At 36.5% G+C, this 64,396-nt stretch overlaps 3 protein-coding genes and 1 long non-coding RNA gene across 7 annotated transcripts; 1 reads left to right on the top strand and 3 right to left on the bottom strand.

Moving 5' to 3' along the window:
- Positions 1-8,421: 8,421 nt before the first annotated feature.
- LOC131163847 (uncharacterized) lies at positions 8,422-21,403 on the bottom strand. Of its 2 annotated transcripts, none has more exons than XM_058120643.1 (11): positions 21,129-21,403; positions 20,051-20,108; positions 19,510-19,623; positions 19,322-19,405; positions 17,643-17,752; positions 17,460-17,510; positions 12,039-12,182; positions 11,852-11,941; positions 11,268-11,374; positions 10,157-10,241; positions 8,422-8,753 (listed from the first exon to the last, which is right to left on the bottom strand). In XM_058120643.1, exons 3-11 carry the CDS (start codon positions 19,619-19,621, stop codon positions 8,655-8,657), a joined length of 882 nt encoding a protein of 293 aa, XP_057976626.1. In that variant the 5' UTR covers positions 19,622-19,623; positions 20,051-20,108; positions 21,129-21,403; the 3' UTR covers positions 8,422-8,654. The 2 variants fall into 2 exon arrangements, with proteins under 2 accessions (XP_057976626.1, XP_057976625.1); XM_058120642.1 differs by having other exon boundaries at positions 20,051-20,139; positions 21,129-21,345.
- A 1,485-nt stretch (positions 21,404-22,888) lies between these two features.
- LOC131163845 (U-box domain-containing protein 24-like) lies at positions 22,889-62,026 on the bottom strand. Of its 3 annotated transcripts, XM_058120641.1 has the most exons (7): positions 61,880-62,012; positions 35,338-35,615; positions 28,388-28,867; positions 27,350-28,236; positions 26,972-27,272; positions 24,820-26,274; positions 22,889-23,243 (listed from the first exon to the last, which is right to left on the bottom strand). In XM_058120641.1, exons 4-6 carry the CDS (start codon positions 28,061-28,063, stop codon positions 24,821-24,823), a joined length of 2,469 nt encoding a protein of 822 aa, XP_057976624.1. In that variant the 5' UTR covers positions 28,064-28,236; positions 28,388-28,867; positions 35,338-35,615; positions 61,880-62,012; the 3' UTR covers positions 22,889-23,243; position 24,820. The 3 variants fall into 3 exon arrangements, with proteins under 3 accessions (XP_057976624.1, XP_057976622.1, XP_057976623.1); XM_058120639.1 differs by lacking the exon at positions 22,889-23,243 and having other exon boundaries at positions 24,664-26,274; positions 28,388-28,863; XM_058120640.1 differs by lacking the exon at positions 22,889-23,243 and having other exon boundaries at positions 24,664-26,274; positions 27,350-28,863; positions 35,338-35,513; positions 61,880-62,026.
- LOC131163846 (uncharacterized) lies at positions 23,597-24,597 on the top strand. The gene is made up of 3 exons (XR_009139142.1): positions 23,597-23,905; positions 24,041-24,104; positions 24,339-24,597. It is a non-coding gene; the product is annotated as an uncharacterized LOC131163846 (long non-coding RNA).
- LOC131163574 (putative disease resistance RPP13-like protein 1) lies at positions 53,359-55,716 on the bottom strand. The gene is made up of 7 exons (XM_058120166.1): positions 55,242-55,716; positions 55,088-55,174; positions 54,787-54,995; positions 54,287-54,531; positions 54,061-54,207; positions 53,732-53,771; positions 53,359-53,643 (listed from the first exon to the last, which is right to left on the bottom strand). Exons 1-7 carry the CDS (start codon positions 55,714-55,716, stop codon positions 53,359-53,361), a joined length of 1,488 nt encoding a protein of 495 aa, XP_057976149.1.
- Positions 62,027-64,396: the final 2,370 nt, after the last annotated feature.

The following is a 64,396-nucleotide window of genomic DNA, read 5'->3' as shown; positions in this document are numbered from 1 at the left end:
CCTGCTAATTTTACCCAGCAACAGTTGGCGCCGTTTGTGGGAACTTGCTTTTGAGAGGCGATCATATCTTGCTTTTGACTTTCGACATTCAGGCAATACCGACCTCACACAGTTCTACTTTCATCCCTGTCGCGAGAAAATAATCGTCCCAGTCCATCCACTCCACACCCGCACAACCATTGGGTGTCAGCAGGGAGGAATTCCTCGCTTTCCAAAAGGAAATGAAGGATATGTTCAACCAACTCTTACAACAAAAGAGTCAGGAATGGCACATCCTCCACCAACGGCAAGAGAGCCCCAGTACAGACAAAAAAGCTGACAAATCAAAGGAGAACGAGGAAAAAATCTACCTCAACAAGAAGGTAGAGGACTCAAACAGCGTAGATGTCAACCAACAAAGATCCATGGAGCTCGAAGAAAGGATCAAGAAAATAGATCACATAGAAAAGATGATGAAAGAGGGCAGAACCAAACCCTTCTACGGGGAAGCGTCCCAAAGGTCCTCAGAGCCGCCATTCAACAAAGAGATCATGGAAGCTCCACTGCCAAGTAGATTCAAGATGCCCACCTTCGAAAGTTACGAAGGTCTGTCCGACCCAATTGATCATCTGGACACCTTTAGGATGGTGATGCAGTTGTAAGGTGCTCCAGAAGCTATCATGTGCCGAGCTTTTGCAACAACCCTTAAGGGTACTGCCAGAGACTAGTACCGAACTCTGCGACCCGAATCGATCGGTTTCTTTTTAGAGATGGAACAACTGTTCACCGTCCACTTCCTTAGTAGTCGGAGAATTGCTAAAACAATGGGTCATCTCATGAGTATGGCGCAAGGAGAGCAAGAGACTTTAAAAAAATTCATGCACCGCTTCAACACGGCATGTAGTGACCCGAAGAATAATAATATTTTAATAATAAGAGGAAGAGAAAATAGAAACAAAAACAGAAGGAGGCCGTAGACTTCGTCGACAACATTACATTTTGGAGATAATATTAAATAATCAAAATTTCAGAAGATTGCCAAGCTTCATCGACGAATACAGGGTTCCGTCAACGAAGGCCTCAAGGATTTCGTCGACGAACACAGGGCTTTGTCGACGAGAAAATACCGAGAGAGGGTCTAGGGTGGTCTGAATTTTGTCGACGAATATAGGGCTTCGTCGATGAAATTACTAAAGATTCGTCGACGAAGTGACGTGGCTCATCGACGAATCTGACAGTATAAAAGGAGGAAAATCGGGATTTTTATCAGTTCTCTCGCCGCTCTCTCTCTCCTCTCCTACGACTCTCTCTCCCTTCTCTTTTAATTTTCGGACCCACCAGTCGCCGGATCGACAATCCGAAGCTACCACGACGCTCCTGGCTGAGTTCTTTACGCATCTACCGAAGCGGATCATTGGGAAATTGGAGTTAGAAATCATCCCAAATTAAGGGTAAGGTAAGGCCTTTTAGTTTCCTTTTGGCCTTGTGGTAGTTATAGGAAATGATACAGGTAGAAAAATATTGATGTTTAGTTCTGGAAAATATTATTTTCAGGGTGTTTTGTAGGAGACCCTACGGGTATCGGGTTAGAGTACAGTAGGGGTTTTTCAGAGATAAAGTAAGGGATATATGCTATGCTAGGAAATTTCTAAATATTATGCAATGTATTTATTTATGAAAATTATGTACTCAAGTATGGTGTGGCTTGAGAATATGTATGTAGTATGGGAGTATGTTTTATGAATTGTAGTTTCATAATTTTATGTATTTTAGTGCTATGATTATGTGAATTACAGTATCATGATTTTACGGATTTTAACAAAATGATTACACGAATTACGGATACAGTATTATGATTACGTAGTTCCAGTATTATGATTTACAAAGTTTAAAACATGCCATGTTTTCTATTACCATAACATTCAAAGTATACAGACAGAGCATTTACAGAATATATAGATAGTTATATAGAGATAGCATCGAGATGCTACAGTTATAGTATGTACAGAACAGAAAGATAGCGTTATGGTAATTTTGAAAACATGATGAAAACAGTGAAAGTGTATATATATGAGTATGTATATAGTATTAGACCCTGTTGGACTATACAGTTTACAGAGCACGACACCGTAACTACATGCAGTATACATTTTACAGAGTGCAACCGCCTATTCAGATAATAGGCTGTAGGTTGATCATATAGTGCCCTTGATGTGGACAGGCTCCCCATCAGATATGGGTAGAGGTGGGCAGATCGACCAAGGGAGTATAGTGATTTACCTGGTCGGCCAGTTAGTGTAGATCCCGCCTACGGGCCGCAAAACCCTGTCATGAGAGGTTAAATCATGACATACAGATATCCACAGGGAAAAGTTTATAGTTATTATTATGTATATTCTGATTTACAAAGACAAGAGAATTACTTATGTATGTTAGAAGTATTTTGAATAATAACTTAAATACAGATGTGTTAAATGACATGAAAATGGTAATGAATATTATGATTTGTACTGTATTTATAAATCCAGATATACATGATTATATGGAAATGGATTTTTTATGATATGATGACTCATTTGCCACACTAATAATAGCATATATCGTCTTAGTGGGCGTTGGCTCATCCCAATGTTGAAACCTTTTTCACGTGATCCAGGTAGGCGAGCAGATCAGGCTCGCAGGTAGAGGGGCATCTGTAGTGCCCTGACAGCAAAGTGAGTGCAGTGGAGGGTTTTTGTATTTGTCCTAGCTAGCTGAGGGCAATTTTGGGGATTTAGTAACACATGTATATATTCTTTTGGGAAACATGATAGCACTCTGGTATTGTACAGTATGGTATATCATTATGTATGAAAATGTTTATTTGTATTATGCTTCTCGCTGCTTAGGATAATGTTATGGTATCAGAGTATGATAATTATTACAGTGGGAAAAAAAATCATGTTAATTAAGCAAGTCGTTACACGACAACCCTAGAAATCCACAACCTAGACATGGGGGTGGCTTTAGCAGCCTTGACAACGGCCCTTCAGCCCGGAAGTTTTTTATACTCTCTAGGGAAAAAGTCGTCGGTGGATATGGGGGAGTTGATGGCTCGAGTACAATAATACATCAACCTAGAGGAGATAATGGACACAAGAGGAAGTCGTATAGAACGGAAAAGGAAAAGTAGTAGTAGGGAGACGGGAGAATCCTATAGATCCGCGAAAAGACATGAGACTAGTGCACTACACGCAAGCCCAAAGATAAGAGGGCAACCCAATAAGTTCTCCACCTACACACCCCTGAATGTACAGCGCTCTAAATTACTGATGCAGATCAGAAAGAAGGACTACGTCTCATGGCCCAAACCCATGCGAACACCTCTTCACAAGCGAAACATGTCCAAGTTCTGCGCATTCCATAGGAATCATGGCCATAACACAGAGGAATGCATCTAGTTGAAGGAAGAAATCGAAGCCCTAATAAGAAGGGGTTACCTGTCAAAGTTTATAAATAAAGAAGATCCACAAAGGGAACCTCTCGATTAGAGGAGGCCCAGCGTACAAGAGAAGGAAGAACAGGTCGTAGGGGAAATTGCGGTGATCTTCGGAGGATCCGCTAGCAGAGGAGATAGAGGGGTCGCAAAAAGATATACTAAATAGGTTCTCTCGATGGAGAAGGGGGAAACAAGTAGCAGACGAAATAAAAGTTCTTGAGCGTTTCTTGCAATGCAATAATAAGTAATAAAAGTTTCGATTACAGCAATTGTACTACATCAATAAAGTTTAAGAATATATATATATATTACAAGTGAAGTTCCAGCCGACTAGCTTGCCTTGCTCCCCTCTCCAACTTCCTCTTCCTCCAAATCTTCTTCCTCGCCCAGATCTTCCCCGGATTCGGGACTTTCGTTGCCATATCCATGTGAGCTCACACCGTCCAGGGGAAGGTCAGGGTGCTTGGTTTTGACCTATTCTCGAAACCTCCTGAACCCCACCCTGTAAGCTTTGGAGGTGTCCATAACGAATTGTGTGGAGTCCTTATACTCTTTACTGCGGTTCGGGAGGCATTAGTAGCAGCGGTAGCCTCTTTGGTAGGTACCTCCTCCCTACAAATACGCTCAATATCAACCTGTAGGTCGTGCTCACAGATCTCGTCATCACGAAGTTCATTATGAGTAACGACGTACTTTTTCCTAGCATCCAAGGTCTGCCGGCATATCTCGACAACCTTCTCTTCTTGGGCTAAGGCCATCGTCGCTAGCTGAGGATAAGTGCAAAGGGCAAAGCAGATAATAAAGCAATGTCTAAAGAGAAAAGCAATACGGCCGAAAAATATTAAGTAAAACAAGACCTGGTATGTGGTATGCCGAATCTGTGCCGAGAGAACGTCGGGTAGGGAACACTAAGCCTGCACTAAATCTTCGACGTGAACAGCCTTGCGTAAAGTGGATGCAGAATGTGTCAGCTCTTGAAAAATCACTTCAGTATTAGCCGTAGGCCTCGGAGGAGGCGCCGTAATGTTCTCCCCAACAAGAGCTTCACTATCACCCATAGAGGGCACATCCCTTTGAGATGATTCTCCTTCAAGCTCTCTTCTTTTCTTCCTGCTCCTACTCGCTCTCTGCTTCTTGGCTTCCCCCAGGAGAGACTCGTATTTGTTAAAGTCCACATCTGCTAAAATAAGAGAGGGGATAAAAACACCAACAAAAGCAAAAGTATCCGACTACATATCATAGAAATCAAAGGCAATACAAGACTTGAGGAAACAGGGCTGATCCCCCACTGCACGAGAACTCACTCCTAGAGCAGCTCCTCGTGAGGGACAATCCACTGCTGAACTAGGGCCCGTAGATCTTTCAATATGGCCTGCTCGGCAAGGGAGAGACTCGGAAGAATGTGGCACACCCGAGCTACAAAAAGGAGAGAAAGGCCTGCCTTTATAGAGAAAGGCCTGCACGAATCCCTGAGAAGGTGAGAATCTTGAGAGAGCTCCACTGCAGAAAAGGGGTTTGCGTCTCGAGAGGAAGGACACAAAGGATCCCTGTACGAACGAAAATCCTCAGAGGCGCGCTGACATGACACTAATACCAAGAATTCGCAGCTTCCCAAGGTACAACTGATATAAATGCAATCAATAGATTTTTGCAGGTAAGAAAGATGCCTCGAAAGAGACGATGATATCACCTTGGAAAAGACATCTGAAACACTCCATAAATGAGAATATCTCAACAAAGGGGAAGGCCATTTCAGCCGCACAGGCTGACAAATCCGCCAACGAGCACGCCTCGTGAAGTCAAAAACAGCACAGCAGATGAGCACGACTCATTAAGCATCAAAGGCTCAAATGACGAGCATGACTCGTAAGGCCAAAAATAGTCTAGCAGATGAGCACAACTCATTAGGCACAAAGGCCAAACTAACGAGCACGACTCGGAAGGCCAAAAATAGTCCAGCAGATGAGCATGACTCATTAAGCATTAAGGGCCTAAATGACGAGCACGACTCGTAAGGCCAACAACAACCCTGTAGATGAGCACGACTCATTAAGCATTAAGGGCCCAAATGACGAGCACGACTCGTAAGGCCAATAACAGCCTAGCAGATGAGCACGATTTATTATGCATCAAGGGCCCAAATGACAGGCACGACTCATAAGGCCAAAACAGCCCAGCAGATGAGCACGACTCAATAGGCATAAAAGGCCACGAAGCTGCTCGGTAAGATCAGTTCGGAAAAATTCGCTTCATGAAGTTGCTCGAAAAATTTGCTCGGCAAGCCCTGCCTAAAAAAAAAAATTGCTTCATGAAGCTGCACTGTAAGATCAGTTCGGCAAAATCACTCTATGAATCAGCTCGAAAAATTCTCCCCAGCTCGAAACATCAGCTTAGGAAATTCTCCCTAGCTCGGAAAATTCTCCCCAACTCGGAACATCAGCTCGAAAAATTCTCCCCAGCTTAGGACATTAGCTCGAAAAATTCTCCCCAATTCGGTAAAATTCCTCTGCGAAATAGCTCAGAATATTAGCTCAGAACATCAATTCGGAAAATTCTCCCCAACTTGGAACAACTCTGTAAAATTCCTCAACAAAGCAGCTCAGAATATCAGCTCGGAACACAAAAAAAAAAAAAAGAGGTGGAAGAGAGAAAGAAAGAAGAAGAAGAAGAAGAAGAAGAGGAAGCATTACATATTCTAGGGGGAGCGTGCAGATTCAAAATTCCGTCTAGAAATTTGAAATTGAGGGGGGGACAATTGATATGCCCAAAATAAACTAGCCAATAAAAGCAAAACAACACTTGGCCCGTGGTCCCCCCCTCAGGCGGAAGTCAAATAATCTGACGAGAGCAATCAACTCCAACTCAATAAAGAGGAGGAGAGATCTACGCCAGCGGCTTAAATGACCGAGTGATGTGCGCAAACACTTTATGACCCGAGAGTAATTCAAGCCCCGCGCAATAAAGGCGAATCAATCAAGGGTCAACTCGAGCTCCTATAAGAAGGAATCTGGAGAAGAGGTCAAGGTAAGTCATTCAACTCATTCTACTGTTGCATTTAGCCTCTCTAAAAGCATTTCTCTTACTTAGACATTAGAGTGATCCCCTAGAGTTCACCCCGGGTCGTCCAAGCCTTTCTTCTCTTCCCCTTTCATGTCAACGGAAGTCGAAGGAGCAACCCTACTAATTTTACCTAGCAACAGGTTCTATTTTTTGCAGAAATAGAATTCCAAAAATTTGTTTAGATTCTTTTAAGGGTGTTTGTGATCAGTTTTTTAGTTTGATATAAAGAAAATTGATATCAGATTATATTTTGGGTTTTATTGTATACTGGAATCGTATTTACTGACTCAATACACACCGATTTGGTGGGGGCAAATAACGTTTTAAGGAAAATGACATTGTACCGTGCCTTAAGCGTTTTTTGTTCTGGAGCATTTTCACTATTTGTTTTTGCAATAATAATTTACATTCCTTCTCTATTAGATATAATTAAAATTGAAAGTTTATTTTAATATGATTAAAAATTAAGAAAAAACTAAATATTAATCATATATAAAATTTAAATTTTGTTCATAAATTTGGTATGCTTTTTTTATTTTTATTCTCACTTTCCTTCATAAGCAAATAGGAAAATGTGGATTCCTTGATATTTTCCTTTATTTTTCTTAATATTTTTTTGAGTTCCAAATACGGCCTTATGTTTTTATAAATTCCTTTTCTTAAGAAAGTATTGAAATGTTTGTATTTTTCCTCCTACTTGATTAAAGAAAAAAGTTTGAGCAAGTGTATAATTGTTTACACTTGGGAAGACTAGGGAAGCTTGCATTTTCAGTGATTAATTAGTTTTACCTTTACTTGTGGTAGTGTTTGGGAGCATGGGTTTAATACTTTAGATTTGAATTTAGGTGAATTTAAATAAATATCAATACAATTTTATACTACATCTTATAGAAATTCAATACAACTTTAAATCCAAAACCACTCCAAACATGGGGTAGAGTTTGCATTCCACATGTTTAAGGATAAATAGTTTTTCGGCCCAGCTGCAAACTTTTAAATTTTCATTCAAACTCTATTTGGATCATGAGAGAAAAGGAAAGAAAAAGAAAAAAAGAAAGAAAGAAAGTGATTTTCCATTGTTTTTCTTTCTCATCTCAAAGACGGTTTAGAATACAAATTCATTCAAGTACACAATAAAAATTTAAATTTAATTTTTAGCATGCTTTTTATTTGTTCTCTTTTTATTAGAGAAACAAACATTAAAAATAGTATATATATATATATATATATATATATATATATATATATATATATATATATTTTTTATATTTTTCTTTCTTTTGAGTAATATTTTTCAAGTTTGTTCTCAAACGAAATCTAAGAAAGTGAATAAAAGAAGAGATTATCCAATTTGCATGTTCCCCTAATTTAACCCATCTTAACAGGTCTATTCAATTCAACCTTAAGTTTCAGACTGTCAAAACAAAAAAAAATGGCCCAATTCCTGCCATGGTTTGTAGACTTGGAAGAGCTGAATGGTTCAAGAGAAAGAAAGTTCCTAAATTGATAGGAATGGGAAAATGAGGGAGCCTCAGATGTCTCTGAGAAGATGAGTGGAGATGGGCAGTGATAGAAGTGCATGCATTCTTCTATATATTACACATTAATGCCCTGGCTTTCGTCTCTTTCATCTTATCCATCTCACTCTCTCTCTCTCTCTCTCTCTCTCTCTCTCTCTCAAGTTCCATGCTTGGGAGTTGCATCCTATAAACAAAATTCTTCTCATCTCACTATCATGTGTACGGGGCATTAGTTTCGACTCCTTATGCCTTTGACATTTACTTTTAGTAGAATTATTCAAGTTTGTGCTTTTACAAAATATATGGGGAATATCCTTATATTCTCAACAAATAAATCAGTGCATCAATTCAATAACGGCTCAAAAAGATCAATGCAATTATGAATACAGGGGGCAAAGGTTTGTGGCAATATATATTGATCTCAATGTATCAGATAAATAAATATTAATTAGAAAGATAAATGTGACTACTGGGAATACGTAAATTGAATTATCAGCTTCCGCAGGAAAATGATGTTCTCTCACAAAATACGATCAAACAGAACATGGTATGAAAATTTTGAGGTTGTCTACAGCTTCTGGTGAGGGAGTTGGGTGAGGGAGTTGGAAGGCTGGCCATTAATCCCCAAGAAACTTTCGTTTCTTCGTTGTGTTCATATACGGTCTCAGAACCCATTCATTCTGGGCTTCGCTCTGATCCATTGTTCCTAACTTTATCTGTGACATTAAGAAGAGGAAGAAAAGAAAAGGGAACCAGAATGTAGTCAAAGTACACAGATGCCCCATAAACAAACACATCAATACCACCTAAGAAAATGAATAGTGGAGACTCAGTAATAAAATCATACAAGAAAAACAACCTCCAGCCTTTACAGTAGATAGTAAAGGTCAATCCACAGCTACAGAGAGTGTTGTCAAGTAAAAAGCCCAACAGGCAGTGAGGAATACAAGGCAAAATTTCATAGATATCCCAATAGATGCCAAGGGAAAAAAAAATCTAGCAACAAACTGCAACATAAAATTACTACCATAATTACTAGCCAACATGCCAATAAAATTGAAAGCATCATCCAGTGCTCAGGGCATCATCATTTGAAAATATAAGGCATCAGTTTCTTCCTTGAGTAACAAAAATAAATTCCCAACTTGGATCACCTCTTTGGGGAAGTATAACAAAACATACAAGACACCTGCCTGGGTTATCAATTGTGAGCTACATAAAAGGGCATATATGTGAAGCAGATCTTTTTTTTTGTCCTCATATTCTCACATATCCCATGGATGCAGCTGCTATATTGATGCATAACCCCAAACCATAGTCGTCAAATCAAGATCCGAACCATGAATCAAAATTCCAATTTTTGGAATCGAGAATCAAATCAAATTGTAAGATTCGCTACAAATTTCCAAAAAAGAAAAAAATAATTAACCTAAAAAAATGATAATAAATAAAAAAACTAATAAAAAATAAATTTTTAAAAAACACAACGAAAGATGAGTACTACCATAGCCAATGAGTGTTCTGCCCCTTCTTCTCAATGGCAAAACACCATACTCCACAAAGAGTGAAGAATGGTTTAATGAAGGCAACTTAAGACCAAAATTTCTTTCTCCTTTTTAGCACAAAATTGACGTAGACAAGGAATGGAAGGCAATTGTGTAAACTAGTCAGGTCTGTGGGGTTTAAACTAGTCAGGTCCGTCGCGATATGATAGGTCAAGAATTGTGTGAATCGTAGATTTAGATTGATTCTTTAGATCCACGAGGTGAATAAAAAGATTTGGTTCGGCAATGATTCAAATGTTTTTAGATTCGTTTGTAAGATTCAAATCAATTCGGTGAGGAATTTATATGAATAGTATGAATTGAATCAAGAATTGTAAGATTCTAACAACTAAGCACCAAACATGTCAAGAACTAACAAATCAAAAGTAAATGGCACTTCTTTTGGTAAGAGGGGCCAAGGGGTAAATGGTACATATCGCAATATTATAACTCTACAACATTTAAGTATAAAATAAAGGAGGATGGTACTTGTGTCTATTGTAAGTTCAATTTTTCACAAAGTACTAAAAAACAAAGCATGCAGCAGTAAGGGAAGAAAGCAGCATTGCCATTACCTGATAAAGTCGCAACTCAAACCGAGGACCAATTTCCTTCAGCTCGAGTGATTTAGGACCTCCATGTTTCTCATACACATGATGCCTGTGCGGTCAAGAAATTTTACAACAGAACAATGTCAAAACAGCTGTACTATTCAGAAGAAGAGCAGCATTTGCATCAAGTGAATTTGTATCAAAGAAATTTATAGTAGGTCCAGAATCCCATGCTACATACTGCTCAACGGTGCTATACCCAAAGCAGATGATCATTAGAAATTAATACGCCTCTGAAAACAAAAAATACAGGTACACCATCATTGGAAATCATGACTGCAAAGTAGACTTTGTTTCAAAAGATTTTTATAATATGTTGCTTACCAACTCAAGCTGCGATCTAACATGGCAAGTTCAAATCTGTTCAAACTCAAACACAATTCCAAGCATAAAGTCTTAAAGTCTATCAAATTGGGCCAGACATAGCTGTCTTTGTGACTCCTTACATTGCTACTTCTCATTATTCTATTTACCAAGTATTAGGACTACTTTTAAGCATTAGGATTTCAATTGTCTAGTTTGTGCCCATCCAATACTAGCAATTAAACAAAATCCAAAGTCATGAAAAACACAGACCCTCATCAGGTTGTCACTTGAAAGAATCACCACAAAACTACAATTCCATGACAGAGGCACAACCACAAAATTCAAATACCAATGGCACAAGCTTATCGATTCTCCGTAAATGCTAAAATATCAAAAATGAAACGCTGCTTATTAGATGTTATCAGTACCTTGAGTTATACCTTTCACTTTGACAGTTTATATCTAAATCAGACTAAATATTAACGTCCATGGACGAAACCATGAGGAGGATTGCATGAAGAGGGGAAAAAAATTGTGCATTTATGTTATGGGGAATATTAAGAATATTAATAATAATGGAGCATATTAATATCTATACACGACCACAAATGCAGAAGATGATTATATTGTTATACAGTAATGAAAAATCAATAAGAAATTTAAATTAAAAAAAATGTTAAATTCAGATTCATTTCTTTCAAATGAATAAATATCAACTGGACAGAATAGCCAATATGAGCTGATTAAAGCATATGCAAAGCAAACCAACCTGAATGAAATATAGTCAGACTGATTAGCAAAAGTGATGATTCGTCTTGTATCCGGCTTGGGCACTGGAAATAAATGCTTTAAGATGTTTGCCGTCCTTTCACCCAACTATCAGCAATCAGGACATCACATATACAAAAAAAAAAAAAAGTTACTAATATGTAAAGCCAATTAGTGATCAACAAACCCCATAACATGAGCATAAACAAAACTGTTGAAATTTTGAAACATGTTGAGTTCCTTATTAGCAAATAAAATTCATACTTCAATGCAAACAAGAAGAGGTGAATGACGCTTCCATTCATATTCCAGAAAAAAAATGCAGTTTCTGTAGGAAACTTCTCTTGGACAAACCTAAATTCTAGTCATCTGCATCATTTTGATGCTCAATCAGGATCAATTGGCATAAGTGGAGCAAGTGCAAAAATGCAGGACAAGGAATAAAAAACTAAACATATACATGGACAAAGTACACATAATCGCTACTTTAGTTTCTAGATATGTGCAAAAAGTTGGTTCTGCTCGTTTAATTACGAATAAGACTTTCCAATGAAAGAGGGAATAAACATACAATTGCAGTTATACCTTGGTTGAGAAGTTGTTGAGAATCAAATGTGGGTAAACCTCAGGCATTGTGCCAATAGCTTTCTTGTCCTTAATGTCGTGTCTAGTAACCTACAGGTTTAAAAATTGATTACAAGATTTATGCCGAAGTCAAATGAGCCAAAAATGAAGGTCCAAAAAGAAAAGCTGAGGAATTAACGTTGCTTACCACATTGAGTAACCCAAAATATGCAGTCGGGCCAAATGGAAGATGACTAATAATTATACCATCTGGCACACCACGATGCTCATGGACCAACACAACATCTGTAAAATCATGTGCCCGACAAGTTTCAATAATTTCAGAAATAACCTGCAAAGGAAGACACAATGATTATTGAGAAAAACACTATCATTCTATAATATTTTGGACTATAGCTGTAATCTACATCCATAAAATTGATCTATTTGCCATTTAAAATAAGACATATGTTGAATTTACATTTTAAATTGAGATCTAGAACCCGTAATAACTACTCATTTATTTGAAGCTTGTCACCAGTCATGACTTTTCAGCAGCTTCCCAAACAGCTTCTAATATTGATTGAATACTCTTTCCAAATGCAAGTGAGGAAGAGCTCAATGACCAGTTAAAATACAAAAGCCAAAAAACCATGTTACTAAGTAGTTTGCTTAAATACTCTTCCATATTGTTTTTGCAATCACATGATAGACATCCTTGTGAATTTAGATCTCTGGCTCTCAGTTTAAAAATTAAAATGCCTAAGATTGTGGCCTCACTTCCAAAGTTCCAATCTCAAGGATAATAATAGATATGACTGTTGACACCTGATTAGGAATCAACAGTAATATTATAGTTCTTTTCTTTGGAAGTAGCCATGAAGCAGCCGAATTAACATCAGGAAACCATGTCAATATCCTAGCTAAACAGATAATTGGAGTATCTCCTGCTAGGTAATTGATTTAGCGTTGAAAGTCTTGGATAGGCTCTGAAGTAGTCAATCTCCCTAGAGGATTGTTAAATTCAATGAGCCAGAGCTCCTTTTGGAACTTCTTTCAAAACTTCTTATGTTTTTAATAAATTCAAATCACAATTGCATCAACCTTTTATACATTCAGATGATCCAAATACATATTTTACTCTTATATGCATATACAGAGAATTCACCAATCAAGTAAGCAATTATATGGGTGCCATTGTCACGTAGCTTGCAAACACATTCACGCTATTGACAAACAAGTAAATGTAAATTCTTCAAACATAGGCACACAAAACACTAATTGGCATGGCCTCCAAACTTGTTGGAGGTAAGTACTTGCATCAAAAGGATGTCAAACCACTAAAGTTCATTTGATATTCCCAATAATCTAAACCTCTGTGGAGCAGTTTCCAGGACACTAGCATAGATACTACTACAAGCACAATAGATCAGTCCAACATCATATCCGTGCTGGACGTCAATACTTCTCAGACATTCAAAACATGTGTCGAAGTGTCCACAAAATTTCTATTTTTTATAACACAATTTAAAAACACATTTTTAAATTTCAGGCACAATTCTAGCAGTTCTTTGATATCCCTTGGAGTTTAGACGCAATAATGACACATAAAAAAATCTATAATTTTTATCTAAAATCATCGGAAAAAAAATTAACTATTTTTTGTAATTGAAAGCTTGATATGCAGAATTTTTATTTAAGTAAAAGAAAAAAGAACAAACAGACGAACAAACCATACACACATAAATATGCATATACATGCGCATATGTGGGGTGCATACATGTATTGATTGACTTGTATATATAATATTATCAATGCTAGAAAACTCTTAACACCCATAAATAATATATTGTTGCTCATAAACTTGAGTCTTGTTTGATAAAATAAAGTATTAAGTTCTTAATACTGATTCAACATTTGAATTAGTGAACCTGATTCAGAACTAATTACAGCCACCAAATACTAAAATAGTTCATATTGTTTGGCATTGATCATTTTAAAGTTTAAACATTTGAATATGAATGCCATTAAAATTGAACCTTTAAAATTTGTGAGCTTGTTTAATTATTTGACAATCAAAATAAGAAAAAACAAAATCCATATGCACAAATATTATCCACCTACAGATTAAAAGGTCCATCTTTTGTAGGAAGAATCTGCACCTTACAGATTGTTGAAAAAATATCAAAATGAAGAAGAGAAGTAACATATTTAAAAAATGTATTTCGCAGAGAGAATTAGAACAATCAAGAACCCATTTGCAGAGAACAATCAAAACTCATGACTCTTTAGCATAGCAAAGAAGGAGAGCAGTTAGGAAAAATTCTGAATATCAAAGCTCCCATCCTATTGCATTGCATAGAAATTCATTCAATAAAACAGCATCAAACTAAATACACTCAGGATCAGGAAAAGAAAATGTTCATTGCAGAGAAAATGACCCCAAAATACATCAACATTCCAACAACTCATTCAATAAAAAATTCTGGAAGCACACACATACATTCACAAACTGCAGAGAATGAAAACAAAAAAAACAAAAAAAATCAGATCAAAGCCCTCCTGCAACCCTTTACCACTGCACAGAAAGGATTCATAGATTGAAGCCTCCACAATTACAAATCAAAGAAAGCCCCCACCAATTGCCAATTATTACCACTAATATAAGCCATGGTCACTGCTGATCTGGATGCTGATAGTTAAGAGGGAGAATGGGAGAGGAAGAGATATGCTAGAAGGAAGTGATGGAAGGGCTGGATGTAGTGAGCAATGGAGGAGAACAAATGCATCAACTGTGCCTTCAAATGGTGTTAGACAAAAAAATTTCTTGCTGAACAAATAAGAAGTATTCGAAGTGCATTCAGGCATCTAACCAAACAGCTGGTCTCTTAAAGCCCATTAAAGGAACTGGTGCTATTTGGAGCAATGTTTTGGGGCGCATCTAAGTTCTACTTCTGCCCAAAGCACACCAGGGCACAACTGCAAACGCACAAATATCCAAAGGCATATGCCGTCTAGCACTGGGTGTACACACCAACAAAAAAAACACGGATTTTACCTCATTACGTGAGAAGCCTATACACAATCCCTCTCATTTATTTACTTTTTAATATAAGAAATACAAAATAAATGAAATATTAGGGCTTCTGTTTGCTCGTTCATTCATTCACTTTCCCCAGAACATGAAACCTCCTTTGATGAACACCCCTCCTTCATGACCTTCAACCAGCTTCAGATTTTCTCCAGATCGTCATACTCCAGTAATCACCGTCTTCTCAGGTGGCTTCTTTCACACATCATGGACGTGATTCAGATACTCGACGCTCAAGTTGCTTCAAATTTTCACGTGCTGACAGCCTCTCTCTTCTCCAGAAACCTGTGTCTCACTTCAGTGAGTTGCAATGACTGAAGGATGAACTTTTTTGGACGATGGATGATATCCCTTCCATTGCATTTGGGTATCCACGAGAGAGTTGACAAACTGAGATGTGGGATATGTTTTCTCATCGAGAGTTGAGAAAGAGACAAAAGATTTGTTCTTTAAAAATATTTTTAAAGACAGAGGTCCCCTTTTTAACAAGGAAGACACATGATGGTGGTCTTGTCATGCATGGGCAAGGAGTCACAGGCATCTTTTTCTAAGTTGGCTCTCTCTAAGATATTTAGGATTAAAGATAATATAACCGATTTTATTTTAATCATTTCAATAAAAAACATAGTATGTATAATTTATTAATATATTTTTCAATAAAACTTAAATACCTAAAAGGTTTATGCCTCAAGCCCTCAACGCTAGGAGGCTTATACCTTGCCTCATCAAGGGTAAAACATCTTGCCTTATGTCTTTCCCTATTAGAACACTGATATTGAGTCAATTTGGATCAAACAAACGCCCCCTTAGTGACCGCATATATAAATATAAACACAAGCATGCATTTGTCATCCCCACCATGCCATATTCTAGCTTTTTGACACGTTCATACTCATGCTCATCCATGTTATTTCAAGAACTCAAATGAGTGTGCCACATCCTATGTCCATGCTTCATGGTGGCTTGGAGCCTATGTCATATTTTCATGAACCGAGACACACAATATGATGAAAACACAGGCTTTGGTAGGTGTATTTGGCTCTGGTTATCCTACACAATTCCCAAACATGTTGCTTGTTCAAAATGCCCACATTTAGGAACCCATGGGAACCCTATGTGGAAGGCATCTTGGATTCTCAAGATGCCCCCAAAATATGAATATTCAAAACCAAACTCCCACATAGGTGATCTTGGATTTTGTTGAGAATCTAAGTTCACAAGGCAAAAATATCCCTACCATTCATTGCTTCAAATTGCCCCTTCTTGTTCACTACTGTTTATCATTATTATTATTATGATGATGATGATGATGATGATGATGACAACGACGATGACGATGACGATGACGATGACGATTAAGTAATAATATTGGTATCCATTGTCATTGTTGTTATTATTACTAATTATAATTTAAATTTTTTATTACGATTATTATTAAAAAATAATATTAACAATTATTATAATTGCAGTTGTTGTCATCATTGTTGTTGTTGTGTATGCAGTATGCACTTACAAAGAATGTATCATTACAGGTTTAAAGGTATTGTGGTCCTCATATTGGAATAAACATTAGAATACCCGAGTTATTCCAAATACTATGGATGATATTCTTACTCCTGTGCATAAGATACAAGGAAATTGATTCCCATTTGGATAACCACAAGTCACCCTCTCAATGCACCTCATTAGTTGTTTGAATCATTGGAAGGATTGTATAAACAACAAAAATCATTGATAATCTTTTTAGTCTAATCAATGCAGCCTACAAGAAGTAATCTGTAGAAATTCATTTGAATTAAAACCTCACATGAAACAATAGACAACAGCAAACCAAATCCAATGAATAAGAATATCTAAATATACAATGCTGCTTTCTTGGAGAACTATAGAAGACAGCCCACCTAACCGTGCAGAGAGCTTACAATACAAGAAGATAGAATGCTAGATAACAATAACTAAAATCAAAGCAAATGACACACAAACAAATACAGCAGGTGGTACAGGTCCCTATGACAAGACTAACTTTAGCCCCACAAAACAGCTTGCAACCACTTAAAACAGTTCAAGTTTACATTATCAGCATTAGATAATGCAACAATTCACCAATTAGCATAAATATCATCAATAAAGAGAAACTAGAAGGTGTAGAGCAGATGTTCCAGATTCACATTATTAAAGAAGTCATATAAAAAATATGGGAAAATTTTCTTTTGCATTTATATTGCCAGGCAAAAGCATCAATAAAGAGAAACTAGAAGGTGTAGAGCAGATGTTCCAGATTCACATTATTAAAGAAGTCATATAAAAAATATGGGAAAATTTTCTTTTGCATTTATATTGCCAGGCAAAAGCAGCTAAGATGTCATAATCAGGACCAAACAAATGCTATATTAATTCAAAAGAGAAGTCAAAAACAGGGATAAATGGAAATTTGTACATAATCGATCTTTGATACACGTACCCCAGATAAGACCAAGTCCATCTAGAGAAAAGAACTCAAGAAAAAAGTGAGGGGCAGAATAAAACAGTAAGCATACCTGACCACCACGATTCATTCTTTGTGCATTAGGAAACACAAACTTAAGTTCCTGCAAGAATTATGGCATTTGCATTACAATTAAATATCACAAACAGCAAACAATAGCCAGATCAGCACTAGAACAAAAATTAATTAAAATTTGACAAATAAAAAAAAAATAATGCCAGAGTGATAGGCCAACCTTCACAAACTGTGTGAGAGGAGCACTTGGATTTCGGGACGTGGTCAGCAAAATTTTAGGATCTCTTTCACTTGCATTAGCATACTCATCATCGATGTGAGTCCTTGGGACTACATTTCAGAATGAAAAAAAATATATTATTGACTAACATCATGTTAATTGTTGTACAGTTCAGACTTCACTTTGAACTCTTTGAAGCATAGGAAAAAAACACATCTTAGATCCCACAAATTATGTTTTAAACATGCATGCCAATATACCTAGCATATCTATACACATATGCACACAAACACAGATATATGTATACACACACACACACACACACATACACACACACATATATATATATCTATTCAGCAAGTTCTATACACCAAACGAACTTGGCTGTAGTGGATGTCAAAGATCAAATTCTATCTCTCTATGATAAAAGGAAAAGAATAAAAGTGTCAAAAGTAATCTCTTACAACTTCATGAAAAAAAATTGACATTTGACTCTTTTTATCAAAATCCTTTCTTTGACCCCTTTTGCCCATTATCTTCAATGTAGAAGGCACAACTACTGGGACAGACTACAGAGACCAATTGGATCTTATACTGCAGATTTATTACTATCTATGACTCTATGACACAGATGCTTCTAGAGGGTGGTCATATCCATACTAGACACATGTCAAAAACATAAAAGCATTCTAGGTACTCCAACACATCTTTGACATTTATTATAGAAAAAGAAGTTAAATTCCTTGAAGAGAAACACATCTTTGACATTTTATTGATGTATCTTATATTTTTTTTGTTCACTTGGCATGTCCTATACTTTTATCTAGAATTCTAGATGTTTAGAGTTCTAAAATTCATTGATGTGTATTTGAGAGCATGGACTTTTGAAATCTTAGTTTTGGGTTTATGTGGATTTTGACAAAAAACCATTTCATGCCCCCAAATCTAACACAGATGTTTTTTAACATGTAGCAGAATGCAGAAGAATTATAAATATGTGCATCACATCCTTTTTTTATTATTTGAAAAGTACTAAACAGCTAAGTAATCAATGCCTGGTATGATGACAAAATATACTATCCCTTAATCCTTGTGCTTCCACTAGTTTCATATTCTACCTAAGCATTTTGATACTTGTCTTTTATGTCTCACACTTTTAGATAGAACATAATAAAATAAGAATCCCTGCGGCTGCGGTATTGTATCTCAAAAATTAAAGAATTGATGTTTCTATGTATCCCAATATCAATATCCCATATTCTAGTACCCATATCTATGCTTCATAGATTACTACAACATGTATGTATTTGTGAAATAAACAAAGGCATGCACGATCACATATTTCCTTCACAATTCAAGGAAAATTGAGAGAATGAAGCAAATTTTGAATTGTTTGATTTTAAATTGGTATCAAGCAACACACATACATGTATTAGGCTTAATAGAGTAGATCCCTTTGTTTCCTCAGCCACCTACTAGTAAAAAACCTATAATCTAAAACCCATTTTATTTTCTTTTTCCTACATTCCCTCTGCAACCAAACACAGCATAAATGTCATAGTAATACAGCATAGAATTACAGGCAAGTTTCATAAGTACAGCAAATTTTGTTCAAAAAATACTCAAGACATGCTTGTGTGCCCACACACACACACAGCAAACGAGAGAGAGAGAGAGACCAGAAGTTTGTTCATCTTCAAGATCAATTTCCTGGCGAAGAGTGGCCTCTTCATTTCTGAGCTCGGTGGGAATGGGTTTTCCGTCTGCAAGAAAAGAACATCAGCTCAAGATAGGCAATAGAAGACTCACAGGACAAGTGAAATGATTTTTCAAGAATTGGAAAAATGATGCATGCACAAACAAACACCTTCTAAGGCTTCTCTGATTTTGCGCTTTTTTTCATAGAGTAAACGCTCCTTCCCTTCTAAGCTCTTCCTATAGAGATACTCTCTTCTTAGCCGTACGTTTCTCCGCAGCATATCTTGAAAATTTTGCAATGAGAGAGAGGGAGAGATCATATATAAAATTTTATAAATAAATTATATTTATATTTTTAAGATTTCTAAAAATTCACATAAGGGGGGAATTCAATAAATTATTAAAAAATTATCCCACGTAAAATTTAAGAACCTTAGGAAAAGGTAAAGAGGAATTAAGGACAGGAAATAGGTTATCTCTTGTTGCATAGCCTAGGCCCAATGGATCTACTAGTGGGCAAGAAAAAAGAGAAATAAAAAATACACACTTGCCAATATCACAGAAGCTAACAGGACCCATGCATGTAAGGTATATTTTTGCTTCTCTATAAAACAATAACAAAGGAAAGAGATAACAGTTTATAGCATATGAGTACTACGGATCGTGAAATCCAGAACAATAACCATTGCAAACGCACAAAGAATGCTTACCTCTCCAAATTGTCTAGTAAGTGAACTTCTCAGATTTGGTAATCAATAGACAATACTCCTGCAAATGAAATTGGGATTCCAATTCATGACTGAGAGAAAGAAAGGGAAGCAATGAGAGAGAGAGAGACTGAGAGAGCACTAGAGCGATGGTAACATAAAAAATATCATAAAAATCCGATTATATAAAATAACAAATATCTCAAAAATTTAAAGTTCCAAAGATCATTCATTTGTGAAGTAAAATTACATGTTAAGTGATTCTAAAATTCCAAATGAACCAATACTTAAAATTATTATTATTATTATTATTAAATCCAGTAATGAAGCGAATATGGCTATAGAACTATAGATATCTACTACTATTTTGAACGCTGACATGGGTTTGAGCTCAATGAACAGAAATTTAAGGGTGATTTTTTTTTTTTGGGGGGCCGGGGGGGGGGGGGGGGTGGGGGGTGGGGATGGGGGAAGAGGGTGTAGAAACAGAAGCGAAGCTTTATTGAAACAGAAATTAGGAAGGAGAAAAAGATACAGTCAGGGTGAATCAACTTCTTGTTTGCGTCTGTCTTCATATTTTTTGTCATTTATTTTGGCCTACCTCATTTCTGTCCTTGTGCACATCCATGTGTGTGTGCAACCTCGAAAAAACATTTAATTAAACACGTGATGCGCAGGTATTTTTCCTAATTGCAGTCATATATAAATCCCTACTATGCTTCTTTACCATCTCAACCCCTTCAATAGACGTAGCCTCAGGTGGTAATCGAAATTAATTTGCCAATTTAAGAACTAGAGTGCCACTCAAAGTCCCATGTCAAGTATTTTATCCGCCTCCTCTGGAACCTACAGAAAATTACCTAAATTCTGAACCTTCTCTGTTAAAGTTTGAATTGCACTACCAACTCTGCTACGTCCCACCGTGAAGTCTATCCCTCATCTTTAACGAATAACACAATTGATGATGACAAATTAAGAACGGTGAAATAACTTTCGCGCTTCGAGACTTTGTTTCTCTGTGCGCCCGTGTGTGTGTGTGTGTGTGTTTGTGTGTGTGTGAGAGAGAGAGAGAGAGACGTACGATTGATAAAGAGGCTACGAGAGGAGAGGACCCAGAGAGAGCACGAGGGCAGAATCAAGCTACCGGAGCTCCAGCAGCTGCCAGAGACAGCGACGGCGACAGAACCGGAGTGAGAAGCCTAGCATAAAATGTGGAGTGGGGGCGCAGGAGGCAGGGGTGTTTGCCACATTAGGTTTTTAGGGTTATTTTTAGTTCATTTTTTCCTGTCAATCTGGGCAGAGGTTATGTTTGGATATGTGATTTGAATTTGTATTTATTTAGATCATACCAAATATAATTTTAAATTATATTTGAAGATATAATTTATTTAAATTTACATAAATTTAAATTGAAGATTTAAATTTTCAGATTTACAAAAAAATGGTAATTATACTTCCTAAATTTTTTATTTTAAATAATTAACTGATTAAATTGCATATTGTGCATATAATTATTTACTTTTACATGTTAAAATTAAGTATTTAATGCAAAAAATAACTTATTTAGAAATCAAACGTTCTCTTTTCTGAGACTAGGTAATATGCTACCTTATACTTTTTTGACAAATCGCACATTTCAAATAACTGCTATTGCTATTGTTACTGGTTCCCATTTTTTTTGTGAGAATTCAAATATCTAGTTAAAATATTAGTAATAATATTATCTTTACCTTTAATATGTTATACATTAATTTATGGTTATCTTATGCCCAAAAATAAGATCACTAATTTACAAAAATATTTTTCGTTAATAGTAGTATTATTATTTATGATATAGTAAATAAAAAGGAACAATTTCCTCTAGAAATAGTAAATGATAAGGGTTATCCGGTGAAATTGGATTTCGAAATTACCATGACTAAGGAAGAGGTGATGATTAAATATTCATATTTTGAAGGAATCTTATATTCCCAAGAATTCACGATAGATGCCTTGTAAGTTGTAAATGAACTCAACATCGTCAACTGAATATGTAACTTGATCTAAAATACCCACAAAGGCTTATACAAACTGTTAATAATACCATAAAAGGGTTCAAAATTTAAAGTGGTTGCCCAAAAAATTGAAACCAATTGAATTTAAGGTTTTGAATTGAATTAAGACCAATAAAAGTGATTGGCTTTAGTTAAACTTGAATCCACCTTTGCACAAATCAAGGGGAGTCGGGCACTATTTGACGCGAACAAGTTCAGTTTTTATTTTATGATATTTTAAGTGTAAAAATTACCATAATGATTAGAGGGACAATATGGGTGAGAGCAATAGGGTGACTTATTTTGCTCCTTAAAGTTTGAACTTTGATTCGTTAAAGACAATAAATATGAAGTTGAAAAGCTAGAACCTAAGTATTTAAGATGGCAACAAATGCCTCAACCACCAAATCCAACCAAAACTGCTTGAATCCTATTTTACTAAATGCTATTTATGCAATAAGCATCTTTCTAATAGATATAAAAGAGGCCTATTTTTGACAAGAAAACCACAATTACCTTGCTATTTTTAGCAACAGAAAGCTGATGTGACCATTTTTTGGCAAAATTATTTGCTAAAGCAGTGAGGCAAATATAACATTAGCATTCATGCAAGACATGTAAGTAGTACATGTGAGGGTGAGAAATGATGATTGAAAGTTAAGGGTTTTAAATGAGAAAACATCTTCAAACAAAAATTTCAATTTCCAAATATATATATACATCTAAGAAAATGGTCCTAGTTTTGGGCCTTTGTAACATTGGGCATGTTGGTTAAAACCTTTTAGTGTGATCTTAGGCACCATAGATAAGATGTTTGTCATGTTATGATGGCTATTGACTGGATTTTGCAAAAGTCTACAAGCTTTAAGCTCATTAATTAGATTTCTACATTAAAATATAACACTCCACAGACTCTCACTCCATTATTGGAGTCTGAGAAGGTTAGTTTTCGTGATTTGAACCTATTACCTTAACACCCTTAATGATCGAGTCAAGAGTCGCCCATTAGATTAGAGGATCAAATTCCTTTCTTACTTTTCCATGTTTGTAGCACTTCTTTCCTTTATCCTCATCAGAAATCTCAATGTGAAAGCATCCAAACAAAGAGCAATCTTCAGAGGTAGGCACAAGAATTTTTACTGTTGTGGGGTTCCATTTTCCACCTGAAAAGCATAAAAAGTCCCACCACTGATGTGATAATGTTGTCCAAGAGATATTTGAATTGTATTGAGTGCAACTCTAGCATATTAGAGATGATCGATGAATAACCAATTTGTTCTGTTGACCTTGAAAAAGATCACTGTGAAGCCACAATTAAAAAAAGGGTATTCTATTCTGCAAATACTCCCATAGTTCCAATTTATTATGCCAAATCTTTTGTTATGATCAATTTGGTTGATAACAATTAATAAGGCCAGTAGACATTGATTAATGAGCGGTGTAAACTAATGAAGTGATGTTCGTTTTTAAAGAAAGAATCCATTGAATAAATAATGCTGCAACATTATGCTGTAGTGTCCTGGAATTTCTCCATTGATAATGGAAAGGTTCTTATTCCAATATAGAGAGTGAAGAAAAGCAAGATTTAATCAACATTAGCCAGTGCCAAACTACCACAAAGAAGGCTCCCTGGATCATATTCCCAATACCACCTGCATGTGTGTATATATGTTGCGGAGGATGGATTATAGGTTTGCTAGGCACTATATGCGCGACAGCTTCTAAAGGCACAACAGTACCTAAGCCATCATGCCCGCAACCACAATTCCCAAACTTTCAATCCCAGAAACACAACAAACAAGTGAGATGAACCTCTCCCAAACAAGTGAGATGAACCTCTCCCTCCCTCTCTCTCTCTCTCTCTCTCTCATTTGCAGTCATGCTTGCAACATGAATAATTTTCTCTCAGTTCATGCAGTTTAAAATAATTTGGATCTAACTTAATGTAATACGCTAACAGAAACAGAGAGAAAGTGTTGTTCATTTCAGAAAAAGAAAGGAGATAGGAGCTTCATTGAAGGATGGTTAGATTTTTTGCTCACCAATCACTGATCTTTCTATTTTCATTTTCAATTTCACTAGCCATTATGCCAGTTTTCCAGCTAAAACCCATTCAATTCTACGTAAACAAAGAGGAAGTTTTCTTTCTGTAAGTCAGTTCAATGGGGGGGGGGGGTGTGGGGGAATGGATCATCCTTTTACTCCATAAATCATAACTGATATACCTAAAACAATTCTATCCATTTTCAATGTTGCAGCCTCTTTGCTTTGTGCTGCTGTTGGCTCTGCGAAGCTTGCTTTTATTAATGGAACCTCAGGAGAGGATTGGCACAGAAACACTTCCAAAGTTACCCTCATCTGCTACTTCAAACTCTATTTCCAGGACATGATCCATATCAATTATTATTAGTATTATCTGAAAGTGCAATGTAATTTGAATGTGTAATCTTAAAGTATTCTACAATAATATGTAATTTTTTTTTCTTGGGTGGGATATATCCAGCTCCTTAGATACCATATTCCTCTTGTCAGTTGCGCAATAAATTTATGATGTGAGGCTCATAAAAGCTAGAGATATCTAGCTAGGTGCCAAATATGTAAGGCTCCATCATTATCATTATCATTATCACTTATGTCAGAAATAAGATAAAAAAGATAACATATAATACCCAAAAAATAAAAGGATAAAATAAATTTCTAAAAATGACAGAGAAAAAAATCATTTACATGTACAATTACCTTAAAAGTAACTAGACTGAAGTTGCAAGAGCTCAAGTTGAGCCAACAACTTCGCAATTGTGGATTTCAATCTTGGTTCTCCATTCTGTGCTAGATCAATGAGTAACACTTGTGCAGATCCCCCAAACTGTGTTCTGTAATCCTCCACTCTAAATATCCTCTCCAATATCCACAGTGCTTTCTCTTGAGCATTGATGTTCCCTATTTCCAAAATTTTTATAATGGATTGGATCCCACACATTGTAGCAATCAAGTTACTTCCATTTTCCCAAATTTCATCCTGCAAAAGAGTTGCAAGGGTACCAAGCACCGCTGCATCGGCATCCCTCTCTTTACCTTCCAAAATTTGAATCAGTGGGGATATGGCACCTGCCTTGACCAAACAGAATGTGCTTTTGACAGAACAGTAGCCGTCATGAACTGCACAAAATGCATCTGCAGAAGGAGGAACACATAACCATCTTGATGCTCTGGACTTCCTAAGAGAGAGCGAATTCTGTGATAGCTGAGCTAGTGAGGTTGCAGCTCTACATTTAGCAACCATTGACCCAGTGATGAGAAACTTAACAAGTAAGGGGATTATGCCACTTTCTGCTGAAAATTGTTGCAATTTCTTATCTGAAGGAATCGTAAACCGAATTAACAGGCCTGCAGTGCTCTCTTCCAACCAGGAAGTACTGGGTGTTGAAGTCGCAGTGCTTGAGCTCAGTATGGAGACCAGAATAGGCAGCAAATTTGCCTTTTTCAATGCATCTGTTGCTTTCTTGTCATTAACTGGAAGATTGCTCAGCAAGCCAATGGCTGCCGCTATTTCATTCTTAGATGTTGATGATGAAATAATATTTACAATAATATTGAGAAGGGTTTCTCCTAGCTGGTCCGTCAAATCTCCTGGCATATCTTTAGAAAGAGTATAGAGTAAATCTAAGGCACCAGACCTAATCTTAATGTTGGGTTCAGTCAAGAAGGGTAGGAGAAGTCGAATTGCGCCATTTTCTATCATTTTGTTTTTAACATTGGATGAACTGGAATGGGCAGCAATACTATTCAGTGCTTCTAAGAGGTGATGCTGTATTATTGGACTAGACAGGTTTAGAAGTGACAGCATCTGCTGAGCCACATCTTGATTGACAAGTATGGCTTCTGACTGGGCAATCCTTGCAAGAATGGCGGATGCTGGCTCCCGAAGGGTCATGAACACAGACGTTACAGAGAAAAGCAGCTGGAGGAGAGGTACAACAATGCCTGCACTTATCAAATGATGGATGTTTTCTTTCAAGATGGACAAATTTCGGAGCGCACTTAGGGCAGATAGCTTGGCTTCAAGCTTCCCTCCATTAAACATTTTGACAAGAGGTTCAATTGCTCCATCTTCTCCAAGTGCTGCTCTTCTTTGATTTGTAAGCTCCATCCTTGAAAGTGCTGTTGCCATGAGGATCTTGCTCATGTCAGAACCTGCTAAGGCATGGGATGGACAGTTTAATTAGAGAACTTGAAGCTTTGGAGCCCCAAGACTTGGGAGACAGTTACTCAAATATTGATTCAGAAATTTAAGAGAAAATGAAAAGAATTTGAAATTGTCAACTTCTTAATCAGCCTTAAAGATAGCCCATATCTTTAGGAGAGATGTAAAGTTTTACTTGAGCATATTGTAAGTCTGTTGTGTAATGCTTGTTTATAGATAAAAATACCTCAATGAAAAGTCCTCTTGGAAGTGATCAGCCTGACTAAAGTAATATTATTGGGGTTTAAAATACCAAAAGAAATTTGCTTACCATAAATGAAAGTCATGGAACAATCGCATAAATGAAGTTTGACTTTGTGAGCATGAAGTTTCTTAATCCATTAACTTTTTTTTCCTAGTGTCAACTTAATTTCCTCAGCTAAATTCCTAACTTCCAAGGATACGTTTATAAACACTTTGAAAAAGAGGAGAAAAACTTTCCATTTACAAGATCCTCGACTCCCGCGTACCACAAATTTGATGCAGCAAGGAGTGTAAAATATACAATATTCTGATTTGTTCAATAGAAAATCAAAACCTCTTGAACCCAAAGGACATGGATATTAAGGCTTATAGAAAAATTCAAAAGCTTCATTTGCTTAATACAAGAGAGAAGAAATGCACAATGGGAAATAAGCTTCGAATTACCTTCCTTTAAGTATTGCACTAGCGGTTTAAAGTAACCAGCCTCTGCCATATGAAGAGTGTTTTGAGCATTACTTGACAAAGCATTCAACAACTTTCGTGCATCATGTGAAGCAATAGGATCATCCCCATTAAGCATGGTGACCAACATAACTATACACCCTTGAATCCTACCAATTCGCCGATGAACTGCAGGAAGATCCGATAGGGCCAGCAATAGCCCCACAGCTTCCCTCCTCTCCTCAACATCGCGACTCAGAGATTTCACCAGTGTTGATAAAGATGCAGCTTCTGCCATTTTCTCCTGCACAATACTTGATGATGTAAGGTGAACAATGGTTACATTGAACTAAAATCGAGATATTATCTTAGGTAATATACCTTGTAATCAGCATTCTCCACAACTAGGATTCTCAGTATTTGAATTATGACCGACCGGTCCTTTTGTTTACTCGAACCCAGCCGATTAAATAAAATTGGAACAATCCCTTCATTGTTAATCCATTCATCAGAGATTGTTTTACACCTGACGAAGTCATTCAAACTCAAAAGCGCAAACTTGAATTCTTCATCTTTTCCGTACTTGAGCTGCAGCACAACTTCTTCCGGATCATGACAAATGTGGTCATCTTCTGTAATTTCCCCTTGCAGTTGCAACTCATCAACAAGCTCAGACTCACAACTGGGACATGCATTGAACCTTGCATTTAACATTTCACTGTGCAATGCCCCAATCTTTTCCTTAATATCTATAGTCACTTCAGGACTCGCCAAGAGCACGTGGCCTAATGATTGCCCTAGCTCGCGAGTCACATCCTGGATTTGCTTTGGAGATGGGGTTTCAATCAAGGACTTAGCATGGCCAAGCTCTTCTTTAAGAGACTCCGCAGCTTTTCGGATGGTGGGTGTGTCCATTACCTTGTCATTATGTGATAAATCAATGAGAATTGGCGTGAACTTCGCAATAAACAACGCAAATTCAGCAAATATCTCTCTTTCAATCTCAGAATCTTTTGCAAGGGAAGTGACCTCCTCTGCCAAAACTAGTAACTCGGAGACCAGCTCCGGGAAGCTCCTGCTATTCATTACCTGCATTTTTCTAAAACCCAGAAGATTTTCTTCCTTCTGTATTGAATGAAGTATCAAAAAAGAAGAAGAGAAGTTGCTGAAGCGATGTACGGACTGCAGAGACAGATATCAGAGAATAAGGAGAACTTGATCTTCAGAAGCTTGAACTGCAGAGAACTGATACTGGGTGTTTCTTTTATCTAATTCCATGGTCAGAACGAGAGGGGCGGAGGTCAAATAAGAAGAAGAAAGAGATGACTAGGACTAGAATTTCTTGTACTCAACTCTTCCTCACGTCTTAAAGAAGAAGAAGAAGAAGAAGAAGAAAGAAATGACTGAGACTGGAAATACCTGTATTCAATTCTTCAACACGTCTTGAGGGGGGTGCATTTGGGGGTCTTGGGCGTTTCTTAAATTTCTTTTCAAGTGAAGAAGCTGGAGTGAGAGATTTGTGAATTTGGATTGAATTGAAGATAAGCATGAAAATGGAGTTTTTGGTGTTTGCAATGTTGCGGGGTGGAAAAAGTCATCTCTTCCCGTCGCTTTCGCATGTCAATGACTCGTGTAGGAGACCCTCTTCTGCGTCGTCTTCATCTTCTTGTTTTGCTTCGTTCCATGGAGTAGTGCGAGAAGACGAGGTCCAGTCCCTCCCTCTCTGTGGGGACAGTTTCCTCTCCTTTGAATTGTTCAAAGTTTCCAAAGAGCCTTGATAGGCGACAGCGACTGCTCCCTTTTTCATTGGCCACGGGGAGCTCCCACGGGAGACATGGTTTGGTTCCCCCTAGTTGTGGTTTGAAGTCATCTCGACTTTGAAGATATTCTTCTGCCTGGCTACACATAAAAGATTTTGTTCGAGAAGAGAAAATATATATATTTTTTAGTTATTTATATTGCATAATACTAAAAGAAAAGAAAATATATTTTTATATTTTATTTATTTATATAAGACAATGTTAAAATAAAAGTTTAATATAATTAAAAATAAAGTAAAATTAAATATTAACTATGCACAAAATTAAAATTCTATTTATTTATTTGCTATTTGTTTGATTTTTTTTCTTACTTTTTTTATCATCCAACATTAATTTTTTTTTTTTTTCCCTTTTCTTTCTCTTACATTTTTCAAATTGCAAACGACAAACGTGATAAAGTAAAATAGAAAACGACATTTCTAAACGGTTTGTTTTAAACCCTCCTGCCCATATGGAAATGTTTTGTTTAGAAAAAAATAAGGGGAGAAAAATAAAATAAAAATTTATTTTTTATTGTACTTTTAAGGTTAAATATTATATTTTGGTATAGTTAAAAATTAAGAAAAAAAATACAACAACAAAACCAAGTTTTATATCCCACTAGGCGGGATCGGTTATATAAATCATTTTTCGTTAATTTAAGTGATCATGAACGATTTCTTCTAACAAATTTAAGGTTATTAAATCCTTATTCACAATCTCCCTCCAAGTTATTTCAGGTCTACCCGTACTTCTTTTACTGTCTCTCCCAGTGACTAACTCACTCGTCCTCACTACCACACTATATGTCCTACGTTACAAGTGCTCAAACCATCTGAGTTATCTTTCATTTATCTTATCTTCTGAAAGAGTTACATTTAATTTATCGCAAATATGTTCATTTCTTAATCTATTTTTCAGTGTTATACCACTTATTTATCTAAACATTTTCAGCTTTGTAACTTTTACTTTTGGATATTCTATTTCTTCGTCGCCTAACATTCTGATCCATACAATACAGTTGGTCTTATAGCCGTCCTATAAAACTTCCCTTTTAATTTCAAGGATTTTCTAGATCACAAACACACTTCAAGTGTTTGCCCATTTTACCCTTATGCATTACATTTTCTTTAATTTCTTCTTTAATTTGCATAATAGATTCAAGGTATTGAAATCTACAAGTACTATTTATTTCTTCATTATAAAATTTAACTTTATTTCCAATATTCTTCCTACTATTACTGAAATTACATTTCATATATTCTGTCTCATTTATACTTATCTTAAAGTCTCTCGATTCCAAAGTCTCTCTTCATAATTCAAATTTAGTCTCTACTCCACCTCCAGTTTCATCGATCAATATAACATCATTTGCAAACAACATACACCATGAAACCTCATTTTGGATATTTTTAGTTAATTGATCCATCACTAAAGCAAAAAAGATAAAGGTTCAAAGCAAATAATTGATGTACACTTATGATGATTGCAAATTCTTTAGCCTCTCTACCCGTAGTCTTTACACTAGTCATTATGCCATCATACATATCCTTAATTACATCAATATACCTACTACATAGATCATTTTTTTCTAAAACTCATCATAAAACTTTCCTAGGTACGCTGTCATATGCTTTCTCTAAGTCAATAAATATCATATGCAAGTCCCTTTTTTTTTGCCTAAAATTTTTCTATTAATCTTCTTAAAAGATTTATAAGCTTCTGTAGTAGATCTCATAGGCATAAAATCAAATTTGTTTATTGAAACCTTCATTTCTAACTTTAATCTTTGTTCAACTACCATTTCTCGTAGTTTCATTATATGAATCATAAGTTTAATTCCACGATAGTTATTACAATTTTTGAATATCTCTTTTATTTTTTGTATACGTGTATTAAAGTGTTTTATCTCTATTCATTCGACATTTTCTTAGTTTTTATAATTGTATTAAATATGTTAGTTAACTATAAAATTCTCTTATCACCTAAGCACTTCCAAACTTCAATTTGGATGTTATTTGATCATATAACTTTATTATTTTTCATCTTTTTTAGCACAAACTTAACTTCGTTAACTCTAATTTCACAAATTAATCTTATATTTTTAGTCTTTTACTCATTTGTCAATTCTAAATTAAGTCTTCTATTTGATTTTCATTAAATAACTTACAAAAGTAACTTCACCATCTTTCTTTTATGTCTTCTTCTTTAACCAAAACAATATCATTCTAACTTTTTATACATTTTACATTACCTAAGTTTTTACTCTTTTTTTCTCTAACTTTAGCAAGTTTAAATATATATATCTTTCCTATTTTTTTGTGTCTAATATATCATACAAATTATTAAATGGTCTATATTTAATTTCTCTAACGGTCTTTTTTGCATCTTTTCCTATCTCTTTATACTTTTCAAAGTTATCCATGTTTCTACACTTTTGTCAAGTTTTATATCAAATTCTCTGTCTTTATGACTTTTTGGACATCTTTATCTCATCACCTACTTTCTTTGCTATTCGAGAATCTTTCCCTTAATTCATCTAAAACATCTTTTGTTATCTTTTTAATAGAACTACCCATCATACTCCAAAGAATATTTGTATTTATCCTATCCTCTATAGTTCAATAACCATCTTTGATCATTTTATTTTTAAATTTTATTATATTTTCTCTCTTTAGGTTCACCACCTAGTTCTCTTACACTGATTTATTTTATCCTTTCTTTTTCATTTTTAAACATATATATATAACACTAAGACTATGTTGTGTAGTTAAGGTTTCACTTGAAATAACTTTATAATCTTTGCATGATAAACGATCTACCCTCCTAATTAAGAAAAAATCCATTTAACTTTTATTTTGTCTACTTTTAAAGTTATTAAATGTTCTTCTCTCTTCTTAAAAGCAAGTATTCATTATAATAAAATCATATGATATAACAAAGTCTAAGATCATCTTCTTATGCTCATTTTTGTCTTTATATCCATGTCCTTCATATGTCCTCTCATAACCTCTATTATCCCTTTCAACGTGTCCATTCAAATCTCCTCCTATGAATATTCTCTTAGTCCCTATTATGTCTTGTATAATACTATTCATATCTTCCCAAAGTTATCTCCTTAAGATTTCTTGCTAAGCCTACTTAAGGAACCTAAGCACTAATGATATTTATTATCTCTTGGCCTAAGGTCATCTTAATTTTTGTAATTCTATCCCTCACTCTATTTACATCTACAATGATATATTTTAAATTTTTGTCTACAATAATTCCTACCCATTCTTATGTTTTTCTTTTCCAGTGTAACGAAGTTTAAATCCTAATTTATTAATTTCTCCAACTTTCTCCTCTACCCACTTAGTTTCTTAGGAGAATATTATATTAATTCTTCCTCTAATCATTGTATCCGCAATTTTCATGTTTTTACTCGTAAGCATCCCTATATTTCAAGTTGTTAATCTAATACTAGTCTCCTAAACTAATTTCTTTGCCTACTTACATCTAGAATGATGGAGAAACTCTCGCATATTTGACACAATAACAGGGCACTGACACAACGCATCGTTTCGAGGAAACAACCTAACCCATCCTCGCTCACACTTTTCGCTACACTCGGATGGTACAAGTGCTACGCGTCACTCGTGAAGGATGCTATAGCAAATATTTGGTAATTATTCATATCATAGTGATCTCACAAATTTGTACGCTGATTGTCAACTACCTAACGCAACCCTCCTCCCTTACCCGGGTTTGGGATTAACTGTATGTGAAAAGATTAGAACATTATGTGCGTCACAGGAAGAGTTAAAAATAAAATACAAATGGTGCATAAATTAAATTTTTATTTATTAATTTGAAATATTTTTTCCTCACTTTTTTGGGAAACCAAACATGAATGTGAAATTTTTCATATTTTTCAATCTTTTTCCTCATATTTTCTAGGGTTCAAAGGACTATCAATTTCCAACCATTGTTAGAATAAAACTAGCTAAATTAGTCAAAAATAAACAGACTCAACTTGTTTAGGGTCTATTTGATTTCATTACTGTTTTTTGTTTTTTGTTTTTGTATAGTGAAAAAATAGATTATAAAAATGTGTTTGTTTATATTATCAATTTTCTATTTCTGTTGCCTATTTTTAGCTGTTTGCCGAAAAATTGAAACCAAATTTTATGATTTTCAATTGTCTTGATAACCTGCGCCAAAAATTTTAATAATCAAAAATGATTTTTTTGGATTAAATTATTTATTTTATACACTTTTAAATTAAAATCAAAATCAAATAAAAAAATAGTTATAAATCCAATTACAAAATACTTTCACTATTTTTTAATTGTCATGTCTAATTTTTTTTTAAAATTAAGTTAAAATAATTATAATAAATTTTATTTTTATTATTGTAATTTTCCTAATGTGTATTATTTGTAATTTTATTATTTTAATCATATTTTTACAATATTATTTGATTTAAATATGGAAATGAGCATTTTTCAAATAAATTTTTATTTTGTATTAGTTTTATAAATGTTAAACAAACAAGTTACTGGTTTTTAATTTTATTTTATGTTTTCTTTATTTTCATTTTTGATTTTTATTTTTCTAATTTTTGACAATGATACCAAATGGCCCCTTAATTAACAAGCATAGCTCAAACTCGATTATCAACTTCATTATCAAACAAGTCAGGCCTAAATATGTTAAAACCCAACTTGGTTCGACTAGATTAATGTAATGCTATTTTGGGATGATTTTTTTGTTTTAATTTTTTATGAAAATTAGGTAAACATTTTATTTTATTTAAAATTTCAAAATATATTTAAGTTTTCATTATAAAATTTCCACAAAATATTTTAATCCACACAAATAAATTTTAGAGATTAAAATATTACAAAAATGAGTTGTTGCAAGAAGGAAAAAATAAAAAATAAGATTTTTAAATATCATAATAGTATCTAAAAATTCATGATATTTTCCTCTTTCTTGTGGAAATGTTAGCACTAGTAAAAAAAATTGGTATTTTAGAGTAAGAAAAACTTATCTAAAATGCACCAATCCTCTTACAAATAGTTCTTCTTTGCATTAAAAACCTCATCAGCCCATTTAAATTCTCAACCACCACCTCATTTTTTTTTCAATACAATGCCAATGATACATTATAAATCACACCTCTCTCTCTCTCTCTCTCTCTTTCTTTCTCTCTCTCTCTCTCTCTCTCTCAAGAACAAAAGAAAAGTTAGTTTGCCCTTTTATTAATCCTCTTGATATCTCGATTCCCATGTTGAGTTCATTACATAGTCCTTATAGTTCTTTTGCAAATGGAATGGAATGGAAGTAGCAAAAGAATGGAACGTAAATTTGAATAGAAAACATTACAAAATTAAGTGAAAAAAATTTAGTTTCATTCATCCGTATCATGTATTTAAGATTTTTGAAATTTATTATATCTATAAAATTATTTCCACCTGTAAATAATTTTTGTTTTTATTTCTAGTTTTTCATATAATTAAAATTTTCTATTTTTTAATTTCCAATTTCTTTAACATTTGCATAAAAATTTTCTAGAGCAAATTTTATTTTTCAATTTCTCCATACAAATGCCAAAAAATTAAAAAAAAATAAAAATCAAGGTGACTTCTATAACTCTTAAATAAAATAAAATACTTTTACAACCAAGCAAGCACTTAAATTCATAGACATACCTAATATGCATATTGTGTGGGGGGAGGCCTAACAATGATTGCCAATCAATCCCATTGTTGTAATCAAAATGAAATTGTAGTTTTTTGCTCAACTATTCATTAAATACTATGGGATTTTCTTTTTATTTTGGAAATCTTAGGGAATCATATCTCCATTGGCATGTGGTATTAGTAATTAATAATTCGATAACATTAAGCAGGTGTGATTTGGATTCAGCAAAAATTCAATTTGGCATATGCTTAGCAAGGATTCGATTCAGAAAATTAATCAAGGGAAACACAACTAAGAGAACAAATATTAAGAACAATATCAGAGAGGATAATGCAGTCATAAATATAGTCATTATTTTTTATTCATTATTAGAAAATCTGTTCTAATTCAAATTAATAAAATTCTAATATATATATGTACACAGACATGCGCACGCATTCAAAAGATACCAAATATGAAATTTTTTTAAGATTGGAATATTGGAGGCCCTATAACTTACACTGATCAGTTCTTTTCTGAAAGGTAATCACATTGGCAAGTTTCACCATGTGTGAGGGCATTTGTAGGGGAAAGAACAACCCCATTATAGAAACCTCCACACAGAATATTTCTCAAATTATGTAAGACACTTCCTTAAAGAAGCCCTCATAGTTACAGAAAAGGAATATATTAGGGTTGATTTTTTTTTAAAAGGGTCTTAGAGATGATAAATAATAATAATAATAATAATTTATAAGCTTTTAATGAGTAGTAAATTGAGGCATGTCAAATTTGATCTTGTTTCACTAGATTTAAGGTCATTTCTTCAAAGTAGAAGAGTAACACCAAAATCTAACTTCTGATGTTCAGTACTCAGAAAGGGAGTTTGAAAAACTCTCTTACCTCATTCTCTTCCTGGTCAGGCCTCACCATTAAGAATGGATATGGACCTGTTTGAATTTGTCGACCAAGTCCTTCATAAGGGGCGCCTGAAGATGCAGCAAAGCCCAGCAGCAGCACCAGCAGCAGCCAATTTGGTTGAGAATGACACAAGAAGAGCTGCAACACTTGAGACTGATCTGTGGCCAATAAGGAAAAAACTCTCAATAACTGATGCAGATCCTGATACAAGTCATGTATATCTGCCCAAGTGGGAAGTTAAGGAGCACATTCTGCCACACCTGCCAAAAGGGAAAGTTGAGAGCATGCACAAGGGGAATCCCATACACATCACTCTAAGGAATGATGACATTAACAAATCTTATGACATAAAACTCAAACTAAAGAAGAATTCTTCCACATACATAATTCAGGATACCAGGCATTTTATAACTGAAGGGAACTTGAAGGTGGGGCAAAATGTTGGATTTAAGTGGGTAAAAGGTGGCGAAGGACAAGAAGGGGAGCTGCACTTTTCAATCTTACCCTGAAATGGTACTTCAAATTTAATTACTTGTTTGGCATTTGTTTCAAATTTATTTGTAAGCATTCATAATGACTTCTCATCTTGGTGTGGGAAGACCTGTTGTTGTATATGGTTATGCTTCTTTATTCTTCAGCTAGCTTGTTTCCCAAATGCCCTCTTTGAAACATTGAAAACTTTTGAAAAAGGAAAGAAAAATATGAAGGAATTCACTTTTCCTTGTTTGCTAGTAAAGGAAATTTAGAAAGAAAATAAGATATATAAAATAAATCAATAAACAAAAATTTTGATCTTATTTGAACAAATCTTTGCTCTTTAATAGCATTTGATATACAGAGAATACAACAGAGCTGATTTATTTCATTTTTTCTTTTCCTTTCATTCCTTTTCTCAAACAAAATCCTTCCTCCAAACAGAACCTAAAAATTCCCTTGGGGTTTCTTCCGAAAATTTATTTGGGATCTATTTGGGGATATCTCTCTAAATTTGCATTCGTAAATCAAACTCGAATATCATTTTCATTGTAGTTTTACATCCACAAATTCAAATATCACTTCTATTATAGTTTTCCCTTTGCTTTAATATATAAAGAATAGATCACATCAATGACCTTATTTGTTTTTTCCCTTATTTATTATTTTATTTGTTTGCCTTCAATTGTATAACAATCCTAATTAATGCAATTATTGGGAAAAAGCATATGAATTTTAGGTGGAGTTGATTTTGCAGCAAAAAAGCATTGCAGCAGATCGAGATGAAGACAGGTTTTCAAATAAAGGTCAATGCTCAAGGCTTTCTGCATTTCGAGCAGAGAACAACTAACATCTCTTTCTCATATCATGAGCTTATGTATCAAAGAAATCATCTTAATAACATATTTTCATTGTTTTAGTATCATAATTTGTCTAATTTTCTTTTGATTATTGCGTCAGGTTCATAACTTAGTATGTTTCCCTATTAGAGAATTGAATTATAGACATCCAAAATACACTTAACTATCACATGATTTTTTTGACGATCACACAATTGTTTTTCCTCAAATGACACAATTTCTTCAAGAACAATCACACAATTGATTTTCCACAGGCAAGGCAGCATTCTGGAAATGGTTAGATCAATTGAATGTGAAAAAGTCTTAACACCCTGTACTGTCACAGCACTAAATTAAAAAATTGTAATGGTTTTTTTGTGATTAATAGTAACTCTTTTAAAGATTAAAGAAACAGATAAAAAATAGATCATGAAATACACCAATGTTGTAAGGAGTTTGCATCAATTATGGCCTACAATGTTGTAAAAATCTAAACAGGCATGATAAAATGGGCTAGGCCACTTCTACAAAAAACCAGTGTGGACCATATTAAAACAATTTTTCCACTAGCAGGCACCAACACAACAATTTTACCAGAGGCCAACTCCAATTTGGGCAATAATTTTTCTTCTATACCATCTAACCAATTTCTTAGTTTTTAATCCCTTTAAGTCTCTCTCTCTCTCTCTCTCTCTCTCTCTCTCTCTCTCTCTCTCTCTCTCTCTCACTCATTGCTTGAGTTTTATTTTTTCCTTCATTGCATTTTTTACTTTTTGTTGCCCATTTAATGTCATTTTTTTCATGTATTTTAGTTTCTTTCCCACTGTTGACTCTCTCTCTACCTAAGCTCATCTTATTCCTCTGTTGTTTGAGTTTGCCATCAAAATTCTTAAAATGTTACCGTTAAAATACATATTTTCAATATGTATTTCCTTACATTATGATGATGCTAATTAAGTGGTATTGATTTACGCTTACACTGTGTTTGGGAGGATGGATTTCGGACCTTAAATTTGGAGGGTGAATTTGGGCAAATTTCAAAATAATTTTATATTACATATTATCCAAATCCAATACAAATCTAAATCCAAAGTCTCTTCAAAGATAGAGTTAGATTTATATGCAAAATACATATTTTTAATATGATGGGAATGTCAAGGAATCCACGCAACAGCATCCCATTGAACAAGAATTCTGGCAAGGATGTCCATAACATTCTAAATGTTCTGAAATTTAAATTCATAATACAAATATTCATATCCCAGAGTGGAATAAAATAATTAAATTTAAGAAACAAATTCAGAATAGATGCTTAATCAAACTTCACATTAAACAGTACATGCGACTCAACAAAGAAACATCAGCCACTAAAAAAGAAGCATAATGCAAAAGGCAAAAAAAAAAAATGGCAGCACAAAAGACTAAATATGCTTTACTAATTGTTAAAAGGTTATTTATGTCTTTTAGTATTATTATTATTAAGTGTGCTAGTATGTTAATTAATGAGAGTTAGTAAGTGTATTATTGTCATTAGAATGTATTTGATTTGTATTATGAATAGTGGGAGAGACCTATCTCCAAGTTAGATCATTAATTTTAATCAAAATCTCAACATGGTATTAGAGCGTGATCCAACCTAAACCCTATTATATTCGGTCATCACCGAAAAACAAATTCCCATCACTTCCCTTCTCAGACCCACCTCTACCCTTCATTATTTCACAAAACCAACCATATAGCCAAAAAAAAAAACCTCCAAAGCCTACCCCCATAAAACCCCATTGTCAGAAAAGGCCCCATGCCGGAAAACCCTCCAAAGCCTACCACCGTTTTCCCTTTTTTTTCCTCTGCCATGTTTCGATTCCTTCTCTAGACAATATTATCAAGCTGTTGGGCATGTTTTTTGCTCAAAAATCCAAATTTTTTTTACCATGCACTCGCGGTAACCCGTTAATTTCTGTTCGGTGTTTGTAAAGGCTTCTTTGTGAGTTTCTTGGAGTAGTGGCAGTATTCGTAAGTTAGGTTGTGAGCCTGTGGCAGTGTTATATTAGTAGGTGAGTCATTCACTTTGTCCATGGTCGTGTCGGTGCTTCACATAGTTTGTGATTGTCCCAATTAGTTCTGATTGTTCTTCTTGTTTGACATTGGTGTTGCTACAAGTTTGTGAGTGTTGGGATGGAGTATATGAATCCCAAAATATGTTTCCTAGATTGCTGCCATAGATAATGACTCAAAAATTGGATGGAAAGAATTATGTTCAATGGTCTAAAGTCGTTTGGATTTATTTAGCAGGATTAGGAAAATCTGACCACTTGCTCCAATCTGATCCTTCTGATGAGAAGAGAAAAGAAGTGTGGATTCAAAAAGATTCCTCGATTGTTTCCCTCTTGTGGAATTCAATGGAGCCATAAATTGCATGCATGTGTATGCATCTAGATACGTGCAAGGAGATTTGGGATTATGCCAAGCTTCTATACTCTAGTATCATTACACATATGTATGATTTATCCCAGGAGTACTTTCAGTTACACCAAGGAGATAGGAGCATTGCAAATTATTTTGAAGATATGAAGAGTATTCATGAGGAGCTTAACATTGTGCAACCAACAATTGCCGAGTTCGTGAGATGTAGAAGCAGAGGGAGCATATGACAATCCTTCAGGTTCTAGCAGGCTTAAGACCGATTTTTAGGCAATTTGGTCCCAGACACTTGGTAGTATTGAATTACCATCATTTGCCAATGTTTATTCTCATGTCCTTCGTGCTTCCTTGATCACACATTCTCTTGCTCTTGCATCTGGCTCTGAGAGGATAGCCTTTGCTACACAAGGTGATTCTAGTTCTCTACGAAACAACCGCAAAACTTATTGAGGCGGTTTGAGTGGTTGCAGTGGTAGATATGGATTAGGTAGAGGCACTCATCGCAACAAGACTCATTGAGGACGGAGTGATCATACTAGTGCAGTGTTGGGATCTCCATGGTAGACCCTCATGTGTTGCCAATGCAACCACCACCAAATTCACACCTTTGGGAACAGCCAATGCAGCCACCACCGACTCCATACGCACCTTTGGGGCCAAGTGGGGGCATCGTATTGTATCCACGCAAGAGAAAGGGTATTCCAAGTTCCAGCAGTATGAAGTGTCACAACAAGCTTTTCTTCCCATTGCATCTCTTGCCCAAACAAGTAATCCCACAGTATGCCCGTCATCAGTACTTCTCATCCTAGTCATTGGGTTATAGACTCTATTGCCACTGATCGTTCACAAGTACACCTTATTTTTTCTCTACTTTTCAATATCTTGCAAATCTACCTTGTGTTACTCTTGCTAATGGATCCACCACTGCAGTCGAGGGAATTGGAACTGTAAATCCCACTTCTTTGATTTCTCTTCCTTTGGTTTTTTATACTCCCAAGTTTCCTTTCAATCTTATGCCCGTTAGCAAGATTGCTAAATCCATGAATTGTTCAATAACATTATTTCCTAATTCTATGATTATTCAGAATTTGAAGACGAGGAAGACGACTGGTAGAGAGCACGAAGCTAAAGGACTTTATTACTTTGAGCCGCTATCTCCTTCTACCGCCTGCACTGCTGCTGCTCCACCTCTTCAAATTCATCGTTGTCTTGGTCATCTTTTACTAGACAATTTAAGACATCTTGTTCCTAATTTGAGTTATGTGTCTAGTCTTGATTGTGAGTCTTGTCAATTAAGAAAGCATCATCATATCCCTTTCACTTCCCAAGTCAATAAACGGGCTACAAACCCATTCATGTTAGTCCATTATGATGTTCGAGGTCCTAGTAGAGTTGTGTTCAAGTTGGGTTTCCGATGCTTTGTAACCTTTGTGGATGATTATATTTAATAATAGATCATTCCGAGTTATTTCATATATTATGTGCCTTTTAAAAAAAAAATAAAGACTCAATTTGGTTTTCCAGTTTGAATACACTTCAAAGTGATAATGTTAAAGAGTATTTCAGTTCAAAATTTGCTACTTATATGACTCAGTTTGGTATTATCCATCAATCATCATGTGCCCACACTCCTCAATAAAATAGGGTTGCAGAGGAAAAATAGACATATCCTTTAAATCACTCGCACCTTACTTTATCAAATGCATGTACCTAAAGTGTCTTGGAGTGATGTTGTACTTACTGTTTGCTATCTTATCAACAAGATGTCATTCTTTGTTCTTAGTGATAAAATTCCATACTCCATTCTCTTCACTAATTCACCTTTATTTCTCTCCCTCCTCGTATATTCAGGTGTGTGTCTATTGTTCATTAACTAACTCCTAGGGTGGATAAGTTGGATCCTTGTGCTATAAAATGTGTCATTCTGGGCCACTCATGTACTCAAAAGGAATATCGTTGTTATAGTCATGTGTTGCATCACTGCAGATGTTACCTTCTTCAAGTATACACCTTACTACACCCAGTTCCTGAGTGCTTCTGAACACAATGAGTCTCTTTCTCTACCTAATCTTCCAGATTCTACTTTGTTGTTATTGTCCAACCAACCATCTAAGTCTCCATGTAGTTTGAGTCTTTTTCATCATCTCGAACATCCTAATTTGCAGGTGTATTCACGACAGCAGCTCCAAGGAAGAGAGTCCCCTTTAACTTCTACTACCAATCCTTTGGTTTTCTTGTCTAATGATCATATTCCTATGATGTTGTGTAACGCCCCAACTTGGGTCTGCCAAGGAGCACTGCGTCTCTCCTCCTCCACCTGGACCAGACAACAAGGGGTGGGCCTTATTTGACTAATGACTGGCCCCACAAACTAACACGTGTCCTTTTCAGTGTGTTTTGTTCTAACTCACACACTTTCTGATAAAACTTCTCAGAAGGTCACCCATCCCAAGATTACTCCAAGTCAAGTATGCTTAACCGTAAAGTTCTTATGGGAAGGCTCCCAAAAAAAAAAAGTGCACCTTATTGATATGGGTAGTAACATCTAATCCTTTTTAAGTCTTTCTTCCACGGGGTATCACATTCTCCCCCACTTACAGAACGCAACATCCTCATTGCAAACCCACATTTCCAAACCCAAGCGATGAGAATTTCATCACACTTCCGGCTGGGTAATTACTCTAATACCATTTTGTAACACCCCAACCTGGGTCTGTCAGGGAGCACTGTGTCTCTCCTCCCCCACCTGGACCAGACAATAGAAGGGTGGGCCTTATCAAACTAATGATTAGCCCCACATACCAACACGTGTCTTTCTCAGTGTGTTTTGTCTTCACTCACACATTTCCTGAGAAAACTTCTCAGAAGGTCACTCATCCCAAGATTACTCCAAGCCAAGCACGCTTAATCGTGGAGTTCTTATGGGAAGACTCCCGAAAAGAAAGGTGCACCTAGTTGATATGGGTAGTAACATCTAATCCTTTTTAAGCCTTTCTTTCACGGGGTATCACATGTTGATCCTCCCATTACTGTTCTGAAAGGTAAACGCACACGTTCCCAACATCCCATTTCCAATTATGTGTGTTATGACTTCTTATCACCCTCCTACTATTGTTTTGTTACTTCTCTATAATCTACTACCCTCCTAAGCTTGTTTGGGAAGCCTTAGTCCACTCTGGGTGAAGGAATGCTATGGTTGAAGAGATGAATGCTTTATAAGACAATGGCACTTGGGACTTGGTATCTCGTCCCCCTGACAAGTTTGTGGTTGGTTGTCGCTGGGTATACACAGTGAAAGTCAACTATGATGGTTTTGTGGCTCGTCTAAAAGCCTGTCTTGTTGTTGAGGGGTATACTTAGGTGTATGGTTTGGATTGTTCTCAAGGTTGTTAAAATCGTGACTTGAGTGTACGATTCTACAACTCAAATTCACCCCTATGATCCAACTCCCAAGGAAAATCACATTGCATTAGAATCGTGGCAAAATCGTATATGAATCAGTGGAATCGTAGGATCTAAATCGTAAGTAGAATCATTATGATCCTACAGTGTTGCTTGGATTGGGCCTTTTCCCTCTTTGGGCTTGAGTTGTAAGTGTTAAACAACCACTTTACCTAAAAGCTTGAGCTGTTAGGTTGTGGGCCAACAATGTATATCAAACTTTAATACTCCCCCGCACGTGTAGCCCGGCAACACATGGAGAGATAAAGACACAATAATATCTCCCATTATAGGAAATACAACAATTTTTTAAATACCACACAACAAATGTGGGCAACATGACTAGAACCCAAAACCTCCTGGTAACTAGCTCAGATACCATGTTAGATTACCAACTTAGGCAGCTTCGTGATCACCATCCCCAACACCTAATCCTGCACAAGACAACCACCATGAGAAAAATGAACACCATAGTTATTATCTACCAATTGTCCAACAGGAATCAAATTGGTAGACAATCCAGGAGAGACAAAAACATCGCAAGATGAAGAGCCCAAATTACCAATAGCAGTAATTGGAAGAGTACTGCCATCATCAATCTGACTATTTTGCGTGTCTCTATACTTACGAACACCATGGAGACCCGTCATATTACCAGTCATATGATTAGAAGCGCTTAAATCAACAATCCAAGAAGTTGAGTTAGTAGTCGTACCTTGCGCCTAGGGCCGTAAAAGCAGACACAATCATCTGGTGGACCATTGTTGGTGTGAGAACAAACGAATCAGAGCTTACAGTGGGTGGCGCAGAAGAAGAAGAAGAAGAATGAACAGCAGCCTGAAAAGCTTGGGATTGGCGATTTTGAGGCCGCACTCGACAGTCTTTGATAATATTGCCTTATTTCTAGCAATTGTTACAAACTTTCTTAGGACAGTTACGAGCAATATGACCAAACTTCTTGCAATTGAAACACTGAAACATGTTCCTCCCTCTCCCTTGTGCTGCATATGCTACATTCATAGCCTTAGAAAATACCTTCTTAGAAGTCATACCCATCTGAGTGGATAACCGCTGTTCTTCACACAATAAATCTCCCAAAAAAATATCCAAAGAAGGAACCGGATTACGGTTCAATAAATTAGCTCGAACATGCTCAAATTCAAGTCAAAGTTTCATCAAAAACTGATCGCGTTGACTCTCAGCATGAACTACTTGAAGAGCAGCAAGTGCCGTAGGGGGAACCTTAGCATGAACAATAGCAGAATACTCGCTCCAAAGATTAATAAAAACTAGAATAAAATTGTTCAATAAGTAAATTACCTTGATTGTAATTACTAATTTCCAACTCCAATTGGAACTTCCAAGCAATGTGATCTTGGTGATAAATACGGTAGAGATAAATCCCACATAGCCTGATTCGTAGTAAAACAACAAAGATTGGTCACAAGGTGAGACTCAATCGTCCCCAACAACCAAGAGATCACCTTAGCATCCTTGACCTCCCATTGTGCAAATTCCTTTTCATCAATGGGAACTTGAGTAGAACTATCAATATGATTTGATAATTCGTTCCCTTTCAAGAATATTTTAAATTGGAATTCCCACGTAGGGAAATTCTTTCTAGTAAATCGAACAATAGTCTTTTCAATAGACATGATGAAAGGAACTAAAAATATAAGCCCAAGCATTCAACCAAATAAACGGAAAGCCTAACTCAAATTAGGTCCAAATCCAAATAATAAGAGGTCCACAGACACAACTAGATTACAAAAGCCCAGCAGAAATTTAAATTAAAAAAAAAAAAAAACCAAATCAAAAGCAGAAGGCCCAGATCAAACGCAGAAGCCTAACTCGAAATACCTGCCCTGTGTGAAAAACAACACAGCAGAGGAAGAAACACAGCACCTTCGTCGATCACACCAGGAGGAGTCGAAGCTGCTGACCACCACAAAAATTGCCGACAGCTACAAAGATGTCCAGCCACCATGAGAAAAAGCACCGAGATGAGTAGCCCGCAACCAAGGACAGCGTGCACAACTAAAAAAAAAATTCCGGCAGCCCCCAACAAAACTCAAAACTACCAAAGTTGACACCACAGAGAAGATCGACGCCCACGAAAAGCAAGAAAGAACTTGCTGAAACCGAGAATTTTTGTTTTAAAGAGTGATGAGAATCGCACCCAATGATAAAGACCAAAACGATGGAATCAGAAGAGGGGCTCTGATACTTGAGTTAATTAAGCAATTACAACAGCATCTCAAGGCCTCTTTTCACATGAAAGATCTTGCTCACCTGCAGTACTTTCTTGGCCTTGAGGTGCAGCTTACTCCGACTAGTATGCTGTTACACCAGCACAAATACACGCAGGAAGTGATTCTCCAATCAGGTAACTCTGTTCTTATTTCCTTGGAATCTTAAGCTTCGTTAGGAGGAAGGCGAGCTTCTATCAGATCCATCCTTGTATCAGCAGCTTGTTGGGAGTTTGAACTACTTAACGATTACTCGTCCTGATATTTCGTTTGTTGTACAGCAAGTCAGTCAATTTATGCAGGTTCCCTGACATTTTCATTTAGCCGCTGTCCGCCGCATTATCCGATATCTGAAGGGCACCTTTACACGCAGATTGTTCTTCTTAAGGAATCTTCCTTACAGTTGGTGGGGTATAGTGATGCTGATTGGGCCGAATGTGCGGATACTCGTCACTCTGTTACTGGCTGGTGCATGTTCTTTGGCAATGCACTCATTTCTTGGAAGAGTAAGAAGCAAGATAGAGTTTCCAAGTCCTCCACTGAGTCTGAGTATTGTGCTATGTCTTCCGGATGCTCTGAGATTACATGGCTTCGTGGGTTATTGGGTGAACTTGGTTTTTCTCAACTTCATTCCACTCACCCCTTTTACCAAATGAGTACCAACAAAGTCCACCACATCAAAATTAGGCTCAGGGACTAGGGAAGGGACAAAGACCCCTATTTATCAATTCTTTCATCTAGTTTAAATTGTGTTTAATATCATTAGCACCCCCTTGCACAATTTTAGAAAACAATAGAATACACTCTTCCCCATATAGTTGTGTTTTGCGAAGGTTCATCTCTCTACCCTAAAGCTTCCACTCCCTCTCCTTTGGAGCTTTCCTCTGTAAGATGATACCAATGCTATTCAGATCGCCGCTAATCATGTCTTCCATGAGCGTACGGAACATATTGAAGTCGATTGCCATTCCATACGTGAATCTTTTGACAAATGAGTGATTACTCTTCCTCACATTTCCTCCGAATGTCAACTGCAGACATATTCACTGAAGCTCTTTCTCAGCACCGGCATGAGTTCTTGGTTGACAAATTGATGCTTCTTGATCTACCAGCATCAATTTGAGGGGGTATGTTACGGCGATAATTTAGGATAATTAGGCTGTAAATAATTTAGTTGAAATATTTTAGTTTATATTTAGATTGTATATAGCAGAAACTTAGGCTGTAAATAATGCTGAAAATGTAGCAGCATTGAGGCGCTGAAAATTAGGCTGTAAATCTGGCAGCATTTAAGCACTGAAAATGTGCTGAAAATCGGGCAACAACTATGTAAATCTCTTCTATATAATGAAAGCAAACCAGATGGAAAGGGTATTCAGACCAAAATTAACAGTAAGGCCCAATATGTGTTTTTATTGTACCAAAGGGCCCAAAGTTTTAGCATTAAGCCCAAAATCTTGCAATCTAGGGCAAAATAGCTCCCAGCTGCTCTGTTCAAGTTGTTCGGCAGCTTTGGTGTTCGATCAATCGGCAGCAACCAGCAATTCAGCAAAGCCTTCGAAGTTCGAACACTATCGTCTCTCTCTGACTCACCTCTAATCTAGTCGACTACTCCTGTAACAGTCATGTTCATGTTCAATCTGCAGTTCAGCACTCTCCACAGTCGACTCTTCTGGCAGCACTCAGTTCTGATTGTTCTTTGGTGTTCGACTCCTTTCTTCAGTCCTCTTCTCTCTATCGAACGCCTCAGCAGCCAGCAGAGTCAGCACTCTTCTGTCTTCAACCAATTTCTAGGTATGCTTGAGCCTTGAAAAGAAATTCATTCAGCAGAATCAACACTCAGCAGTGAGCTACAGCCAGCTACAACTACTGAGCTCTGTTTTTCTCCTTCTTCCTCTGTTTTTTTGCTGAGTTCTTCAAGAAAGAATCAGCAATCTCTTTTAGTCATTTAACTTCATTGAAATTTTCTATTTTTGATTGGTGATTGATTTGGTTATTTTTTTGTGAACTTGACAACTTGGGTTGTTCAAACTTCTAAGTTCTAACTTCCAAGAGACTAAGGCTAGTGTTGCAGACTTGCAGGTTGCAGCTGTACTTACTGCTTAGTGCTTACAGAATACAGATTTACAATATTGTGTTCTCTTCTGATTACTGCTTAGTGCTTACTAATACTACACCTAAGCTGTGTAAGCACCTATCACTATCATGTCTAGTGGTGCTGGTGGATCAGGGAAGTGTCAAAAGAAATATAGTGCTGGTAATAGGTCTGATGTTGGATGGGAGCATGTTATTGAAGTGAATAATGATACAAAGAAGGTGAAAAGTTGGTATTGTGGAGTTAATCGATATGGTGGTATATATAGGCAAAAACACCATCTTGCCGGAACTAGGAAAAATGTTGAACCTTGCGGCAAAGTTCCAGAGGATGAGAGGAGAAAATTCCATGACATTTTGCAAGCCCAATCCCAGGAATCTCAAAGGAGAAAAAAATCCATTCATAGTTTAGAAGATGACTCTTGTGAAGAGGTGCAACCAGTAACAAAAAGAGGTAAAAGTAAATGGAATAATGGATGGTTTTTTCTCCAAATCCAGCAATCAAGCAACGCTAAATCAAATTTTCAAGAAAGGAGATCGGGATAAAATTTGTCAGCAAATTGCTAGATTTTTCTATACTAGTGGCATTTCACTCAAGTGTGTGAAGAATCCAGAATTTTTGGTAATGCTTGATATGGTTGGGAAATATGATCCCAGACTTAGACCACCTTCCTATCATGAAATTAGGGTGGAATTTCTCAAAAATGAAGTAATGAGGGTTACGTTTTTGATTGAAGAGTATAAGTTAGAGCAGAGGAGAATGGGTTGCACTAAGAAAATGATGTTCCATTTGTAACTTTTTGGTGAATAGCCCTAAGGGAACGGTCTTCTAGTCATCAATCGACACTTCTGAAAACTGCTGAAAAGGTCTTTGAAATGCTAGATGAGGATGTAGAAAAGGTTGGAGAAGAGAATGTTGTCTAAATAGTGACAGATAATACTTCAAACTACAAATTAGCCAGTGAGATGCTAATGGAGAAACGGAAAATTTTGTTTCAAACACCTTGTGCAACACATTGCATTGACTTGATCTTGGAAGACTCAGAAGAAGCTTCAAGTACATCGTGTGACTATTGCAAAGGGTAGAAGCATTACAACATATATATACTTTAGGACCATGCTGATTACTTGGTTAAAGGAGTTTACTAAAGGAAGGGATCTCCTTAGACCAGCTGTGACATGCTTTGCATGCTTTGCCACTGCATACTTGACTTTATCTTGCCTTGTTGAACATAAAGGATCTTTGATTTCTATGTTTTTTCTCAAATAAGTGGACCTCTAGTCAGGGTTTGAAGCTTCAAAAAAAGGGAAGAAAATTCAAAGGATTGTGTTGGACACTCAAGGTTTTTGGCCACATGTCGCTACTTGTCTGCGAGCTGCATTACCACTAATCAAGGTATTGAGGATGGTAGATTCAGATGCAACACCGGTAATGGGGCTTATTTATGAGCAAATGGATCGTGCAAAAGAAAAAATACAATTGAACTTCAATAACGTTCAAAGGAGGTAACTCAAGTATCTCTTGTTAAAATTGGTTTAATAATTAATATGCAACAAGAGTACTTTTAAAATGTTAGGTCTCTTATTTTAGTTGTTCTCGTTTTAACATTTGTTGTAGTTATCAACCAATTTGCGGCATCATTGATGAGAGATGGGAGCTTCAACTCCATTGGCCATTACATGCTGCAGCCTACTTTTTGAATCCCCACTATCATTATAGCCCAAATTTTAAGGTAGATTCGGAGGTTAAGATTGGCCTATACAAATGCATGCAAAGAATGGTGCATGACCCTAAAGAAAGAGTCAAAATAGATATGCAACTTGATAAATTTAGGAATGTTGTTGTTCTCTTTGGCATTGAACAGGCAAAAATGACAAGATCTCTAGCTTATTGGTGGGAATCTTACAGTGATGAGTGTCTTGAGTTGAAAAGGTTTGCAATCCGAATATTAAGCTTAACATGTAGTTCATCTGGCTATGAGAGAAATTGGAGTGCAATTGAGATGGTACTAACTTTCCAAATCTCTTTGCATTAAAATCTACATAATATTTAAAAATATGAAACTTTTGAATTACAAACTTGTCACTAAAAAATTATAATAGACTAATAGTATTGTGTATTTGACCATTTGTATAGGTGCATAAAAAGAGAAGAAATTGTTTGCACTAGACGAGGATGAATGATTTGGTTTTTGTTATGTATAATTTAAAGCTAAAGGAAAGGCAAGCTAGGAGGGAGGTTGCTTCTAAAGCTACCAATTTGTGTTTTGATGATATCCCATCTAATGGTGAATGGATAACAGAAAGAGAAAGTCCTACTCTTCCACCCAATGGAAGATGGTTGAATGTTCTTGATAGTGCAGCTTGTAAAAGAGCCTCCAATGGTGACGAAAGAGATGAATCTTGGGATGATGGAGAATTCATTACAAGGACTCTACAAGAAGCATGTGAGTTTAGAAAACTTTGTGTAAATATATATATATATATATATTTTAAAAGCAAAACCTCATTTGACGTAAAAAAAAATTATAAACTCATAAATTTGTCTTCATTTGTTCATTGTTTTGAATAGGTGATTCAAATATTGATGTTGGGATAGAAAACGAAGATGAAATACAAATTCATGAAGTTGATGATAATGGCAATGAATTTGATGAACCCATGACTGATTCAAGAAATGAAGCATCCAATACATTTGATGATGATGAGGTCCACAACGTCGATGGTGATATTGATGATGAACTAGATGAAAACATTGATGATGATCTTGATGCATATGGCTTAGATTGTCCCGAAATTGACGACCTAGCTTGATAATTTTAGGCTTTTAGTTTTGTTTGTTGGTTGGTTGTTATTAAAACTTGTTTAAGTTTGAATTGTTAATTGGTTGTCTTAAGAATTGCATATTTGGATGGTTTGAATATTGAGTTTTAATTGTGTTATTTGGGAAGTTGGGAACTGAGAATTTTGTTGTGGGGCAAGGGGCAACTAGAAAAGGTGCACCTAGGAGGGGTTTTTTATATCAGGATTAGGGTCACACTTACATGGATATACAGATGCAGATTAGGTTGGATCGCCTTCCGACCGGAGATCCACAATCGGGTATTGTATCTTAGTTGGTGGTAATTTGGTTTCTTGGAAGAGTAAGAAACAAAGTATGGTGACCAAGTCAAGTGTTGAATCAAAATATAGGTCTATGGCTCACAATACTTGTGAACATGTATAGTTGAAGAACATGTTGGAAGAATTGGGTTTTTCATATTCTCAACCTATGAAGTTGATGTGTGATAATCAAGTTGCACTTCATATTGCCTCCAACCCAATCTTTCATGAGTGGACGAAACACATTGAAGTTGATTGCCACTTTGTTCAAGAGAAACTTGTGCAAAAGCTCATTATAACCGCTTATGTGAAGTCTGATATGCAACTTGCTGATTTGTTTACCAAAGTTTTGGGAGGTACTTGTGCTAAAGTTATTTGTAACAAGCTAAAATATGAGTCATGACATTTATGCTTCAGCTTGAGGGGGAGTGTTAGAGGTTCTTTTTGTCTTTTAGTATTATTATTATTATTGTGTTAGTATGTTAATTAGTAAAAGTTACTAAGGGTATTATTGTCATTAGAATTATTTGATTTGTATTATAAATAGAGGGAGAGACATATCTTCAAGTTACGTCATTCATTTTAATCAAAATCTCAACACTAATATTTGTTGGAAGCACATAAAATATGTAAACATAGAAATTGTTCACAAGACCTGGAATCCAAAAGGCAATAAATATTTCTTCAATGATTATTGAATCAAAGGATTTTTAAAATTCACACTCAATAGTAAATAGGTTGAAGCCAAGACTTCAAAGAATTTATTCAATTTGGGGAAAGGGAGGGGGAAAATGATTAAACTTGAAATAAAATAAAAATCACATATTTTTGAAGAGCACTTTTGAGTTTTTTTTTTTTGGGGGGAGGGGGGGTTATGGGTAGAAGAGGAAAATGATTAACTTGGAATAACAAAATAAGCATCTGATTTTTTTAAGAGTGATAAAATGAGTAAATAACCCTCCCAAATGGCAGGAAGATCCCAACTGTTCTCCTCATATTGTCCATTTTCATTGCAATAGCATCTCAAATAACAATAGTAGCAAGTATGATGCCATTAGCAGATATATCAGCGTACAGCTGCCTCAGTCTTATGTTAAGCTTGTGTGTGCAGACTTGTTAAAAAAAAGGAGGAAGAAGATGAAAGAGAGAAAGCGAAAGAAGAAGAAGAAGAAGAAGCTGCATTTAAAAATAAATAGATCACACTAGTGAATAGTATAGCATGTATTATAAAATTTCCCTAAAATGTCAAAGAATACCATTCTAAACACCGCTGACCTGTTCAAGTTACCGTTACTAACAGCAGAATTCAAGTATCTCAGTCATTTGCAAACGAGGTAGTCCGTATTTGTGAGCATGAAAGTAAAGTATTGAATTTGGAAGTGTGCGAAATTTAATAAACTTTAATAAAATTTTACATTGTGTTATGTGCAAATACACAATTTCAAATCCAAAACTCAAATTTCACTCCAAAAACAGTGCAGGCTGCAGCAGGAAATTGGGCATTAATGTATTTAAAGAGAAGAAGCAGGGTGATGTTGCAGATGCACTGGTGCCACAAGGATCTTAATTCATTCCTTCAACCATCATCCAAGATAAATGAATGTGCCAGCAACTAATATAAGCGAAGTCAGAGATGATAAGGTCACATGCCAGCAATTAATATACCTAAAAATTAACCATGTGTACGAAACTAATGTTTAAAATCGAACTACTGCTTGTTTGAGGATAAGTGGCTTGGAATGTGTCACTCATAAGTATTACCTACAGTCTTATTCTTCAATCAATTTGTATGCAGGGGATATGGGCAATCTTGGGCCAATGTTCTCGTTTATCCTTTAAACACAATTGTTTTAGATGAGGGCAGCCAGAGATGAGTAGTTTTCCAAGTGTGGGAGGCAGCCCTTCCCTCAGCAGGAAACCAAGCTTAGGAGATCAGCAGATGTGCAATTCTTGTAGAGATGTCAGGTTACAGAATGCTGCAGACTGCGATTCTAAATTCAAGTGACCTAAGATGTAAAGTTCAGTCAAAGTTGCAAGTAGGAGACGATCATCGAAGCTTGGGCGTCCACCCCAAATAAGGAATGCCTGGTGACGGTTGAGTTTGTGCAGTCCCCATTCTGACATGGGCACCTCCAGACTGTTCAAGGCACTGATTTCAAGCCAGACCAGGTTGGAAGGCCACTCCCCTTGGGGGAAGGACATTAGACCTGGACATTCACACATTGTTAGACATTGAAGATGCGTGAGGTTGTTCATCTGGGATGGAAGGTACTTGAGATTCACACAGTGGAGAATTTGAAGCAATTCGAGATTGTGGGTGAGCAAGCCTGTTGTTGGAAAGGACTCCAGCCTCTCACATTCAAATATTTGCAGTGTAGTGAGATGCATAAGGCTGCCAGGTAACGTTTTAAGACTTAAGACACATTGAGATGTGAGGAGTTTCAGGGGAGATATTGTTGCAAAGAAGCAGCATCCTATTCTCCAAAATCAATTCTAGTTGCCTTCAGTCACCAATTTCTAACCACTTCAGGAAGGTAGGCAAAGCCCCCGTCAGGAAGGACATCAGAGATGAGCATCCTGTGATCACTAGATGTTCAAGGTGACACATATCGTCGCTGTTGTTGCCACTTGTACCAGTTTTCTGTGTCATCATCCCATCAGCAGGTAAGGATTCCAAAGACTCACAATCCCTGATGAAAATACGACGTAGTTTAGAAGGTAAACCCATTTTGGGAAAGCACGTGACTTTCAGACATCTCTCGATGGTCCACTCTTTTAAGGAAGTGCACCACCCTTTTCCCGGTTCAAAATTTAATTACGCAGCCAATGACACAAGATGCTCACAATCTTGTATATCCAAACTTCAGAGAGAAGCAAGATTTTCTACTGATCCAACACTGCCTCTCTTCCATATACATGTTAGGTTTGAAATGCCTCCAAGAGTCGGGGTGAATAGAAAGGTAAGTCCCAGTAAACCTCTAAGCACCAACCCCTTACAGCCTCCTACCCATAAATCACAGAGATGGGGCAGCCTCAGGCATGAAACCCTGGTTAATTTGGGACATTCACTTATTCTAAGCTCACTTAAGGAAGGAAATCTTCCATCAGCTGAATCTTCTAGCTCAGCCCCAGTTTTTATAGGCAAACACCACCCCTCCTATTCTCAAAAGTCAGCATCTCTAAGGACTGAAATGGTTTAATAGAAGGATAATCATGCCCGTATAACTCAACACCCACACTTCTAACTTCATGCACACCTTCTATGTGCAGGCAAGCGATGGCAGCGATGTACATTTTCTACAATTACTAAGACTGACCTTAACCATACTGGAGAATGACAGATCCCCCATCCAACTAGGGAAATTTCTGCCACCATAATGAGATCATATTGATTCAATGACCCGCATTTCATTTCTTTCTTTTCGTGAATCATAAAACTTGTTGGTCCATTCCATCTTCAGCCCATCAATGTCCTCCTTATCTTTCAAATTTGCAGCCCATGCATCCTCAATATCAACAACATCGTGTAACCCTGAAATGGCAAGTTCACCATGCAGAAACAGAAAGTCACTCAACTTCCTTATATTCAACCTTCCGCTACCTTGGTGCACAACAAAGTTGGATAACTTTTGCAAGTTTCTCAAACTTCCTACTCCCAAAGGCATTTCCTGCAATTATGTCGTATCAGTAATATCAAGATAGCGTAGACCTAATAAGTTTCCAATCCCAATGAGCAACTTACTGAGCTGCCTGCACCCATGCAATATCAACGTCTGCAGATTGCACAGAGAAGTCACTGATTCAGGCAGCAATTTGATTGAGGCATAGGATAAATTAAGATACTGGAGATGTTTTAATTCACCAATCAAATCTGGGAGCTCACTTATTTGATAATTACTCAAAGAGAATACCCTTACGTATGTCAATTTTGGTAACAAATCATGCAACATCTTGGTGGTTAAATAGTTTTTATATTGCAGCAATTTGCAATGTGGTGGCAAAGATGGAATCGGAGTTTCAATAGGTAAAGATAAAAATGTTTGTAAACATTTCCCTTCTAAAATGCATCAAATTTTTTTATAGACCTCGTGTCTGTGAGGCATGAAAGATGAAAGATGAAAGATGAATGCCAAGTCTTCTCAGGAATGGCACACTGCCCATTTTTCTCCAGATTATCATCCAAATGGAAGCATAGTTCTCCAATGACCGATTTAGCAAGATCATTAATGAGGCTATGCATCACAAATTGTGATTTATTGCTGACTGTTGAAACAATGACCCTGATAAAAGAACATTAAAGTTATCATTTACCCAGGTCTTCCATTCGTGGCCTTCCTAGCTTTTGCACTGTCTCTCAGTTGGGGCAAAAAGCTCTCAGCTATCCATAGCAAAACTAGCTCATCCTTATCAAACTCATAATCTTTTGGGAATACTGAGCAGTAAGCAAAGCACTGCTTCAAATAGGAAGGAAGATGATAGTAGCTCAATCTCAAAGCCGGAAGAATGCCGCTTCTCTCTCCAGGTAAGTCCCAGATCTTATTCTTCAATACTGCTACCTGTTCATCAGGATCTGATTTATTACACAAAAGGCAACCAATGGTCTTTGCTGCCAACAGTAAACCTTTGTACCTATTAGGTAATTGCTCAACAATTTCTCTCAAGTTGGGATGTGCCTCAAAATTTAATGCTAAGTGCATGTGGGGTGAGTATAGTTAAACTATCTTCATCCAACAATTTCTCAAGAGGGAACGATGAGATGGCCCTCACAATTGATGCAACGCCATTATTACAAATTGTGACAATAAGTTTACTTCTCCGTTATCCAGCTCCAAAAGGACGCATAAGAGCTCCCATTCATCATAACTCTCATTCCAGACATCATCCAAAATGATAAGAAATTCCTTGCCTGACAATTTCTCTTCCAGCTTCACTTGAAGCAAATTTAGATCCTTGACATCTTGTCTTGTTTCTGAACAGACTGCTTGTAAAATTGAAGCAGTTACTTTGATACCATCAAATTCTTCAGAAACACAAACCCATGCTTCAAACTCAAAACAATCCTTTACATTTCCATCATTCTAGAAGAGCTGAGCAAGAGTTGCTTGCCAACACCTCTCATACAGACAATGGGAATAACATGAACTCTGTGATAAGATGCCTCCACTCTCAGCACCAAATCGAGAATTGCCTTCTTATCACCTTCCCCCATGGACACAAGATTCATCCACCAAAGAAGTTGTGGGTAGTCTTTCCCTTCCTGTTTTGCCTCTGTAATTGGATTCTTCTCCACCAGATCCGAACAACTCCAAATGATCTTTTTGGGTCACAATATCTTGCAATCTACCATTGATCTCCTTTATTTTGGACCCCACCTTGAACCTAATGGTCATTGGGTTTAAAGCAGTGCAGCACCGGGGAATGAAAGCCCACACCTTATTTGTGCTGGCTTTATTTTGTGCCAACAGCTTGCACTGCATAGCCTCAGTGGCAAACTCATCCAAGATGTCCTCCACATCACAAGAGTCTTTGAGCTTCCCAAGCCAGATTTTCACAAGCTGGTTCATTGTCTGCTTTTCCTCTGCATCATTGAGCACAGCATGAATTTTTTGCAATTCATTCACCCACTTAAGGGCAGTGTGAATCTGCTCTTGGCATGCAAACTTGTGCAGCTCTGTGGATGCCAACTTCTCAAGTGGCAGCTCAAGTGAAGCAGATGCAAGGGCTTCTCCAACAAAGGGCATGGCTGCTTTGTTGGGGTTTCAAGAAAAGAAAATGGCATGCACAGGCAGAGAGGGAGAGAGAGAGAGCAGAAACAGGGAGCAAAAGAGGAATATATTGATTTTTTGATTTGTGAGAGTAACGGCCAAATGTCAAATGGTGGATTTCACATGGAAAGGAATTGAGGTAAAGTAACACTGGAGGGCTTTACCCTTCCCAGAACCTACAAGCAGAGGAGAGCACAAAAACCCAAAGGGAGGCAGGCAGAGAACTGAAGAAGTGTATGAACAGTGAAATATTAAACAAATTTAGGGTTCTTAATTATTACAGTTGTATTTGTTGGGTTATTTCCTTCCATGTGGAGGAAAGCCCAAGTGGGTTTTATAACAAGCCAAAAGCCCAGTCCTTTAGTGTGATAACCTAAAGGAAGTTATAAAAAGAGAGGGGAGAGGGGAGCAGTCGCCACTTTCAAAAGAAAGAGAGAAAAACGTGGTTTTATTCTTATACTGTCCAGATTACATCAACACTCCGATCCCACTTTGTCCATCGTCCGATCAAGCTGAAATTTGGAGGAGAGGTTCATGACTCAAGGTGCTGCAATCTGAACGGTGGAGATCAGATTTTGAGCTCGGGAGTTGGGATTTGTGCCCGTGAACAGTAACTGCGATTTTGGTATATTCTCTCCAATTCTCTTTGTATTTGCCAAGATTGATGACATCTTGATGAGATATATTTGTAACCTCTAATTGCAATTAGAGAAAACTTTGTGTACCTATTATTTGGTTGATAGTGGAGATTTCAACTGGAGTCTAGACTAGGTCCAGTGGTTTTTCTTGCTCACACTAGGGAAATTTTCCACGTAAAAAATTGGTTGTGTTATTGTGGCTTGGTGTGATTTATTATTTTTCTTATTATTTTCAGCACGTATAAAAGTAGAGCTACACTATATTTGCTTGCATATAGGGAGAAAAATTATTCCGCTATGGTTGTTTATTGATATCTCTCCCAACAAAATGGTATCAGAGCCAAGTTGACAGATTGCCAAGTTGGCAGTTTGAGTTATAGAAGCAAATACTAGTAGAATGATTAATCTCAATGGTTCAAATTATCACATATGGAAAGGAAAAATGGAGGATCTTCTTTATGCGAAAGATTATTACCTACCGGTGTTTAATGCTGAAAAATTAGAAAAAAAAAGCCTAATGTGGAATGGACTTTGTTACATCGACAGATGTGTGGGTATATAAGGCAGTGGGTAGATGATAATGTTTTGAACCATATTAGTGGAGAGACAAATGCACGTTCTCAATGGAGTAAGCTTGAACAACTATATGTTAGAAAGACTAGAAATAATAAGTTGTCTCTAATTAAACAAATGATGGCTTTGAGGTACCAAGATGGGACTCCTTTATCTGATCACCTAAATACATTCCAAGGAATTATTAATCAGTTGACTGGAGTGGAAATTAAGTTTGATGATAAGATACAAGGGTTATGGTTGCTTAGTTCATTACCGGACTCATGGGAGACGCTCAGAACTTCATTGTCTAACTCCGCTCTAGAAGGTGTAATCACAATAGATATGGCCAAGAATTGTTTGCTAAATGAAGAGATGAGAAGAAAAACACAGGGATCCTCTTCACAGTTAGAGATCTTGGTTACAGAAAGGAGGGGGAGAAGTAAGAGCAGAGGTCCGATGAACAGAGATAACAGCAGAAGCAAGTCCAACAAGTTTGCAAATGTTGAGTGTCATCACTGCGGGAAAAAGGAACACATCAAGAAATATTGTAGGCAATTGAAGAAAGAAAACAAGAATGAGAAAGGGAAGGGAACGAAGAATGGAGATGACAAAGATGGTGATGATAGAGTTGCTACCACCACTCTTGCAGACTTCCTCATTGCTTATGATGATGAGATGCTAAATGTTGCATACCAAGAGACCAGTTGGGTGATTGACAGTGGTGCCTCCATTCATCCTACATCTCAGAAGGATCTCTTAACATCCTATAGATCCGGTGACTTTGGAACTGTAAAGATGGGCAATGATGGCTTGGTTAAAGTCATTGGAATTGGGGATGTGTATCTGAAGACAGATAATGGCATGAGTTTAGTTCTCAGAGATGTGAAGCATATTCCTGACATTCGTTTGAATTTGGTTTCTGCAAGTGAACTTGATGACGAAGGGCATTGCAGCACTTTCAGTGATGGCCAGTGGAAGCTCACCGGGTGTGCTATGGTTGTGGCTAGAGGCATGAAGCACTCTGCACTGTACGTTCTGCAAGCAAAGATCTCCAACAACATTGTTAATGCGATGGAGGATAATGGTATAACAAAGTTGTGGCACAAGAGACTAACTCACATGAGTGAGAAAGGATTAGTTCTACTGGGGAAGAAAAGTCTACTATGTGGACTGAAAAGTACACTTCTGGAAAGGTGTACTCATTGTTTGTCAAGGAAGCAGAGCAAAGTTTCTTTCAAGAATTCCCCTCATTCGAGAAAGTCAAAGATACTAGATTTGGTACATTCAAATGTGTGTGGCTCTATGAAGACGAGAACACTTGGTGGCTCCAGATACTTTGTGACCTTCATAGATGATCATTCAAGGAAGTTGTGGGTACATACCTTGAACTCAAAAGACCAAGTGTTGGTTGAGGTCAAGAAATTTCAAGCCCAAGTTGAGAGACAGACTGGGAAGAAACTGAGGTGCATCCTGACTAATAACGATGGAGAGTATTCTGATCCATTTGATGAGTATTGCAGACAGCAGGGTATTCGACATCAAAAGACCTTCGAAAACTCCTCAATTGAATGGCATGGCAGAAAGGATGAACAAAACACTAGTTGAGAGAGTGAGATGTTTGCTTTCACAAGCCCAATTGCCAAAATCCTTTTGGGGGGAGGTATTGAGCATTGTGGTTCATGTGTTGAATCTTACACCTTGTGTGTGTTCCTCTACAGTTTGATGTGTCAGACTGAGTTTGGATAGGTAAGGATGTTTCCTATAATCACCTACGTGTTTTTGGGTGTAAAGCATTTGTACATATTCCAAAAGATGAAAGGTCCAAACTTAATGAGAAAACGTGATAGTGTATATTCCTTGGCTACGGTCAAGATGAGTTTGGATACAAGCCTTATGATCCAGTTGAGAAGAAAATTGTGAGAAACAGAGATGTCGTGTTTATAGAAGATCAAACGATTCAGGATATTAAGAAGGCACAGAAATCTATGTCTCAGCAGGGTGACAGTTTGACTGATGTGGATCCAGTTCCTTTGAAGAATTTTCCATCTCAGATTGAGAATGATGTTCAGGATGACCACCAGGGTAGAGGTGATGTGGATGTTCCCTTACAGGTTCAGGGAGATGTTGAGACTGATGAGCAGTTGACAATGCCTGAGATTCCACCAGAGATTCCATCCAGGAGGTCTGCCAGAGACCAACATCCTTCCACTCAGTATTCAGTAGAACAGTATGTGTTATTGACTGACGGGGGAGAGCCCGAGTGTTTTGTAGAAGCCATGGAAAATGAAAACAAGACAGAGTGGGTTGAGGCAATGCAAGATGAGATGCAGTCATTACATGATAACTACACCTTTGAGTTAGTGAAGCTACCTAAAGGAAAAAGAGTTTTGGAAAACAAGTGGATTTGCAAAAAGAAGCCAAATAAGTTCTCTTCACGGCCATGGTACAAAGCTAGATTAGTTGTAAAAGGGTTCGATCAGAGAAAAGGTATTGACTTTGATGAGATCTTCTCTCCAACTGTAAAGATGTCATCGATCCGTATAGTACTCGGCTTAGCAGCTAGTCTTGACTTGGAAGTTGAGCAGATGGATGTGAAAATTGCCTTCCTTCATGGTGATTTGGAGGCAAAGATTTATATGAAATAGCCAAAGGGTTTCAGAGTGAAAGGGAAAGAGGATTATGTGTGCAAGCTGAAGAAAAACCTATATGGTTTGAAACAAGCACCAAGACAGTGGTACAAGAAGTTTGAGTCTATTATGGGGGAGCAAGACTACAAGAAGACAACTTCAGATCACTATGTATTTGTTCAAAAATTCTCTGATGATGATTTAATACTTTTACTGCTTTATGTGGATGACATGCTGATTATTGGCAAGAATGCATCAAGGATTGACCAGTTGAAGAAGCAATTAAGTAAGTCATTTGCTATAAAGGATTTGGGACCAGCAAAGAAAATTCTTGACATAAAAATCATTCGTGACGGGAGTGCCAAGAAGTTATATTTGTCACAGGAGGAGTACATTGAGAAGGTGCTTCAAAGGTTCAATATGGACAACACTAAAGTGGTTAGCTCTCCTCTTGCTACCCACTTCAGACTGAGTACAAATGAATGTCCTTCTACAGATAAGGAAAAGGAAGACATGGAAAGAGTTCCTTACGCCTCAACAATAGGAAGTTTGATGTATGCAATGATTTGCACAAGACCAAATATAGCCTATGCAGTTGGTGTAGTTAGTCGATTCTTGTCAAATTCGGGAAGAGAGCATTGGAATGCAATGAAGTGGATCATAAGATATCTTCAAGGCACTTCTAGTTTGAGACTTGGTTTAGGAAATGGACAACCATTGTTAGTTGGCTACACAGATGCAGATATGGCAGGAGATGTGAATACTCGTAAGTCTATTTTGGGTTATTTGATCACTTTTGCAGGTGGGACTGTAGCTTGGCAATCGAGACTTCAGAAGTGTATCGCTCTTTCTACGACAGAGACGGAGTTCATCGCGGCAGCGGAAGCGACTAAAGAGTTGCTATGGGCAACGAAGTTCTTGAGAGAACTTGGTTTCAAGCAGCAGAGGTATGTGTTGTTTTGTGATAGCCAAAGTGCTATTCATCTTACTAAGAATTCCAATTTTCATGCACGATCGAAACACATTGATGTACGATACCATTGGATCAGAGATGCGTTGAACGATTAGTTACTGGAACTTGAGAAGGTTCACACTGATGATAATGGTTCTGATATGTTGACAAAGACACTACCAAGGGAGAAACTTAAAGTTTGTTGTTCAATCGCTGGGATGGCAATTCCCTCCACATAGTCGAAAAATGGGAGATTTTTTGGGTTATTTCCTTCCATATGGAGGAAAACCCAAGTGGATTTTATTAAAAGCCCAAAGCTCAGCCCTTTAGTGTGATAACCTAAAGGAAGTTATAAAAAGAGAGAGGAGAGGGGAGGAGTCACCACTTTCAAAAGAAAGAAAGAAAAACGTGGTTTTCTCATACTGCCCAGATTTCATCAAGACTCCAATCTCGCTTCATCCGTGGTCCAAATGAGCTGAAACTTGGAGGAAAGGTTTACGACTCAAGGAGCTACAATCTGAACGGTGGAGATTGAATTTTGAGGTTGGGAGTTGGGATTTGTACCCATGAACAATAATTGCGATTTTAGTATATTCTCTTCAATTCTCTTTGTATTTGCCAAGATTGATAACATCTTGATGAGATATATTTGTAGCCTCTAATTGCGATTAGAGAAGATTTTGTGTACCCATTATTTGGTTGATAGTGGAGATTTCAACTGGAGTCTGGACTAGATTCTGTGGTTTTTCTTCCTCATACTGGGGAAGTTTTCCACATAAAAAATTGCTTATATTCTTGTGATTTATTATTTTTCTTATTATTTTCAGCACGTATAAAAGTAGAGATACACTATATTTGCTTGCATATAGGGAGAAGAATTATTCCGCTATGATTGTTTGTTAATATCTCTCCCAACAGTATTATGGGTTTTGATTAAAATCTCATATTACCAACCTTATTATTGGCGTATTGGAGGAGGGAAAAAAGCAAACATTAGAATTATAATTAAATCTGTGTGATTTCACAAATCACTATTCCATGAGATTTCAGAGTGTTGGAAATTTCTCATTACTTCGTGGGGAGTCACAGTAGGAAGGAGATCAATTGTGCAGAAGCAAAAGCATAAGAACATGGAATTCGTAGTGCTAATTTCGGAAAAAGTATCGCAACCTTTTGCCTACAAATCATTGATTTAAGTGCGATAAAGTAAAAGCATCAGAGCACGGAATTCGTGGTACTAATTTCGGCAAATTATTGCAACCCCTTGCACACAGATTATTGATTGAACTGAGAATCGTATAAAATGGACGATCGAATTGAAACAAAACGAAACAAACATTAGAAAGAAAAAGACAACCGTAGCTGACCTGAGAACGACGCCATGGCTGCAGTGTGAAGGTTGAAACCAGTTCTCGACTAGGATGTAAACGGGCGGATTTGGAGCAGAGGGGGATAACCCGGATCCGCCCGCGATCATTATTTGAATCGTAACCGTCTCCTCAAATATAAGAAAATATAAAATTTTGTTCTTAATTTATCTTATTTGTATATAATAATTATATTGTTGATAAAACATAATACTTTTAATAAAACAATAATAAATAAAATGAAGATAATACATTTAAAATTTATGAATAATAAAATAAAATTAGTATATTTATACATAAATAGGCATCCCCATTTATATGACACACACATTGTGTGCACTTCTCTATTTTCAAAACTTTTGAAAATTCTAGAGAAAAATAACAAAAAATTAAATAGTTTAAGGGTATTTTGGGATAGTTGTAAAATGCAGGAAAGCCTTTGAAAACAAAGATAAAAGCAAGAAGAATTGGGTTTTAAAAATATTTCGACTAATTTAAAAATTTTCATCAATTCACTACAGCTCATATCTCATTTAGTATAAGAGCGTGCATGAAAAATGATGAAGTTATATGTTCAAACATACACGTGCGACATATCTCATTTAACTCGACTATGTGCATGCAAATAATTATAATAGTAAATAAACAAACATACACATATGAAAATTAAAGTGCATAAAGTAAATGAGATAAAGAGAGAGCGACACAAGATCTGTTATCGAGATTCGGCCAAATCAGCCTACGTCCCCACCTTGGGCATACCCCCTAAGGATTACACTATCTCAGCTCACTTAAATGGGCGGACCAGAAGCTGTTATAACATTTCCTTACGGGGCAAGGTAAACCCTAACTCAATTACCAGGCTGAAGCCAACTAGTCTCCCTTAAAGGATAGAGAAACCCCAGTTCAATTTTCGGGCTAAACTGAACTGGTATCACTTACGGGGCTAAGACTTCCTAGTTCAATTCTAGGCTGAACCCAACCGATAAAATAAAAATCATTTTTTGTACATATTAAAACGCTTCTAATACAAGCATGAATGTACACATTAAAAACTCAAATACATACATTCTCTGATGATATGAAATTATGCTCACTAGAGTATGGGTGTTTTTCTCAAAGTGATATTTTCAATCTTTGAAGAAAATGTATATAATATATACTTCAAAAATTTGGACCCTAATAAAATATTCTCCCAAAAATATTTTTCAAAGAATAATCGGAGAACCTAGGGTTTTGGTTTTTCAAATGATTCTTGCAAGATAAAATTTTTGTATGAAAGCATAAATGCAAGAAGACCTTTTCAAGCACAAGAAAATATGAATGTAAAAATGTGTGCTTAAGTCTTTCAAAAAATTTCTCCAAGAATATTTATCAACAAAATAAACGAGAGAAATTTGAAGCTTAGTCTCAAAATGATTTTCAAAAAAATAAGGAACAAATGAGAGTAATATTGTAGAAACCCGAATCCAAAAAATAAAAGAAAATAAATATAAAGGAGATAAATAAAGGAAAATAAAAGAAAAAATAGAGAATTGGGTAAATCAGGGCCCAAACCAGAGACGGTTTTGTAAGTTGGAAGAAAATCGGCGCCGATTTTGGGTCAATAGGGCGAGTCAACCAAAAAACCAACGACGGTTTTGTGGGAATAGGGGAAACCGGTGCCGATTTTCTCCTGGGCTGCTCTTCTATAAATAGGAATGACCTCATTTTTTCAAGGAAACTCAAAAAATTTCCTATTTTGAGCTTTGCTAGGGTTTTTGGATTTCTTCATCAAAAGACTCCTACTGACTCCCACATGCTCCCAGATCATTCTCTCATCTTCCATGCCATAGGATATCGTAGTTTCACTGGTTCGAAAAGCTAAGGTTTTGAGTTTTCGGTCCGTTTCGGTTTCTGTTTCAAAAATAGGCAAGGGGATTAAGTTAATGCAGCATTTTAATGACTTTGAACCATACAAAATGTTTTTGGAGTAAGTATATTTATGTTTTCAGTTATTCTTTTGAAAACCGACTATTCAAAATGAGTTTTTCAAACCTAGGAAATATGATATGATATTTTGAGTGGAAATGAATGGTGGAAAGCTCGGTTTGATCCTACAAACCATTTATACAGTGTTCTTCATGGTTGCCCACTAGCTATGTTTTAATTATGGAAAATTGTGTGGCAGGTGAACACCAGTTTGAGAGTTATGGAAATACCATAAATGAGCGTGTTTGTATAATACTGAACTGTTTGCGAAATGTACTGGAACTGTGTATGAGAAATGTAGGGTTTTATGTGATGGCCGTGAGGGCCGAGTTTTATCAGACGGCCAAAGGCCGAAGTTTTATTCATCGGCTGAGAGCCAAGTTGTAACAGAGAGTCAAGGCCCGAGTTTGTATTAAATGGCGCGAGGTCGGGGTTTATAAAATGACAGACTTTATATGAAATCGGTTTAAAGTACAATTTTAATTACTTAAATTGCATGATATGCTCTAGGCACCCTGAGGACCCAATTGTTATGTGCACAATACC

The sequence above is a fragment of the Malania oleifera genome, chromosome 9, assembly GCF_029873635.1.
Source record: "Malania oleifera isolate guangnan ecotype guangnan chromosome 9, ASM2987363v1, whole genome shotgun sequence".
In the NCBI taxonomy this organism is placed as follows: Eukaryota; Viridiplantae; Streptophyta; class Magnoliopsida; order Santalales; family Ximeniaceae; genus Malania; species Malania oleifera.
This window is presented reverse-complemented; position numbering and strand designations above follow the sequence as displayed.

Excerpts from the sequence above, each read along its gene's own strand:
- LOC131163847 (XM_058120643.1), bottom strand. The coding sequence starts at position 19,621 with ATGCTGCGGAGAAACGTACGGCTAAGAAGAGAGTATCTCTATAGGAAG. Across the intron at positions 19,406-19,509 it reads AATCAGAGAAGCCTTAGAAG|ACGGAAAACCCATTCCCACC; the intron begins GTGTTTGTTTGT and ends CTTTTCTTGCAG. Across the intron at positions 17,753-19,321 it reads TGAAGATGAACAAACTTCTG|TCCCAAGGACTCACATCGAT; the intron begins GTCTCTCTCTCT and ends TCTGAAATGTAG.
- LOC131163574 (XM_058120166.1), bottom strand. The coding sequence starts at position 55,716 with ATGCCCTTTGTTGGAGAAGCCCTTGCATCTGCTTCACTTGAGCTGCCA. Across the intron at positions 54,532-54,786 it reads TGGAGCTGGATAACGGAGAA|GTAGCAGTATTGAAGAATAA; the intron begins GTAAACTTATTG and ends CCTGATGAACAG. Across the intron at positions 54,208-54,286 it reads GCCACGAATGGAAGACCTGG|CCTCATTAATGATCTTGCTA; the intron begins GTAAATGATAAC and ends TGTGATGCATAG.
- LOC131163845 (XM_058120640.1), bottom strand. The coding sequence starts at position 28,063 with ATGCAGGTAATGAATAGCAGGAGCTTCCCGGAGCTGGTCTCCGAGTTA. Across the intron at positions 27,273-27,349 it reads TGGAGAATGCTGATTACAAG|GAGAAAATGGCAGAAGCTGC; the intron begins GTATATTACCTA and ends AGTATTGTGCAG. Across the intron at positions 26,275-26,971 it reads AGTGCAATACTTAAAGGAAG|GTTCTGACATGAGCAAGATC; the intron begins GTAATTCGAAGC and ends ATGCCTTAGCAG.